Source organism: Hevea brasiliensis, chromosome 6 (assembly GCF_030052815.1).
Source record: "Hevea brasiliensis isolate MT/VB/25A 57/8 chromosome 6, ASM3005281v1, whole genome shotgun sequence".
Lineage (NCBI taxonomy): Eukaryota > Viridiplantae > Streptophyta > Magnoliopsida > Malpighiales > Euphorbiaceae > Hevea > Hevea brasiliensis.
The window spans coordinates 35,430,538-35,482,267 of NC_079498.1; the positions used below are offsets into that span (position 1 = coordinate 35,430,538).

Here is a 51,730-nt window from a genome sequence, read left to right on the forward strand (position 1 = left end):
ATTAGTGGCATAAGTTGGTGATTAAATAAATTGGAATGGAAAGTTTTGAGGTTAACATTTTCATCAAGTAAAACCATCTCTGTACTCGTAATATCTCCACTGTTTGTGAAAGTAACCTCACAATCTTGGTACTCTAAATTTTATTCTCCAAACATCTTTACTTGTAGTTAAAATTTTGATATAATCATATTTTACATTTTTCTTTAAAATTTTTCGACTGTAAAAAAAAAAAAAGAGCTAAAAGGGGAAGATAATACAATGCAAAAAAGCAAATAAAAAGGAAATGGAGAAAAAAATTACTAGCCCATTGTAGTGAAGACTTGAAAGGTAGTTTTCAACCTTTTAGGAAAAAATTGCATTGATCATACAGAATGTAAGTTGTGTATTTGAGTGACTTTATATATATAGGAAAAAGAGAACTTCATTCAAACCAAATAAGAAGATGCAACTTCATAGATGAAGTCAGGAAGGACAGGGCTCCACTCTCAAGATTAGAACTAGAGCGCTATTCATTTAACGGACTGAATTGACTCAATTTAAAAAGTTGGTTCAGTTCGGCTTTGATTTTTAAAATTTTCAATTTATTTGATTTGATTTTAAAGAAAAAAAATTTAGTATAATTGAACCGAACTGATATATATTAAATTTAAAACAAATATTTTACATTTCCCTCTGTAGCCCAATGGTCAACTTCCCTTTTGAAACATGCCAGCCTAAGGTTCAAAAACAACATCATTTTTTTTTTCCTTTTATCAATCATTCAATACTAGGCATCCATCTCATAGGCTAGATCTTAGCCATTCATTTCTCTCATATATATTCATTCTTGCACAAATGAGAAACCCTGCACTTTCTCTTATCTTTCATGCACCCCACCTACCCAAGTAACCCATCTTTTCTTCTTTCTTCATTTCTTCCATTTCCTTCATTTCTTATTTCTTCTGTTTCCACCCTACGTACCCAAGTAACCATATTTTCTTCTTCCTAAATCTTCTTTTATTTCTTCATTTCTTTTACGAGCAGAGCACCACACTGCAACACTTCCCTTTCTTTTTCTTTTTTAATTTATTTTTCTATAATTTGTAATATTGCTCTCTCGTTTTTTATTGTGATTGATGAATGTTGTTTTGAGTTAATGTAAATTTTGTTCATCATTAATACATTTCTATTCTGTGTTGATGAAAATTTTTATTCTTGTTTGGATGTTTGGTTGAAATGGTGAATGTGGTTTAGGCATGCAAAAGAATCGAATTTTTGAATCGAACCGAATCGATTTATTTCTATTTAAGTCGATTCAATTGTTTATATAGTTCAATTCGGTACAATTTTTATGTAAATTCAGTTTTTGGTTTACCAACTGAACTGACTGAATGCTCAACATTAATTAGAACAAGAACTAACTGTATAGCCAGCAAGTGGGCAATAAAATTCGCCAACCTGCACACAAATTGCTAAGAATAATTGCTAAGCTCTCAAAGCATTAGCTTATAATCTTGAACGATATTACAAAAATAGGAAAAGTCTAAATGCAAGCAATTTGCAGCATGTACTAGAGCATGGAAATCATATTTGTACACAATATTTTGCAAAGAAGCATGCTGGACCCAGGAAAGAGCAGCTTCAAGGGCTAAAGTTTCAGTAACACTAGTTTGAGGAGGTCCAAGCACAACCACCTGACACACATGCAACATAGAACTAGAAGCATCTCTAATAACCCATCCAACTTCCAAATAATCTTTACTTCGAAGCACAGCAGCATCACAGTTGCACTTCAAATATCTTAATGAAGGCCTAAATTATCTCCGAGGCATCTAACATGAAGAAGAAGCAATAGTAGATCTAGTTGTACCTCTAACCTAAGCTACTTGCCAATTATGCAAAAAAGTGCGAGCAATATGAACACATGATTGGACAGGCACTTGACAATCATTCCACACAATGTCATTCCTATGCTATCAAATGGACCATAGGACCATGCACATCATATAGAAATCACCCTTTGAAAAATGCTCAGAGACATACCGCGATCAAGATACCATATGTTGGACTGAAGTCATGCCATAAATAGGGACTTGAAACACCATATGAAGGATAGCTTGCCAAAATCGCTTAACAACAACATAAGAAATAAAGAGGTGATCAAGAGATTCCTAACCAATGGAGCATAAAGAACAATGACTCTCATAAGAAATGTGACATTAACAAAGCAATTCCCTCGTAGAAACATAGTCTTACATAAGTGCTAAATAAAAATTTTCACTTTAGGAGGCATCTTTAGCAACCACAATTTCTTCCAAAACTAACTTAAGTTGACATCCCTATCAAACTCGTTTCCATTAATAAAAAACTTGTAAGCACTTTTGATGGTATAGATACCCTTCCTTTCACCATCCAATACCAACCATCAAGTCTAACACTAGTAAGTATAGGAATTTGGAGGATTAGGCTACAATCCTTTTCATTAGAAAGCGAATGAATGAAACCCAAATGCCACAATCAACTATCATGAATCATAAGGTCAAAGACCTCCAAGTTCCCCAATGCATTTAGCTTTGGAGCTGTGACCTAAGGATTGTCCAAGTCAACTAGCCTCAAGTCATCCCAAACTAAAATAGAATCACCTTGCCTAACGCGCAAATGACAACCATTCTGAACAAGTGGTAAAGCTTCAAATATACTCCATACATAACTATGGTTGGATCCCAATACAGCCTTAAGGGATGTAAGCAAGGATAGTATCTTGCCTTATAGATTTAGGCAACTAAGTATTGTGGATTAGTGAGCAACTGCCAAATTTGTTTACCTAACATAGCAATATTGAATTGATGCACTTTTTAAAAATTGAAACTACCCAAATCCTTACTATAGCACATAAACTCCCATCTTTTCCATCTAAGTCCACCTTGTGAACCCAGTCCAGAACCCCACCAAAAAGAGTTCATAATGTACTCTTGCTCTGCATAAAACTTAAAGGGAAAAAGGAAAACGTCCACAACATATGTTGGGAATAGTGACTTTAACATGACTTCCTTATCAGCCCTAGAGAGTAACTATCTTTTCCAACTCTATAGCCTATACCACACCTTTTCTTTAATAAACCTAACCTCTTTCTTATTCCTACTGACAGATGGAGGCAACCCCAAATAAAAACCCAAATTAGTAGTCTCCCCTACCTGAAGATTGTTCGCAACCAAACTTTTAATTGCTAAGGAAGTGTTGGGGCTGAAGGCAATAGAAGATTTATAGAGATAATTAGCTTGACTTGACGCCCTTTCATAAATATCCGAAAAACTTTTAATGTGAGTACATTCAGCATCCATCGCCCTAAAAAACAAGAAATTGATATCTGAAAAATATTGGCGAGAAATAGACAAGGCATCTCGGGACACTCTACACACATGAATAAGCCCTTTCCTCTCTCAATCAGACAATAAAGCAGATAAGCCTTTAGCACATAAAATAAAAAAATAATGGGATAAGGATCTCCTTGCCTTAAGCCTCTTTGAGGTAAAATGGGGCCTAATTCCTTCCCATCCTGAATCACTGTACATTTGATAGAAGTCACACACATCATTACCTTATCAATCAAATCCTTATGGAAACCCATCCAAGACATCATGCCTCTCAAAAATTGCCATTCAATCCTATTGTAGGCTTTACTCATATATATTTTCAGAGCAGACCATTCATATTCCTTCCCTTTCTTTTTCTTTTCAAGAAATTGACAACTTCAATGGCCACTAAAATGTTGTCAGTTATCATTCTTCCTAGAACAAATGCATTTGTAAAGGAGAGATCACATCAGGCAATAAAACCTTAAGCCTATTAGCTAAAACTTTCAACACGACCTTATAAAGCACATTGCATAATGAGATAGGTCCTAAGTCATTCATAGACACAATTGTTTTTTTTTTTTTTCGGAATAAGAACTATAATAGTATCAATCAAATTATCAAGTAAGAATCTACCATTCAAGAATTCTAAACAAGTAGCAGTAATATCTTTACTAATAGTAGGCCAAAAAAGTTGATAGAAGGCCAAAAAAGTTGATAAAAGGCAGGATTCATACGGTTTGGGCTTGGAGATTTATCATGATGTATTTAAAAGATGGCTGCACGAATCTCTTCTTCTATATATGGGGTAGTAAGAGACTAATTCTATTTTGAAGAAATTCCCATGAGAAACACAATAAAAAAAATTGTCTGCCAATCACAACTAGATGAGGAAAACAAGCTTGAGAAATGAGAAACAATAAGCTCCTCTAACCCCCTCTCTTGATTTCCTCCACAAACCTGATGTGTCTTTAAGTGAGAAAATGAATTTTGTTTTTTTCCTTACCAAAGTAGCAAAATGGAAAAAGAAGAGTTGATATCAACCTCACGAAGCCAGAACTGCTTTGCAAATTGCTTCCAATAAATCTCATAATCCTCAAGAGCTTGTTCATAACCCTGACAAGCTTTCTCATAAAGCCTAATCAAATTGTTATCCCACCTATCATGAAGTGAAGGCATCTCCCTTTTGTAATGAATAATCTAGTAATGACACTTCTTAAGGAAACCACCTCCCCACATTCGCAAATCACGTGCACACTCTTCTGAGCACTTCTGAATTAAGTGAGAGGAAGACAAAGCCCAACTTTTATACTCAACTTCTTTACATATTGGTTCCCTTAATCACAAATTATTAAATTGGAGCCTATGTCTCCCCTATAAATGAAGGACAAACCCATTTAAGTAATAAAGGAGAGTGATAAGATGAATGAGCTCCATCTAAGTTTTTAATGACCACTTCAGGGAAGTAAACCTTCCATAAGGCCGAAACAAAACCCAATCTAGTTTTTTAGCTACCCACTAATTAGAACCTCTACTTCTTTTCCATGTAAATGCATACCCAGACATGCCTAAATCAATTAATCCACTATCTTGTAATGCGCTACAGGAGCCATCAATAAGCCATTGGGGTTAAGTCAACCCACCTTGCATCTCATGATGGAATAATAAATCATTGAAAACACCACAACAACAAGGAAGCGAAGAAACTCTGCTAAGCTTCTGAAGTCTATCTCAAGATGACCTTCTATTTTGTCTCTCAGGTTCCTCATAATACCAGTCAATCACCAAGAACTGGAATTAGGCAAACACACCTTAATATCAATGAAGAACTTGTCATACCCAAGTAATATAATCGAGTTTTTTTCCCCTCCACAAAAGGGCCAATCCATCACGTCTTCCTACATTATCAACTAAGAAAAACCCATCAAAACCAAGAACACATCGTACATAGTCAATCCTCTGCTTTCCAACTTTAGTGTCAATAAAAAAAAAAAACACAATCATAGGCTTCTGAGTATTTACAGCAACCTGAAGGATTTGGACTGACCGTTGGTTTCCCAAATCATGGCAATTCCAGCATAGAGAGCTCATTACAGCAAGAAAAATTAAGAACCATGAAATGGTGAAAAGGAAATAGTTAGACATTTTATTGAATAGGTAGAGTGCATGACTGAAAATAAGGAAGTCCAATTACCAAGCCTTTCTAGGTTAAAGGTACTAAATAATAAGAAGAAAATTGATAGTTTTCTTTTTTTCAATTTTTTTCTCCTTCAAATTAAGTGAACATGGGTTGTTTAAAAAGCTTAATTCATCATCCACATTCCACAATGTCAAATCCTGCCATTGACGTGTGGTTTATATCTGTAATGGAGAAATTAGTAGATAATAAGTTCTAGATTAATAGATAATCAACTCTTTTTTAAAAAAATTAAGAAATTAATCAATATAATTTAATTTTGAAATTAGTGGATAGTTAACTCCAAATTAAAGACTATTAACTTTTTTAAATTGCCGAGATTTTGATTTTTCAACGTTTTGGATTGGTGAATATTTAACTTCAAAATAAAAGAGAATTAACTTTTTCTTTTAATTGAGAAGTTAGTCAAAATATTATTATGCTAATTTAGATTTTTAATTGAGAAATTAGTGGATAATTAACTCCAAATTAAAAGATAATTATCTCTTTTTAAATCAAATTTTTAGTGGGAAATTAGAAATTGTATTTGACTCTAAGTGTCGTGTTGATAAAAAAATATATTTAACTATATTTGGTAATTAATAATATTGTTTTATTGATCAATTACCACATATAATAACATAAGTTGGCAAATTTTGGTAATTTTTATATTAATTTATGTATGAAAGGAATTAAATAAGATATTTATTATTAATTGATGTGTAAATTAATTAATATGCTATAATTAAGCCAAATTGAACTAAAACATTTGAAAATTGAACAAATTAAATTAATTAATAGAGAAAGTAGATGATAATTTTAAGTTAATAATAATATTTTTTTATTATTTAAATTTGAACGGTCAAATTAATTAAGAGTAAAAATTTAGATTGCATTTAGAAAATAATTTAAATAATAATTATATATTATAACTATTTAGGAAATACATAAATAATTTATCATTGTTTAGAGTTTGAAGTTCAAAATTACTTTAAGAGTAAAATTGGATTTTAATTGGATAATTAAATTATTATTATTATTTTTTAGAATAAGATAGCATAATCACATTAACCAGAGAAAGACAATACAACAGAGTTTGCTATATGAACAACTGATGAAGGTAGCTCCTCCATCCAAACTCTCTCTTCAACAAAAGAAAAAGCCACTTTTGCTAATGCATGGGCAAGATGATTAGCATTTCTAGGTACGTAATAAAAACAGACTGAAGAAAAGGAACGAACAAGAGCTAGAATATCCTCAACATGTAGAGCCTGGTGCGGGAATTGAGCTGCATAATTAACCTTCACACCTTGTTTTAGATCATGATTTTCCATGGTTTCATAATGTATGGTATGATTTCTCTTCTCATTTGGAAAAAATTTTCTTTAACGGGCAGTAGAACTGCATTACAATGACTTGTAAATTGTCTATGGATTGTTGAGGATACTTAGGAGTTTAAGTAATATATGGACTAGTGGAGATAATATATAAGTAATTACGATCTGTTGTCCCAAATAATGAGTCGAAGAGGGAAGTAAATTGGATCATATTTGATTTGTCGAACTCTTATTTGAAGCCTTACAAAAAAATCAAAGCTAAGAACTTATAAAAGAATTTATGTATAACGCTTTGGTGTAACTACTCAACTTTCAAATATAACATGAACAATGCAGCTTGACAAAAGTTAAACCAACCAAACAATAACCAATTTTCATAATAAGCAAACAATGTTTATGCCAAACTAACTTGCTGGAAATTATTAAAAAAGAAAGGGAAGAGAGATTCAAACACTTCGATTTATCGTGGCTTGATACGCAAGGCCTACATTCACTCCTCATGAGATCCCTTTTAACAGTTACTCACTAGTATCCAACCCTTTCCATAGGTAAGAGTAAATTTTAGACTTCCAAATCTCCTTAATGTCCCCACAAGTTAAGATTAGGAGGCCCAAAAATGCAGTTGTGAATTATGCCAAAGGATTCTTAAAATTAAGATGAATAATCGTAGAACTGCAAAATTCTGTGCAACAACAAATATTCAATCTTCTGCACTTCAATCTTTTGCTTGGAAGCTTTTTTGTGCCTATGTTCGTTCAACCACACATAAAATTTTTAGTAAAAGGCTAGAAGCTATCCTTGACTCTTTCTATTTTAATGCCAAATTATTGTTTTTCATAAAAGAAGAGTGATTTGCATTCCAATTTCCAAATAGAAATCCAAAGAAGCTAGAGTTAGAAGTGTAAGTCAAATAGATCATCTTGAAAGAACCACAAATATGAATAAGGTAGCATGCACTCTCAAGTTAAACACGCGCGCGCACACACACAATCATTACAAACTATCAAGTCATTAACTTTAAAACTTGAAGACCAACTCTTTCAATGAGTAGGGATGTTGGCCGTCTTGTGCATTGTGCATAATATTACGTATCATGTCACTTAGCCTGGATTTTCAATCAAGCTTCCAATGTTTTTGTAGAATAATTCTAGTGCCATATATCCTATTGTTCCCCTTGCAACCGTAAGAGATGCCATGTTGGATAAAATTTAGCAAGCCCAAAATTTGAGATCTTCGGTGTGAAATTTTCATCAAGAAGAAGAAGAATGTTATGAGGTTTGATGTCAAAATGGAGGATTTGCTTGTCAAAACCGTATGTAGATATTCAATGCAATGTGCCACTCTAAGGGAAATCTCACAAAGCTTTTCCCAACTCAAAGAAATAGATCCTTCTTGATGACACATATAATTATTAGGAGACCCATTAGACATAAATTCATATGTAAGAGCTTGCTTTGATCTCTTGGCACAAAAGCCAATTAATTGTACGACATTAGCATGGTGAATCCTCCCAATAGTAGCAATTTCATTGGTAAAATCTCATCCATTAGTTTTAGATTTATTTAGTACCTTTATGGCAACAAATTTACCGCTACGAAGCTTTCCTTTATACACAGAGCCAAAGCCTCCTTCTTCTAGCTTATCCCTGAAACCTCCAGTAATTTTCTTAATGTCTCAGTAAAGAATATCTTATTGGCATAAGGTTATAGTGGCTCTGTAGAAATTCTTCCATAGTGTCATACCACGATAGATGCCTTCTTTGCCATTTATAAGTAAGAAATGCAATTAATAATAGAGCCCCACATGAAGCTCTTCCAGCAAGAAACATTCCTCTCTGAAGTTTATGGTGGCATTCAAGAGAGACAAACGCGTTAGTTAATATTGCCCTTAACATTTTGAATAGCGAGATGCAAGAGAGATATATATATATATGGTTTTAGAAGCATAAGGTTTGTAAGTTAGCTATGTTTTCATATGTTTTCTTGTTGACTCTCTGCATTTAAATAAATATATCCAAAATTAATTAATAAGAAGAGTTTTTTTTTTCTTTTTCTTTTTGGAACATTAATTAGAATTCTTACCAACAGCACGCATTATCTTTGGGAGCCAAACTGCAGAAAATTAAAAAAAAAAAGTAATAAATAATTAAACATGATCACATATTATATAAATGGAAAGTGAAAGATTACTTCTGAGTCCATATCCTACGTCAATGCTTCCTTCAATTAATTAAGAAAACAATAAAATTAATATTTATAAGAAATATTAATATATTACTTAGACCTTAGGTGCATCAGAACTTATTAATAATTATTAAATTTAATAGTTGGTTGCTGCAAAAAACTTTTTCTTTTTGAAAGAAATGTCCTGATAGCAATAATTCACATATAAAATACATATAACTGAATTAATTTACACCAAAAAATTAATTCAACAAGTAATTAATTGTGACATAAGAATAGCATACGATTAACAACTGATTTTAATGAATTAGTAATCGATTTGGTAGGTTGTTAATAAGTTTTTTTTTTTTTTTTCAGTGTTAGACCAATTAATTACTGTGACAAAACTAGCAATAAAAATAAAAAATTAATTGATGAAAGTGTTGCGTACTTTTCCATCTAATGCAATGAATTGCTGTTCTTCTCCGGGTAGCACCCATTTGGACAATGAACACAGTAGACGTTATTGAACCATGAAAGTTGGAACCCAAATGCCAGAAACTTGTGAATTTCAATGAAGGACACATTCCTTACAGGAAATGGAAACAAAGTCATCATCTCCACGCTGCACGAGTCCATCAAATCGGATGCACTTGTGTTGCCTAAAACCACATATGAATAGTTGACTCCCTTGATGCAAGGTGCGGTGTCCACATAATGAAAAGAAAATTCACTGGATTGGGCACTTGATGAACATAATCGTCTTCGGATAATGTGGTATCCATAATTCTTGGTTCAACCAGTTGGGAATATGATACGAGTATGGATCTCCGTCGTTGAAGTGGTGATAAGTCAAAGGAAAACGAGGAACAGGGGAACAATCATCTTGATGGACGCCAGCATCCACTACTCGGATTGTGAAGTTATGATGATTGATGGCCTGCGCATAGTATTTTCCTCCATATATATAGATTTAACGCTCTCAAATTATTTTCACAAGACAGGTTATATCTAAGGACCCCACAGTTTGATTGAATCAGTTTCGAGTCGGAAAGGTTAACCATGTTACGGATATTGCCGCAGGCCGAAGAGGCACAACGGTTTGTTTCCGTAGCATTGCAACTTTGGGAATTAGCAGGAAAAGAAAGATGACACTTTCTCCAATCATGGGAGGACTTCAGATTGTGTTTAGAACTTCAGGTTTACCTTGTCTTGTGTTTCTGAAGGTGCTGCAGCTGTTACAGTAATGTTGTCACTTTAGAAAATGTTTTGCTTAGAATATAATTGTTTGTAATTGTATGTTAGTTGTTCATTATTGACTAAGAAAAGCTGTACTTTATTTTGACCTTATGATACAGCTTAATTTAGGCATAGTCTTAAGCAAGCAAACATGTTGCTTAATTTAAGAAAGGTTGGTGCTCAATGTTAGTAGAAGCGATTTTTCTTATCTATACCCGGTTAATAAATTCAATACATAAATATGTGAAATTTATAAATAGGTTTTACTATATATTTTGTGTCTTAGATTTATGATGGACTGATCTAGGCAAGAATTTGCCTAGTAAAAGGTAACTTTTGTATTGTCTATGCGCAGCAATTTTCACAAGAAGATGAGTTCAGGGGAGTGCAAAGACCAAGAATATGCAAGTTTTGAGCTGTTAAAGATGGAGGAAAGTGAGTCAGTAAAAGAGTCTCATGAAAACAGTAAATCAAATCAGGTAGCTTGCGGAATATCTACCGGTTTATTTTTGTTACCTTTAATAATTTTTTTGAAAACATCATTTTGATAGCTACCTTGCCAGCATTCTTTTATTTGGTTTCTAGATTAATGAAAATCTCATATATAAAATTAGATTAGAATTTTTTGCAAACAATAATATGTTAGTTGGTCAACTTTGGAATCATTTTGAATTAAAAATTAGAGGAAATTATTATTTAACCCCTATATTTTAATAAAATTAACTACTTGGTTCTATATTTTAAAAAATACTTTTTACTTTCGTTAAACTATTTAGTCCTTTAATCTAATTTTCTATTAGTCAATACAAGGCAAACTATTATTTAGTTCCTATGTTTAAGAAAACTAATTAGTTGATCCTTGTATTTTAAAAAATATTATCATTTGGTCTATCTATTTTAGTGAAATTATTTAGTTGGTCCATATATTTAAAAAATAAAATATTTTGAAAAATATATTCTTGGATATATGGGGACAAAATGAATATACAAATATATTTTTTAAATTGTTCAAGGATTTTTATCTAATTTTTTGATATCATTTTAGTGTTTTCTTTACTATGGAACAATTTTTCTTAATTAATTAGAAATTTAAGGAAACTCATTAATCTTTTTGTGCAGACAACTTGTATCATTTTTATGAAAAGATGAAAACAAAGAGAGAATGATGGGAGAGAAAGGTGTGGATGGAGAAGAGAAGAAAAATGGAGAGAGAAATAAGGGAGAGTAAGAGAGAAATAAGTGAGAGATGATTAGGACAATTTAGGTATAAAAAAATTTATGAGATTAAATAGTTAGCAGAATCAAATTATATATAATAACTATTATGTTTTTCTAAAATACATGAATTAATTAATTAGTTTCAGTAAAATAAAATGATTAAATATTACTTTGATTAACATTGAGTAACGAAAAAATTGATGAAGGGTATAAATAGTTAAATGGAAATAAAACACAGAGATTAAATAATATATTTTTTAAAATATAGGAAACAAATAATTAAGTTTATTAAAATATAAGAATTAAATAGTAATTTAATAAAGTAAAAAATTTATAAAAAAGGATTTTTAATTAAAATATAAAGTTAGACTATTTTTTTAACAATTTCAATGAATCATCTCGGTAAAAATTTTTAGTCCAATCTAATTTATTTTCGAAGTAAATTTGCTGATTCAACTTTGTAAAATGCATAATATTTTAAATTTCAAAGTTAAATTTTATTATAAATATCATACAATTATTTATGATAAGAAATTTATATTTTTATTATTTAAAAAATTTATAGAGCAAACTGTTTTTTTTTTTGGATAGATTGCAATTTTTATTTTGGAAAACTGAAATATATATATAATTCTTGAATTTTAAGAAAACTATGCTTTTGGTATTAAATTATTACTTTGTAAACCTAAATACTGTACGATAATATAAATGATTGGTTTTCATAGTATTAATTAACTTTATCTGTTAATTTTTTTTTCTTCTTTAGAATTAGGAACATTTTATATTACTTTATACGAATTAAGTCCAAGGTACACGTAGATATTCAGAGAAACTGACTTTCGTGAGAGAGAGAGAGAGAGAGAGAGAGAGAGAATATGAAGTTGATGAGTATGAGTTTGTTTGGCTTGATTCAAAATATAATTATATTAATTTTAATTAATAAAAATATTTTTAATATAAAATTTCATTTAAAAATAAATATAAAATACATTTTTTTAAATATAAAATTTAATTAATAAATTAAAAATATTAAACGTTTATGTTAAATAATAATTATATTCAAAACTTTTATTTATTAATCAAATAAAATTATATTGTAATTTACCATTAGCTTTCAAATTCAAATTTACCCATTTAGATATAATTGTGACAAATGTTAAAAGTTCAGATATTTCACATAAAATTAGAAAAGTTTTGTATATAATCTTGATTTGACATAAACGTTTGGCATTTTTTATGTAATTGGCCTAAAAGTTATTATTAAATTACTTATATTTTTATTTTGCAACTAAATATAATGACAATTATATTATATTACTTTACATCATTCATTTAATTACATAATTGATTATATTACATTACATCATACCAAACATAGCTTTAGCTTATGATTTAATTCATTGGCTGCTTTATCTAATTCTACATGGCATCTTTTGCTGTTGAAATTCTCTTGTAAGCTTAGAAAGTTCACATACTAATGTCATAATCGTTACTGAAGGCATGTGAAAAGAAGTTCATTATGCTTTATTGCTACAAGTGAAATCATATGACCTACTTTATAAAATCAATTAATCAACTAACTTTGACAATGATTCTCCTCCATCCTTTAGTCATTGAATTTGCAGGAAATAGAACAGGCTTGGGAGGCAATTGAAGGCTTCCAAATTTCCTTATGCCTTCACAAGTTAAGCAGGAGACCAAAATGTGTAGATGTGAATTATGCTAAAGGATACTTAAAATTAAAATTAACAATTGCAGATCTGGAAAATTCTACGCAAGCAAACATTCAGTCACTTGAATTTTAATCTCTAGCTTAGAAGCTTCTGTGCGTATGTTCTTTTAGCCCCACACATAAAATTCTATATAAATATTTTAAAGCTGAACTTTAAAAGAGTTTGACACAGTATTGCCAGGCGGGAGCCTATTTTTTTGGCTAAGCGGCATATTATATGGCGAGAATAGGTTCTCCATCTCCATTTTAGTGGCCATTCCTCTGCCACGATTTTTATTATGGCTCTTTGTTTTCTTTCAGTTTCAGTCTTTCTTTCCCCTTCCTTAATAGTCCTTTAATTAAGTAAAAATCCCTTCAACTATAATATGTTACAAATTATGTTTTGATTATTAGGAGCTTATATACTCCATTGTTATGGTTATAAAACCGATAAAATGAGAGACATTTACTTAAAATTTATAAAATTTGAATAAATTATTAAATGATTATTTTAATGATATTTTATTTATTTTAAACATATTTTGTAAAATTATTTTAAAGTTTCAATTTTAAATTTAAATGATTAGTTTTTAAACTTTAATATTATATTAAATATTAAAGTATTAGTATTATTATGCTTTTATTTATACTTAGATTTTTATTATTATTAATAAAAAATGCTATTTGTAAATATTCATATATTTTGATATATATTATTTAATTGTAATAAACATTTTAAATATAATTGTTAGTTTTGATTTAAGAGAATTTTATTCATATTTACATGTTAATAATATTCTCATTAAAATTTTATTGTTCCAAAGTATTTAATCAGAATCATAATTAATTACAAAGCTATATTATTAATATTATGGAAAATTCTATATCAATTAAGTATGGTTCTAAGAGTTTAAATGTGAGTACATTATTGTAATCATCTATATCTAAACTCTATTGTGAATTTTAAATATTTTATTTAGTATTGAAACATAAATATTTTAATATATTGACTTTTTTAGTTAAATGAAATAATTTAAATATTTAGTAGTGGTATTTAAATTATTAATTAGTTATATTATAAGAAAATTTAATTAAATTTTATTAATTTGTCTATTGGATTTGGTGATAATAATAATAATAATAATAATAATAATTATTATTATTATTATTATTATAATAACAGAAAGTTGGCCATGTAGGATGCGATTTGCATCAAGGAAAGAAAAAAAAAATGAAAAGGAAAGTTGAAATTTTTTCCAGTAACAGAACCCCCCCACCCCATTCTCTCTTTCCCTCTCAAGTTAACTCTCTCCCTCCTCGTTTTGCTCCGGCCAACACCACACCCAAGGATGGTGACCAACCGGCGAGTGACTAGGGACTTCAAGCGACGCTGGCAAGCCAAGGATCGGTAGTTATAGGTGGCAGTAGCGGTGGTTTTTGTTAGAGAGAGAAAATGGGTCGTAAACTTTGAATGCTCATATTCGGTGATTCCGATATCCGATTGGAGTGATTTTAAGTGGCTACGGACTCCTAGTGAAGAGTACTTTTAAATGAGACCCATCATCCGAATTTGGTGGCCGTTTCCAGTGTTGGCAAAGAGAGAGAAAATAGGCCTTTTTCGAGCTTTCAGATCAGATTTTCGGTGATCTGATTGTCAGATTAGTGATCCAAGACCACCGATGTACTCAGCTCATCGAGACCTTTGAGATAGAACTAACTCCACTCCTATCGGATATCGTTTGAAAAAGGCGATCATTGGACAGTTTATATTGCTTGGTGAGATTTTTTTTATTTTTTTTTATGCTCGAAAATTTAATATAATTATATGATAATTATTAACAATTTTTGGGTTTTGTTTAGATGCAATCGGATTGGCGATAGCTCACCTACACTCGGGACCGAGTTTCCAGCCCAGTCTGGGTGTCCGATGAGCTATCCCAGAAAGGAGCCATGTTTACAGTCTTTCCTAGCATTTCAGAAGTTCTAGATGCATTCTAGGTAGCAAAATTTGCAAAGGTAGTCTCTAACTCTAATTGTATAGTTTGTTCCTTGTTTAAACTAGTTGATTAAATCTGTAAAATATTCCTGACTTAGAAAAATTAAATAAAATAATTTTCATTAATACAAGGACGATGTGGAGGATCTCAAGAAATATTTTCATAATTTTTGAAGTATTAAAAATAATTACTTAGATTGTAGAGGAGTCAGATACCCGAGCTGGAGTTCGGAAGATTGGACTTAGATTAGGTTTCTTATAGGCCCTGAATAGGCATTATAATTGTTGTGGTGGGCCTGAGGCCCTATGTATTGCTGTTGCATTTTTCTTGCACGGTGGTTAGGTCCAGTTATAGAGGAGACTTTGTCGAAATTTCGACAAGACCTTAGGAAATTATTTTTGTTTCTTTGATTAAATTAATTAATTAATTAATTCTGTCAGTAAATTTAATAGAAGTCAGTGTGTTTGTCCAGATAATCAGTGCTAGCCAGCCTTTCTTTTCCTTTCAGCTAGACCAGCTATAATCGGGTCGACCAGTTTGTGAGTTTGATATTAATTATTTTTGTAATTTTAATATTAATTATGTATATCTGGCATGATCATGTATGTTATATATATTTAATTATGCACATATATAGTTAATATATTAGGAGCATTTTGGATTGCTGCATATTTATTTATTATTATTTATTTGTGATTGCCGCCCTGAGGATAATTTAGAGCTCTGTGTGTGCGTTGGCATGAGTATGTTGTGGATGTGGACTTGGGTAGGATGGGTAGTCGCGCTTGAGCTTGACTTGCAGGAACTCGATCCTTATATATGGATAAGTCGAGGTGAGTACATCTTTGACTTGATCTCGCTAACTCTCGCACTTGAATTATTAAGCGAAAGTCTGGCTTGAGCTGCTCCAAATTAACTTCTTGTATGAATATTGGGTGAATTATTTGTTTTATGTGTTGAATGTGCATTTTATGATATGATTGCACTAGTTTAAGATAGTTATAGAAATTGCATCTATAATCAATATCTAAATTCTCTGAGTTAAATGCTCATTTCTGTTCAAATATTTTTTCCAAGTTGTAGGAGGAGCGAGTTTATTTCTTCAAGTCTAACTTGCATTTTCCTCTACAGGTTATGCTTCTTAGTTAATAGTTTATTGTGTCTATTTATTTATTTATTTGTTTAATAACTAAAACTCTGCTGTGACATTGAGTTGTGTATATAATGTATTAATTAATAAAAAATTTAAGATCTTAAATATTTTGTATATGATGGGTATCAGAGTTTAGCTAGGCTCCCATAGTTTTAGTTTCCAGATAGAAATCGGGTTGAGTTGGCCCCAAATAAATTTATAGCATTTTATTTTATTTTTTTTTGGTTTGCTTGTTGGGCCTTGATTTTGCTTCTGATTATGGTATTGGAAATAGTGAGGCTTATTACGGGTCTCGGGGGTTTTATGCCGGTCCAGGTTCTAGTGCCAATTCGGCCTGTGAAATTGGGTCATGACATTTACAGAGATTGAGAATTTAAAAATTCCATGTATGCCATATATTTGATGAAAAGCCAAGTACCATGAGAAATTTTTTTTATCTTTTTGGCCTATTATATTAACTAAACAACACACCTCAATACTATTCATGCAATGAGAGGCTAATGATTGTGCTTTTTATAAGGTAAACTCAATTCCTCTAAATATCAGACACAAATTTTCCCCCTCATGTATAGAAGATCTTAGGTTTAGAATCAATTTCTTGATTTCGTTTTTGTATAATTCTTCATTTGTTGTGAGATGTGAACATATGATTTATAGATTTATATGTTGGAAATTGTTATTGTTTCTTTAAGGAAAGATGAGTTGCCTAAGAGTTCATGGCTTGTAGCAAGTTCGAAAGGCTAATTATTGGAGTGCAGTATGAGCCATAAAGTAAGTATGAACATGTTAGACTTATTTGGTACATTTTCAACTTACTTAAATAGAGTTTATTATGGTTTATATATCATAATTAACTTACTCAATGGTTGCTTCTTTAGCATAGAAATAAGTTGGTTGTTATATATTTCTCTCTCTTTCTCTCTCTCTCTCTCTCTCTCTCTCTACACCTTTCAGAATTGTTTCCTTTTTATTCTTTTGTCCTGGAAATTCTTATGCTTAAGGTTTTGTTGCTTGAAGGAGTTGACATATGTTCTTCTGAGTGTATGTCTGCGTGTTATTCTTTTTCCAAGATATGTTGTCCATGTATCTTTGAGGCATGAGTGGCTACATATTTTTAAATTTTTATGTGTTTCTTTTACATACTGCACATGCATTGAAGATTTGCAAATTGTAGCTATGCATTGAGAGATAGGGGAGAGAAACAAGTGCCCTGCAGGTAGCAAATTCAGAAAGAAGTATCCATCCTTGAGTATATAAATAAATCTTTTAGGTTTTCTTGGTGCTAAATCACTCATAAATGTTTTTCATGTGCATTGCGGAATTGTGTAAACTATAAAGAAACGAAGTAAACATCCACAACAATAAAATTTACATGGTTTATCCATTGAACATAGGACTATATCTACGGGCATGCTATCTTCCACTACCAATAAATAAATCATCAATTACAATATCAAAGCTATTTAACCATCAATCTAATTATACCAAGAGAACTCTCACTAGATATTTGCCTATAATAAATACATTAGTCAGTCACTCTTAGTCCCCTCTAGACATAACCAAATATGCTTACTATTTTAACTATATTATACATCACAAAGGGTGTCATCAATTACATAAGTAAGAGCCCCCATCAATAGGCAAAAATTCCTTTCTTCTAAATTCGATGCCCTTTCTCCACCTTAGGTCGAAGTCTCTTTCTACGGGACTACATTGGACAATAGTTGTTCATATTGGATTATGCCCTTTCTTCACCTTGGGTCGGAGCCTCTCTCCCTCCATGGGACTACAATGGGTAGGAGCCTTTAATCAACGGGTAAAGCTTCTCCTTCCTTGGGAAAGAGTCCCTTTCCATAGTGGGTGAAAGCCCCTTTATGCAATGGACAAGAGCCAAATAACCTCTCCATAATACTCCTATTTGTAGTGTTAGTCACTTTAATTCTAATCTAATTAGGAATCCAACTAAATTTAGGAAGAAATCTATAATATGAGTTCTACTTAATATAGGAAATAATCCTCCGTCTTACTGAGGAATATTTCTCCAATTCAAATTAGGAAAAGGCCTCTCCAACTCTTACTAGGATTATGAGTCACAAATCTAACAATCTCTACCTTGACTCAAAATCCATTAACAATTGCATACCTTGAATTCTTTAGTGTATTTAATCATCAAATCTCTATGCTTGAGCTTGAACCCTTCATATCTTCAATTTCAATCTTAATCTTCGATATAACTTGCTTCTTTTTTAAAAAATCTCCTAGTCATCAAATTTCTTCATTTTCCACTAAGAGCTCCACCATAATTTCAACTCTCCATCGCTTTGAGTTTGCATAACCATTGTTGCATATGTAACTTCTACATGTCACAGTGACTCCACCTTTAACCAAACTCATTTGGATCACCCCAAAGCTTTGATAGCACTTGTTGTCCATCACAGAAGTGTATAAACTACAAAGAAACAAAGCAAAAATATACAATAACAAAATTTAAGTGGTTCACTATCTCAATATAGGGATACATCCATGGGCATGCCATATTCCACTATCAATAAATAGATCATCAATTATAAGCTCAAAGTTATCTACCTATCAACCCTATTATACCCAAGAGAATCCTCACGATATACTTGCTCATAATAAAAATATTAGTTATCCCCTCTTAATCTTCTCTAGATAGAACCCAATATACTTACTACTTTAACTACATTATAAACCACAAAAGGTGTCCTCTAGATATAACCCAATCTACTTACTATTTGAACTACATTATAGACCACAAAAGACGTCTTTAACTACATAGGTAGGAGCCCCCATCAATGGATAAGAATTCATTTATCTTGAATTCTATGCCCTTCTTTCACTTTAGGCTGAAGCCTCTTCCCCTCCATGTGACTGCAATGGACAATAGTCTCTTCCTCTTAGATTATGTTTTTTCTTCACATTAGGTCGAAGTCTCTCTTCCTCCATGGAACTGCAATAGGTAGGAGTCTTTATCAAAGGCAAAGCCTCTTCTTCCTTGGGCAAAAGTTCCCTTCCACAATGCGCAAAAGCCCTTCTTTGCAATGGGTAAAAGCCAAAAAACACCTCCATAATACTCTTATTTATATTGTCAATCCCTTTAATTCTAATCTAATTAAGAATCCAATTCAATTTAGAAATGCCATTGTAATAGGAGTTCTAACTAATATAGGAAATAATCCTCTATTTTATTAAAAAATATTTCTCTCACTCAAATTAGGAAAAGATCTCTCGAAATCTTATTATGAGTTATAAATCTAATAGTTTTTGTGGGCATGGTGGCATGGGGAGTTTGAGTCATGTTTTACTTTCACTAAAAGGTTTTGTGAAAGACTAGCTTCCAATTATTAGCGTAGATGCTTCACCTAACCATCTTCATGGTACACGTGTTACTACACTAAGTTATAATTCATTGTCCCTTCTGAAAAATCTGTTAAGTCAGGAAGAGATAGTGAGATATTAATTAAAACATATATTTATTGTTCTGCTTGCTAATGCTGCTTTTGTTATATAGAAGTAAGGATGCTGCTAAATATAAGACGTTAATGAATTGAAGTGCTGTAATTGGTTATGGAGTAGGATCATTAAGCCCTTTGAGTCGTCTTTTCAATTTTTGCCTTGAACTTGAAAAAAGTTCTTAGGTTAGTTTATTTGGATTGGAGTTATTATTTTTCTACAATTTCACTCTTAATTTTTTGAATCAACATTTCCTCTTGAAAGTTTCCCTCATAACATTTTTTATTATATTGTAGGAAATGTTTGTTACAGCTTACAATTGGCACCTATTTTTATTTTCTCATTCGTATTATAGAAGCAATTTAATATTTCATCAGTATAATAACTAGGTTCAAGATTTCAACAATTTATTTTTAGTATATTTCATTGCCTAGTTTTACCAACATGTAGTGGTCTAAGGATAGGCCTGCTTCCTTCTACTTTTGTCATATTTATGGTCTTTTGTTTCCATTTGATTATGTGCATAGATCCTCTGGTGTGAAATTTATTTGTTTGCGGTGTCTATCTTAGTCATGTGGGTCTTTAGGTTGAATGCATATTTATTGTCATATTATTAATCAGTTTGTCTTTTCATGTACTACATTTGTTTACCTGTTTAGTTTTGGTAGATCAAATTTACTTTTTACATGGGCTTGAACACATTGTTTGTTGAGTAATGATTTCATGTGAGTGGTTTAACATGAAAGACAATATATAGCAATGGTCAACTGAAAACAGTGTGCATCTTTTTTGCTTTAGATTTTGAATTAATGAAAATAAAGGGAGGAATTCCATACAATATGTTTAAAATGCATAGTCCACAAAAAATAAATAAAATTGAATTTTCAATAATTTCTTGTAAAATCATACCTATCTATATTTATGAATTATAATTACAAAAAAAAAAAAATTCTTAAATTTGAAATCAATAAGCGCAAATAATTCAAAATACAAATAAGAAATTGATTGCTTGCAATTGTATACAACAATTTAGGAAATTAAAAAGGAAAAAAAAAAAAAACCTGTGCAATACGTTGGCAATTGACTAGCTTTACCGAATGGCCCAAAGGTATCCTTTAATCTTTCTATTATAACAGTAAATTAATGCTTTTCATAAAAGGAGCAATTTGCATTCCAATTTCCAAATATAAGTAAGTAGAAGCTAGAGTTAGACGTGCAAATCAAATGAAAAAAAGATTAAAAAAAAATAACAGATTCTAATAATGGTTTGGAAAATATAAAAGCCCCAACGTGGCCATCTATTATGAAAAAAGGGAACAAATAAACAAATAGAGCGCCTCCATACAAGAAAATTGAACCTTGTAAAAATACAAAACTAGACGCTCTTCAATTTCTATCAACAAATAAAAAAAATTACCTGAAAGCTTTGATTACTGATCCCATTATTTGATATGATCAACTAGACAAGAAACATGAATAATAATAAAATAAAAAAAATCATGTTAATTCCATTCAAACAGATCGCATTGACAAGCTGAATTGAAAATTTGCTGACCCCTTTTCAGATTCATAGGAAACATGCGGGGAAAAGAAAGGAGAATTCAATTCATAAACATCAGAAGGAGAAATCGTACGTACCTCATTAGGGTGAATAGAATAGATTAATTTTGATGAGCTTTTCTCTTTATAGAACTAACCAATTTACCATTCAACAATATTGCTCAATTTTGATCAATAACTCAAGACTATTTATGGTAAACTTTGATCCTATACCTAATAGGAATCACAACAATGCTTACTCGATTGTTAGACCCTTTGAAATTCACAGAAAACATAATGCACAAAATATTGAAGTTCAAATCCAAATCAACCCTTGTGTTTTGAAGGTTGACAAACTACAATCAATCAGCATAATAGATACTAATATGCATTAGCTGAGCTATTTTGAAAAGAGAGGATGATGAGTACTTAGAATCGAATAAACCAAATGTATATGTTCAAATCCAAAAACTTAGTGAACTCTACGGTGTTATTTTTGTCTTACCAATGTGGCCTAGGTCGTTTTGAGAGAACCATAAATATGAATAAAGTAGCCTACAAGTTAAACACACACACACACACACACACACAAGATCACAAACTATCATCATTCATTAAGTCATTAACCTTAGTCTTTAGAGCAAATTAAAATGATAAAACTTGAAGACCAACTCTTTCAAGGTGTGGGGATGTTGGCCTTCCCCTGCACTCTTCAGAATATTATGTATCAAGTTACTTAACTTGGATTTTCAATCAAGCTACTTGATTCTGTAAAATCACCTAATTTTGATGATAATTCTCCTCCATCTGTAGTCACTGAGCAAATAGGAAATAGAACAGGTCTGGGAGGCAATTCTAGACTTTCCAAATCTCCTTCAAGCATCTCTACAACTTTGTTCATTGGAGGACGATCACATGGTTGCATCTGTATGCACCATAATCCTGTTAAAATCATTTTCCTAGCTATTATGTTTTCCTCCTCTGTTGTGTCTTCTATTGCTAATTTTCCTCTAGAGAGTTGGTCATGAACCCAAAATGGGTAGTAATCTTCACTTAAATGTTCAGCAACTGCATTTACATTCTTCCTTTTGTCTGCCATTTCTAGAATTAACATTCCAAAACTATATACATCTGCTTTGTATGAGAGACGTCCAATGTTTTTGTAGAATAATTCTGGTGCCATATATCCTATTGTTCCCCTTGCAGCTGTAAGAGATGCAATGTTCCCCTTTGTTGGATAAAATTTAGCAAGACCAAAATCTGAAATCTTTGGCGTAAAATTTTCATCAAGAAGAATGTTGTGAGGTTTGATGTCAAAATGAAGGATTTGCATGTCACAACCTTGGTGCAGATATTCTATGCCGTAGGCCACTCCAAGGGAAATCTCACAAAGTTTTTGCCAACTTAAAGAAATAGATCCTTCTTTATGAAACATAAAATTATTAAGAGACCCATTGGACATGAATTCATATATAAGAGCCTGCTTTGATCTCTCAACACAAAAGCCAATTAACTGTACAACGTTAGTATGGTGAATCCTCCCAATAGTAGCAACTTCATTGATAAAATCTTGTCCATTAGTTTTAGATTTATTTAGTACCTTTATTGCAGCCAATTTACCGCTACGAAGCTTTCCTTTATACACAGAACCAAAGCCTCCTTCTCCTAACTTTTCCTTGAAACCACCAGTAATCTTCTTAATGTCTGAGTAAGAATATCTTATTGGCATAAGGTTATTGTGGCTCTGTAAGAATTCTTCAATAGTGTCATACCCCGATAAATGCCTTCTTCGCCATTTATAAGTAAGAAATGCGATTAATAGTAGAATTCCACATGAAGCTCTTGCAGCAAGAAACATTCCTGTGTGAATTTAATAGAGGCATTCAAGAGAGACAAACTCATTAGTCAATATTATCCATACATTTTGAATAGAGAAATGCAAGAAATATATATGGTTTTAGAAGCGTAAGGTTTATAAGTTAGCTATGTTTTCAAATGTTTTGTTGTTTGCTCTCTGCATATAAATAAACATGTCCGAAATTAATTAATGAGAAGAGTTCTCACCAACAACAATACCACCAACATGCATGATCTTTGGGAGCCAAACTGCAGCAAATTTAAACAAAAAAACAGCGATGTTAGTATTCTTAAACGTTAAAAATTAAGAAGTAATAATTAATTAAACGTATATCACATATTAAATAAATGGGAAGAGAAGCCTTACTTCTGAGTCCAAATCCTACGTCAATGGGACCTTCAATCAATTAAGAAAACAATAAAAGTTAATATTTATAAGAAATATTCATATATTATTAGAGCTTAGCTGCATCAGAAACTTATGTAATAATTATTAGATTTTCTTGGTTAAATTCAATTTATGATAGGCGAAGAAAAATATAGTGTCATGATGGAACAAAAGCAGATTGTAAACATAAATACATACACCATATGTACCAAAACAAAAACAACACACTATCACCAAACCATATAATTCTTGCCACATAAGCAATTTATCTAATTGGATTGGGTGATTATATAATTTTATATTACCGCTAAATTCAAACGTTTATATTTGTTGCTCATTTTATATTTGTTGCTATTTTATCTAAACCTTTTAATTAATTTTAGATAATTAAACTAAAACTTTCAAAATAAAAGAAATTTTATTCAATACCTAAATTTATTAAATTACAATTTAATATTTGAGATTTGGTGAAACCTTACAATTTAGTGTCTATATTTTCAAAATCAAACAATTTAGTCCTTAAAATTTGATAAAACCTACAACGTAGTCACTTAATTTAAACTTTATATTTAAATAACATAATAAATATATTATTATTCCCCAAATTAATTTTTCTTCCTGTCAAGAATTTTGTAGAATTGTTTTGAAATTTTTCTTAATTTTTCCAATACATTTTTTTTTTTAGATTTTAACCGGTGACATTTTGTTTCTTGAAATAAAATAAAAAATTAATGCACTTAAAAAACAAAGATCCAACCAGGTTGGGTTTACAGATCACGACTCGACTTGGAGATCACTTCTTAGAGTTTCGATCTTTGCATTTCCAGCAGGTTCGTTTAGGGATGGGCTGGTGGACGAAGGCTAGTTCCAACTCGATCGTAATCTGTGATGACTAGATTAGGGTTCCCATTTTTCTCTCGCAGAAAATATATAGAGTTAAGGGCATTTGGTCTTTTTGCTATAATTAACTATCAATTAGATGGAGGGACTAAGTTATAGATTTTACCAATTTGAAATACTAAATTGCCTAGTTTTGAAAATATTGAGACTAAGTAGTGAGTTTTGTCAAATCTCAAACACTAAATTGACCTATTAGAATTTGAGGATAAAATTTGTGTTCGATAAAATTTCTTTAATTTCAAAAGGTTTAATTTAATTATCAAAAATTAAAAGATTTGGATAAAATAGTAGGAAACATAAAATCTTGGATTTTTTCATTGGTAAAATATAAATTATTGAATAAAAAACTTAATATTTGATTGATATAATGAATTTTGTTTGACAGAAATGTACTTATGCAATAAATATGCATTTAGTCATAAAATAGACATTCCAATGGTGCAAATGTGCATTATAAAATGCACATATTTTGTTTTTAAGGTAAATTTCACGATTTAGACTTGTATGTATATGCTCACATAATATTTTTATAAATAAATTAATTTGCATATAAAATACATATATGTGAATTAATTGATAAGCAAAAACAAAATAAGAGTAAAAAAAAATTATTTAAACATTTAATTAATCGACACAGGAAGCTCAGTCAACCTCATCACTAAAGCAGTATTCGAGAAGCTTGGCCAAAAACAGGAAAGATTGGCAAATGTGACATACCCATTGGTTGGCCTTTAAGATAAGACAGTTCCTATTCTAGAAACCACAAATCTGGTAGTGATCTTGGGTGATAAGGGGTTTAAACACGAGATCAATACAAAATTCACAGTAGTCAACATCTCGTTATCATACAATATTATCCTTGGTCGCCCGCTCCTAAGTAGCAATGGTTATGCATGAAATGCTACCTGCCAAAGGAGGCATAACCATTATCCAAGGAACTTAAAAATCAGTGCAGAAATGCTATTAGAAGTCAACCAAAGTGGTGACAGAAGTTACTTTACCGATCAAGCTTCTGGAGAAACCAAAGAGTCAAATCTCACTACAATCATCCAATTAAGTAATGGAAGTAGAACTGCAAGAAGGGAAGAAAGTCTGCCTTGGCACTGTACTCAATGGGTCAAGTGAAGAGGTAGTGATCCAAACCCTAAGAAAGAGAATGGCAACATTTGCTTGGCTAGCACAAGATGTTAAGTGCATAGACCTTAATATAATTACCCACAGGTTGAGCATGGATCCATAAGTAAAGCTGGTTTAACAAAAGAAGAGGTGCTTCACACCTGAACGCCAGTAGATAATACAAGACGAAGTCAAGAAGTTATAGGAGGTAGGTTTGATTCGAGAAGTCAAGTACTTGACCTGGGTAGCCAACATCATCTTGGTTAAAAAGGTGAATGGCAAATGGCGAATGTGTGTTAACTACACAGTTCTCAATAAAGCCTACCCAAAGGACCACCATCCATTATTGACCATTGACAAGTTAGTCAATGCAATGGCCAAACATGAAGTAGTATCCTTGGTGGATGCAGTGTCTGGATACCATCAAATAAGGATGGATGCAGAGGATGAGGAGAAGACTGCTTTCATGATAGACTTTGGGGTATTCTATTATCGAGCAATGCCATTCGAACTCAAGAATGCAAGGGCAACTTATCAGAGGCTGGTAGATCGAATGTTTAATGACCTGAAGTGTAAAATCATCAAAGTATATGTAGACGATAAGATTATCAATTCCAAGAAGTTGGAGGACCATGTTTGACATGCTTAACAAAGTTGGGATAAAGATCAACTCGGACAAATGCACCTTCGGCGTGAAAATTGGTAAGTTCCTTGGTTTCATGATATTCGAATGATAATAGAAACAAATCTGGATAAAATCTGAGTAATAATCGATATGCAGCCACTGAAGAACATAAAGGAGGTCTAACGACTCAATGAGTGAATCACGGCACTTGGGGGATTCATTAGTTGTTCAGCCAGAAAATGCCCGCCTTTCTTCCAGGCATTGAAAGCAAAAAATAAATTCAAGTGAGGAGAAGAATGCCAGGTAGCTTTTGAAAATTTGAAGCAGTTTTTATCATTTGCAGCTTTGCTTAACTTGCCAAAACTGGGCGAGGTATTGTTTTTATATCTTGTAGTGACAAAAGAAACAATAAGCTTGATCCTCATTAGAAAAGAAGATGGCAAACAAAGACTAGTGTACTACACGAGTCAAGTATTGAAGGGCTCTAAACTTAACTAACCAATTCTAGAAAAGCTTGCTTACGCAGTTCTATCTTCAGCAAACAAGTTAAAACCATACTTTAAAGCCCACACAATAAAAGTTTGAACAAATTATCCCCTATGGAAAATTTTACATATACTAGAGTCATCTGGACGATTGGAAATATGGTCAATGATCCTCGGGGTGTATGACATTAGATACATCTTGAGGATAGCAAAGGCACAGGTGCTCACAAACTTCATGGCTGAACTAACACCAGTACTCACAATCAAGGAGAAAGCAAAGGAGAAATGCAATGTGTGGGCGAATGGAGCATCGAACTCAACGATTGCGAGTATGGGCGTAGTCCTTGAAGGGCCATACAGAGAAAAATTAAAGTATGTGGCCAAATTAGCATTCTGAGCAATAAACAACATGACCGAATACGAGGACATTCTCATGGCCCTGTGCATCATCAAAGAGATAAGAACCCAAAAAGTAAATATCTTCTATGACTTACAATTAGTCATTAACCAAATATAGGGAAATTATCAAGTTAAATACCTGAACTTGAGCAGATAAGAGTTACAAATACAAAGTATGCTATCATAAATCCAAGCAGACAATGGAGAAATAAACATTATCTAAGTACTAAAGGAGGAGAACCAAGAAGCAGACTCCTTAGCACAGACAACAACAACAGGCAAACAACACCTGTCATAGCCCATCTCTTTTGAGGAGATAATAGCACGGACGGTGGATGAGAAGGCACTCTAAATCAACATTGAGGAAATATAGATGACACTTATCTTTTGCTACCTAAACCAAGGTGCACTACTGAATAACCAACTAGAAGCCAAGAAGATAGTCTAGAAATCTGTGAAGTACAACATCACTGATAGCTGATTATACAGAAGGTCTTATCTTCAACCATGGCTTAAATGTACCAGCAGAGAGGATGGACTATTGGTTCTCCTTGAAATCCATGAAGGCTTGTGTGGTAGCCACAAAAGGGCAAGAACGATCACTAAAAAGGCATTTATGCAAGGGTTTTTCTAGCCTATTGTAGTTCAGGACACTAAGGACTTGGTTCAGAAGTGCAGAAAATGCCAAGGACACAGTAACATCCCTCGACTCCCAGTAGAGAAACTTTTTGCTATTGGTAGCCCATGGCCATTTTACCAGTGGGGCGTAGACATCCTCAAACCTTTCCCAATAGCATCGAGGTCCTACAAATATGCTATCTTCACCATCGATCATTTCACTAGGTGGCTAAAAGCCGAAGCATCTTAATATGTGATGGCTGACTCGGTAATCACCTTTGTCAGATAGAATATCTTTTATAGGTTTGGAGTCCCCAAGGTCATTATCATAGATAATTTTACTAAGTTTGCTAGTAACAAATTTAGAGAACTTTGCACCGAGTAGGGAATTGACCTTAGATTCACCTCAACTTATCACCTGCAAATGAACAGAATGACAAAAGTCGCGAATCGAACAATACTTCATGGATTAAAAAGGCAACTAGGCAAAGCTAAAGAAGCCTGGCCTGACCATTTCCTGAGTATTCTATGGGCCTATTAAACTACACTAAGTTCGGCCAATGGAAAAACTCCATTTTCACTCGCTTATGATTCAAAAGTAGTAATTTCTGTGGAGGTTAACATCCCATTAGCCCAAACAGAGCACCTCAAAGAAGCTTCATAAGAAGAAGGCCTTTGCTTTAACCTTGACACAATAAAAGAGCTGAGGGAAGTTGCTTTTGTTTGGATGGCTCAATATAGATAAAAGATGATCAACATGTACAATAAGAAAGTTAAAGTTTGAGCATTCCTAGTTGGAGATTTAGTTCTTAAGAGAGATGATGTCATGAGCGGTGTAGTTGAAATTGGGAAGCTAGGATATAATAGGGTCAGACCTTTTATCATTTCAAAGGTAATCTGCCCTGGGTTGTATAACATGGACCTTTTATCATTAATGAAAATCGCTATTCCTTTCCTCTAAGGTTATCCGCCAAGATAAATAGCAAAGTCTAGCCTCAAGCATGGAGCATCTGTAATATTTGCAAATATTATCAATAAGGAGGAATTATTTAGAAATTCTATTTGTCTAAATTATCTAAGGGTGCTTAGCCTATCCATGGCAATAGTCCACTAGGCTAAATTATCTAAGGGTGCCTAGCCCATCCACAGTGATAGTCCATCACGCTGAATTATCTAAGGGTGCCTAGCCGTTCCATGGCATAGTGCACCAAGCTAAATTATCTGAGTGTGCTTAACCCATCCATGACGATAGTCCATTAGGCTAAATAAATCAAGGGTGTTAAATCCATGGCGACAACCAGATAGACTACCCATAACCTAAGGGTGCTTAATTTTTAATAGCTAAAAGAAGGCTATGACAACTCTAAATTTTTAACAGGGAGATCAGGGCAATCCTAGTCTACCCTCTTAAGTAAACATAGAATCTGAGCAACCTTTCAAAGTAAGTGGTTGAAGATTAAAAACCCAAATAAATAAAATGAGACACCTCAAGTTAGTCAAAAATAAAAAATATGTGAAGCTACTTTTATGACTTTTATTTGGCCTGCGGGTACAAACTGTATTACTTGTCTTATTGCATTTATTTCATTACTCTGCTCGACCTGTGGATTTGAGTTTTCTTATTACCATTATAATTATTTGCATTATTTTTTGATCCATTTAAGTTATTATTGCCAAACTACAAATACATGTAAAAAATTCATTGCAAGTAACACGCAATGGAGGAAAGGAATAGCGATTTTCATTAACAAGAAGAACAAAATAAGTACAAAGCATCAAATAGAGGGCCCTACATCATCACCTTCACCCCTTTGCTCGCCCTCTTCCTTACCCTCGCCACCACCAAGTTCTGCCACCTAGGAGAAGTAATTTCCCAAATAGCACCTTTGAAGTTTAGTGACAATGTCATTCTGAGCCTTGACATAGATCTTGGCTATCTAGTCATTAGTGGTGGTAAGGTCACCCTTTAACTCTCCGATTTTCTTTCTCAGCTCGGCCTGCACGATCGAGTGTCCTTCCTGAGCAACAGTAAGTTCATCCTCAAGAGTAAAAAACTTTTCCTTTATTTGTTAAAGCTCGATCTTGAAGTTTTGAGCCCTATTCTTCAAAGTAGCTATAGCCTCTACCAGTATTGTAAGCCTCGTCTCTAGAGTGCCGATGCGTCTTCGCAATGCTTGGTTCCTTTCCCTCAAAATTTAAGTGCACGACAACTGCTCTAGCTAGAGTGACACTGATCAGAGAGCCAGATCATCATCATGTTCACCTTTTAATTGAGCGTGGTTGAGTGAGAGCATGTACTTCTTCGTAAGCCAGTTGGTGAGCTTTAGGTTGTCTACAATTGACTTGTTCGCTAACATTAGCTAAACCATTTGCTTTGGCTGCGGAGGAGGAAGAAGAGGACTGGTTTCAATATTCTTAGGCTTAGACTGAGGAGTTGGGTCCTCATGATGTCCCTCACCTGAGGGAGGGGAGGAAAATGGTGCAACAACTCTTGTCCTTTTGGGAACTAGTAGGGTGGCATCATTAATAGGCAGAGAACATCTAACTTTCTTCTTTTTCCTTATGAGTTGTTCAAGGTTTTATGCTCAGTTTGCATCTCTCTGAGAGCAAAACAATTTCAGTAAGTAAAAATAATTATATGACAAGTTAAGTTTTTACCCTCAATAGGGATGTTGTTGTAGTGCTCACCTGCCATGGGGTATTGAGTCATATAAGTCGACTCCCACCATTTGGCTTTAGCCTTGATCAAAGTTTAAATCGACACTCTATCCTACCAAATGATTGCCTTAAGTTTGTTCACTATGGCTTTTTCCTTGGGGTTAAGATAAACCTTTCTCGCCTTTTTGTTTGCCAGGTAATTCCAGCTAGTCTAGATACCACCCTAGCTTTCATTAGAAGTATCCTCCATAAAGAAAAAATTGTCTTCCTACCTCTTCAATGAGGACGGGAAACCGATGAATAGTCCCATCCCTTTTCGAGCATGGAAGTGCCAATATTCCTCTATCTTACATGCGTTTAGCTAGAAAAAGTTAGAAAAGATCTAGGCAAAGGCATGCGGTCCTTTTCTTCAACATAATGCCTAGAAAGCTGAGAGCAGTCGCCATTAATTGGGGTGTATGCAAGGAATGGATAGCTCATAGTACTTGAGAATTTCGAGGTCCAGAGGATTGAGTGGTAGCTGCAGTCTGGTTTTTAGCTGTTCCTTATAGATAGCTACATAAACAAGGCGAAGAAAAGTGCTGTCTGCCCATCCTTTTCATTCGACGAGTGATATACAGAATCTCTCCTTATCAATACCATAGTATTTGGAGAAATTGAGCAAATCCCACCCACACAAGGAAAACTACATCTCGAAACCCTAAACGGTACATTCTACCTAGATGTGCCTACCCCAATGTTCTCAGAAATAGGATGAGCATCAGGAATGTTACAGTAGCATTAACTAGGGTGGATGGATCCACAACTTTCGGAGCTCCCCAATTGTTGACATACTTATATTATATACATATTTTAATATACTTTTTATTACATTTCATAGGCATTTTGTTAGTTAATTGCATAATTTCTAGTTAGTTTTATAGCATTTTAGGATTTTGAGTTATTCTGGCTTAATTTCTTGATTTTTGTGTTTTATCAAGTGATTTCATACAGTCCCAAGGCCTTGAGCATAATTGGACAAGTTGGGAAGTAAAAAAGGACAAGTCATGCACTGAGGAGAAAAGCACAGGCCTTACACTAGGGAGTCCTGCCTAGCGTAATAAGCTGCTAGAAGCGTGCCAAGAGAAAGCACTTACACGAGCTATGTAAAGGGCCCCGTGTAATGGTCCCTGGCTCATGTAATCTTCTGCCACCCCACTTGATGAAGGCTTTCAAGGCTCCAGAAAGTTACATGGCCTGCCCCATGTAATGATACACAGGCCGTGTTAATTGCCTTAGTTCAGACTCTAATTTGACTCTAACTCTATTTCTCTTGACTTGGAAAGACTTCTAAGGCCTTTAAAATTCTGAATTGATGGTTTTTATGCCATATATAAATACAAGAAGTCAAAAACAAACTAGGGATCACATCTTTTACATTCTGCAAAATCTCATATCTAGGTTTCTTTGTTCTATTTCTTTAGATGTTTTGTTATTTTTATTTTATTTTTATGTTGATTGTTAAACTCACAATAAGTGAGTAGTTTTCTTAATTCTAGGATTAAGGGTGTAGCACATTCAATCTGTTATGGATTTGCATGAATTTACTTAATAAATTTGGAAATTTGTTCTTTCATTCAATTTCTTGTAATCTTAATGCCTGCTATATGTAGAGCTCCACTTAGTATGATTTTAGATATTAAATGAAGGATTGAAAGGTGAAGATTAATGTTAAAAAATAAAGATATTAAACTTAGGGTTTTTGACTTAGAGATTGGCTGATATGCTATATGGATTTCATAATTAATCAAGGAGCCTAAAGGGTCTTGAGTGCCTTGAGAGAGGACTTAAGATAAATCAGATGAGAGAGTACTGAAGATAACTTAGATGAGAAAGGACTTAAGATAACTCAGGATTAATTTCCTTCAAAGTAATAACTTTCTAATTTATTCAATAAATGAGATTAGATCTGTAATAGGTTGAAGTGTAAGCCCCTAATTCTGGAATTACTTTTATTAATTACTGACCTTAGTTGAATTGTTTAGCTTTATTTTATTTTATTAGTTTATAATAACTTAGTTTATATTCTCATCACTATAATTGGTAGTCTAGATAGTTATAATTGCTGTTTAGTTTAGTACTCACCAAATTCCTTATGGAAACGATACTCACTCACTACTATATTACTTGTTAACGATCTGTGCACTTGTGAGATTTTGTATAATAAATTTTTGGTGCCATTGCCGGGGAACTTTTGTTGATATTAGACAATAGGCAATTTAGCTAATTTGAACATTTTATTTTATTTAATTTTTATTAGTTATTTATTTTTGTTTTCTTTATTCCTATTTCAGGCCTTCTATTTAGTTTATGACTAAAACTGAACCTGAAGATATACTTGAATTAGATCTAGAGATAGACAAAACTCTAAGAACCATTAAGAAAGGGAAGAAGCAATAGGAAGCTGAAACTTCAACCATGGCAAATAATAGGCCAAAGCCCTTGAGGGATGATGGAGCCCTAACTATTTGAGGATTTCAACCAAGTGTTACTAGACATGCAATAGATGCAAATAATTTTGAGCTTAAACTGACATGGTCTAGATGATTCAAAAGACACAATTTGGAGGGTCACTGATGGAAGATCCACATTGTCGCCTCTAATATTTTCTTGCTTTATGTGACACATTTAAGATGAATGGTGCTTTTATGGATGCTATTAGACTTAGAGCATTCCCATTCTCTCTTAGAGATAAAGCAAGAAAGTGGTTACTCAACTTGCAAGATCATTCACCAACTCGACAGACCTTTCACAAACATTTTCAATAAGATACTTCCCACTTACAAAGACTGCTAAATTGAGACTCGAGCTTAAAACATTCAAGCACAAGGACAATGAATCATTCTATGATGCATGGGAAAGGTACAAATATTTTCAAAGGGAGTGCCCACACTATGGCATTCAAGACTAGCTCCTAATTCAGAACTTCTATAGTGGTTTATTACCATCAACAAGGAGCACAGTAGATTTAGCAACTGGTAGAGATCTGATGGAGAAAACAATCATAAAAGCTTTTAAACTTTTGGAGAGAGTTGCAGATCATAATTATGAATGGTCAAATGAGACAGGGGACATAAGGTGAATAGCTAGGGTATTAGAACTTAATGCTCTTAGCATGATCAATGCTCAATTTGATCAACTTTAAAGAGGCTTGACAAAATGCAAGCCAATGCATTTGGAACAAGCAATCATTCCTGTGAGCACTATGGAAGAGGACACCTAAGCTCTAAATGTAACAATTATGGTGAGCCATGCACAAAACAGATAAACTATGTAAATAACAATGGAAACTTCTATCAGAGGGCAATCAATAATCCTTATTCTAACACTTACAACCCTAGATGGAGGAACCACCCAAATTTCTTATGGTCAAACTCATAGAACCAATAAACCTAGCCAATCGATAGACAACAAGGATATAGGCCAGCAACACCAGGTTTTCATAAAGAGGTCAGAATATGACTCAACCACCACCACATCCTCAACCTCAATAGCCTAAACCAAAGTTGACTATGGAATTTATGATGGAGAGTTTTCTAGTAGCTTAGCAAAAGCAAAATGAAATGATCAAATAACTAACTTCTAGAATGGATCAATTGGACACACATAATAAAATGCTTAAGAACTAAATTGCTCAGCAAGCCAGTTCTTCAAATAAAGCTATTGGTAAATTGCCTAATCAACCAGAGATGAACCCAAAGGAGTAATGCAAGGCAGTTACCCTAAGGAGTGGTAAGATATTATAAGACCAAAGGCTAGAAACAAATCAGAAGACAAGAGAAGAGGCCTCTGATGAAACTATAACTCAAGCAAAGGGAGAGGAAACATAAGCTAACAAAGTCAAGGAGAAGATGGAGGGAAGAAAAAAAAAGAAAGGAAGGAGCTACCTAAGCCCTACTAGCCACCATTGCCTTTTCTCAAAGATTCTAAAAGGCTAAACTGGACAAGTAGTTTGAGAAATTTTTAAAAGTTTTATGGAAACTTTACATCAACATTGCCTTCATAGAAGCGATATCTCAGATGTTATCATATGCTAAGTTCTTAAAGGAGATACTATCAAACAAAAGGAAGCTTGATGACTATGAGACAGTGGTTCTCATAGAGGAATGCAGTGCAATCTTACAAAATAAACTAGCTCGAAAGTTAAAGACCCCAAAAGCTTCTCAATACCCTGTCTTATTGGCAATATAAACATTGACAAAGCTCTTTGTGACTTAGGAGTAAGTATTAATCTAATGCCCCTATTCGTGACTTAGGAGTAAGTATTAGTTTGATGGCCTGATCTATCTATCAGAAGCTGAATGTTAGAGAGCTTAAATCGACTATAATTTCTTTGCAATTAGTGAACTGATATGTGAAATATCCAATAGGAATTCTGGAGAACATCCCTATAAAGGTGGGCAAATTTTTTATAATAGTCAACTTTGTTATTCTGGAGATAGTGAAGGATGTTCAAATTCCCATAATTTGGAAAAGACCTTTCTTAGCAACTGTCAGAGCAATCATAGATGTTAAAAATGGGTGTTGACTTTCAAAGTGGCAGAAGAGGAAGTGGAGTACAACTTGTTTCATGCCATGAAATAAAAGAAAGACATGGACAAGTGTTTAAGGGTTGGTATAATTGATAAGCTAGTTGAAGAGGAATTTAATAAGAGATATCCAGATGATCCTCTAGAAGCTTGTATTATGCACAATGGTACTATAAAAGATGAAAACAAGGAAATAATAGCAATTGCATAATCATTAGAAGCTAGCCCACTACTACCATTGGCTCAAGCACTTTAAGCAGAAGAGTCGAGTCAAACTCTAACCATGTCAACATCTAATGATAAGGAGGCAACACTATAGGTAGAACTCAAACCCCATCCTTCCACTCTCACATATGTATTTCTTGGCTTAAACTCTACTTTTTCTATAATAATCAGTGCTAGTTTAATTGAATAAAAAGAAGAAAAACTGTTGAGGGAATTAAGAGCCCATTAGATGAGCATTGGGTAAAAAATAGAGGACCTAAAAGGAGTTAGCCCTTCCATTTATATGCATAGGATACCTATAGAAGAGAATAGTAAACCCACTATAGAGCATTAGAGGGGACTTAACTTGAACATGAAAGAGATAGTAAAGAAAGAAGTCTTAAAACTATTATATGCTGGAGTAATTGACCCCATTTTTGATAGCAAATGAGTTAGTATAGTACATGTAGTACCTAAGAAAGGTAGGATGATGGTAATAAAAAATGATAATAATGAGCTAATCTCTACTAGGACTATCACCGTTTGGCAAATGTGCATTGACTATAAGAAATTGACTAGTGCTACCCAGAAAGACCATTTTCGTCTTTTGTTCATTGATCAAATGCTTGAGAGACTAGCCAAGCATTCAAATTTCTAATACCTAGATGGGTACTTGGGATTTTTTCAAATCCTAATTCACCTAGGAGACCAAGAAAAGACCATTTTTACTTGCCTCTATGGCACTTTTGCATATAAGAAAATGTCTTTTGGTCTATGTAATGCCCCTGCTACTTTTCAAAGATGTGTGATGGCTATTTTCTTTGACTTTATTAAAAACATAATGGAGGTATTTATGGATGATTTCTTTGTCTATGGCACTACTTTGATGACTTTTTGACTAATCTTTCTAAAGTGTTACAAAGATGTGAGGAATTAAACTTGGTACTTAATTAGGAGAAATGCTACTTCATGGTTAGAGAAGGCATAATTCTTAGTCATCTAGTCTCAGAAAGAGGCATAGAGGTGGACAAGGCAAAGATCAAAATCATAGAAAATATGTCACCTCCAACATTAGTTAAAGGAGTGTGAAGCTTTTTGGGACATGTAGGATTTTAACGAAGATTTATAAAAGACTTTTCCAAAATAGCTAAGCCATTAACAAACTTATTAAATCAAGATGTACCCTTTGATTTTGATAAAAGTTGTCTTGCTTCTTTTGGCAGGATAAAGGAAGCATTAATTTCTACATTAATAATGCAATCTCTAGACTGGGAGCTATCATTTTGAGATCATGTGTGATGTAAGCAACTATGCAGTAGAAGCAATTCTTGGATAAAGAAAAGACAAGAAAGTCCATGCTCTCTACTATGCTAGCAAGATTCTTGGTGATGCACAGATTAACTACATAACTATAGGGAAAGATTTTCTAGCTATTGTATCTGCAATTGACAAATTTAGATCCTACTTAGTTGCATCAAAGCTATTGTATATGCAGACCACATAAATCTTCGGTATCTCTTAAACAAGAAAGAGGCAAAGCCAAGACTAATCTAGTGGATACTTCTCCTACAGGAATTTGAGTTAGAAATTAAAGATAAGAAGGGAGCCGAGAATTTAATAACTGATAATCTCTCTAGGTTGAAGTAAGAAGAAAGGGGGAACACAACTGAGGACACACCAATAGATGACTCCTTTCCAAATGAGCACCTCCTGTCAATAACTCAACTCCCATGATATGCAGACATAGTTAATTATCTTATATGCAGAGTGCTACCACCAAATATGTTCTACTAATAGAGAAAGAAGTTTTTATTTGACATAAAGGACTATAATTGGGAAGAGCCTATGAGATGTGATGATGGCCTCATTAGAAGATGCATTCTAGAGGAGGAAGTTGAAAGCTTACTCCAACACTATCATTCCTCACCTTCTGAAGGACACTTCAGCATAATAAAAATTACAGCCAAGATAATGTAAGCAAGTTTTTATTAGCCATCCTTCTTCAAAGATATAAGAAACTTTGTGCTTATATGCGATTAATGTTAAAAGACTAAAAATATATTAAGAAGGAATGAGATGCCCCTACATGGAATACTTGAAGTAGAGCTTTTTGATGTATGGGGGTTAAACTTTGGTGATTGTCGAATCCACCAAAATTTAAATTATCTGAAATTGCCAGTTATAAAATATTTTTTGTAGGAAGTGGTAAATCCAAGTCGAACCTTAGAGACTGAATTACTAAAATTTTGTGCACTTGTGTAACGGAAAAAGAAAGAAACAAAGATTAAGGGAGGGGGGGGGGGTTGTAACACTAAATCACGTTCAGAAATTAAAGAACTAAATTTAAATATGAAACTCTCAATTTAAACAAACTTCAGTCTAAGGTAATTCACATTCCAATGCATGACTCGATCATAGATAAAAGAAATACAATTATCTCTTACTGAATACTTAACGTAGATTTACCAAATAGCAAGATACAATCCCTAACTTCCCTATACTCATCAATTCGAGCCCAGCACTCTTATTGACTCTAATTATTAACTGAATTGGTATTAAGCAATCCTCATCAAATTAATAACTGCTTTAAGAAAAGAAAGTAGTTAAGCTGAACAATACTTTATAAAGCATAAATAATTTAATTCACCCTATTGTTTCCTTAGGTTATTATCGAAAACTTGGATCATAATCAATAAAACCTAATTGCTACTCACATTCAATCTTACACAACAATTACAGATTATAAAGATGAACTAGTAATTGATCACATCAAATAATTAACTAATAGGCCTTTTTAGCAAATCACTCAATAGATCAAAGTCAATGAAATCAGAAAACAATAGATATTCAAAAAGATATAAATTAAATTAAGAACTTGGTCTCACAAATCATGCAAAAAAACTTGAATCCCTTGAACTAAATTAAAAACTTAGCCACTCATTACAGAAAATTAAAGAAGAAAATTGAAGAAATCTAGAATGTGAATGGAGAACGAAGGTCTGATCTCCCTTGTGTCGGCTGCTGCCTCTTCTATATATAATAAAAGGCCTAGGGTTAGGTTTTTAGAGTCCTTGAGGTGTTAAGAGTCTTTCTCTCTATTAAAAACTGTAACTGGAGCTAAATTAGGAAACTAATTATCGACGGATACACGGCCCGTGTATCACTACACGACCTAGGGCCGTGTATCACTACACGGCCTAGGGCCGTGTAACTTACTGGAGCTGAATGGGTATATCTTGCATTGGCACAGAAGGTTACAAGAGTCTCCAAGATTTACACAGGTTAAGTTACACGGCCTGTGTACTTTGTTTCTTCCTCGGCTCTCTGGATTTCTTCTGGCAGAATGTTACATGGGTCCGTGGTTGTGCTTACATGACCCGTGTACTTTGTATCAACAATGCTTCTCAATCTTTTGACCTTTCCATGCTTCCTTCCACACTTCTATGCTCTAGAAGAGTCAAATTAATGCAAATGCTAAAAATTTCTCCATTTAACACAATTATTCCATCAACTCTCTAAACATATGCCTGATAGATAATTATACTTTAATCAACTGAATTAGGCATAAAGATACCCTAGAAACACTAAATGTGATGGGAGTAATATTAATAAATTATGCATTTATTAGACTTCATGGGTCCATTCCCTTCTTCACTTGGGAATAAGTATATCCTTGTTAGTATGGATAATGTATCCAAATGGGTAGAAGCAATAGCCTCACCAACCAATGATGCTAGAGTGGTCATCAAATTCCTAAAAAAGTAAATCTTTACAAGGTGTTGGACACTAAGAGCCATAATTAGTGATGGGGCAAGTCACTTCTATAATAGACAATTTGAAGCATTACTCAAGAAATATAGAGTGACTCACAAAGTGAAAACACCATATCACCCACAAACAAGTAGGCAAGTGGAGATTTCAAATAGTGAACTAAAAAGGATACTTAAGAAAATAGTGAATCGCTCAACGAAGGATTAGACCTTGAAACTTGGTGATGCACTGTGGGCCTACCGTACAGCCTTCAAAACACCTATTGGAACTATCCCCTTCTGCTTAGTCTTTAGGAAATCATGTCACCTTCCTATTGAGCTTGAACATAAGGCTTATTAGGCTATTAAAACACTGAACTTTGATTTGAAGAGTGTTAGAAAAAAAGAGGCTTTTATAGCTCAATGAATTGGAAGAAATTAGGCAAGATACCTATGAAGATGCATGAATTTACAAAAAAAGGACTAAGAACTAGCTTGACAAGCACATCACAAGAAAAGAGATCAAAGGAGGAGACCTTGTCTTGCTATTCAACTCTAGATTGAAGCTACTCCCTAGAAAGTTAAGATCTAGATGGTTTGGATCTTTTAAAGTCCTATAAGTCTTCCCTCATAGAGTAGTAAAAGTATGGAGTGAGATATCAAGAGCATTCAAAGTCAATGGCCAATGTATAAAGCCATACTTCTCTGAAGAACCTATTGAAAAAAGAGCTACATATTCCTTTCCCGATCCACCTACCCCTTAGAAAGCCAACATTATAGTCAAGCTAAAGACTATAAATAAACGCTTCTTAGAGGCAACCTAGTTTTTAAATTTTTAATTTCTTTTCTTGTTTTATAATTCTTTTCTTTTACTACATACCCCTAACCAAACTCTAAACTTGAATTATTTTAGGTAAAGAAAGGAGAAGCAAGAAGCTAAAAGGAAGATGGACTGGAAAAAAAGGCATAAAACCATGCAAGAGAAGTGAATTTTAATAAGTGAAGTTTCATTACTTGCTAATTCTGTGTTGCATTGACATACTTAGAACCGAATTAGCATGGGAATGGAAGTCGAATTGGGTATAATTGTGCATTTGAAGTGCTATTTTATAGAGTTTCCAATAGCTAAGTAGTGAAACACAACCTAACATAATTAGAAGGATCGTAAGAACTTGAAAAACTTTAGTCCAGAAAGTTACACAGGGCACCCCGTGCATCAAAGTACACCCCATGTAACTTAGTCAGCTTAAAAGTAGAAAGGCAAAAACACTCAAGCATGCATACCCCATGCAACCATAGATAAAATGGCAAATTGAAAACATAGGTCTAGAAAGTTACAAAGGGTTACCCGTGCATCCTTCATGGGATGTGTAACTAGTCGAGGCCAAAAGAAAAAAAAAATCAAGGGACAAAGAGTTACATGGGGGGATCAGTGTGACGTTACATGGCCCTATGTAAATGTCATAGATTATTTTCAAATTTGCACTGTTTCACGTGAAAAGTTACACCCACTTACCAATCAACCTCTAACCCTTATTTAAACATCACATCCCTTCCCAAAACACATAAACACATTTCTCCCTCTCACACAAAACTCTCTCAAATCCCTTTCCCTCACAAAACTCTCTTCCAAACTCTAATTTCAAGAAACTGATTTCCTCTCTAGTGGCTCTAGCAAAATGGGTAGCCCATCGCCCCTCATCCTCCCACATAAGAGATGATTCTCCCTCCCCTACATTAAGCCCAAGAACTTGACAAACCCATGGGGAGGAGGGAGAACAACCATGACAACCACCAAAAGCACCACCATGCTAAGACTTTGAAATGGCTTGGCCATTCAAAGATGCAAACCACAAAGCTTTCTCCCTTCAACTTTCAGCTTGCAAGATTACCCTAATAAAGTATCTTGATAGTGATCTTTTAGGACAACTGGGGTTAAAGGCGCAAGTGGATGCATACTTGCACAATATAAGATAGGAGTGCTTAATGACTATTTAGTTGCCCATATATAGGGACCTAACATTAGAGTTTTTAGGAAGTTTCCAAGCAAACCTTTGGGCCATGGATAGAGTTGATAGGTGATGGATAGAGTTCCTACTTTTGGGAGTTAATCGGGCTTTGAACATGGACGAGTTCAATGCCATTTTTTGTTTCAACAGTGATGGCCTACAAGAGATCCCATCAACAGGTAGGTTTACAATAACATCACTAGGTATGTGTACAACAACATCACCTTTTGGTGGACAATAGCACCAAATGCACTGGAGTACATCCGAGTTGCTCCAAATCTTCAAGGCTCACAAACCCAGCACAATGATATCTCCATCGCTTTGTAACACACATCATCATGGGACGAGGAGACAGTTTGGGCATGGTGAATGCCAATGAGCTATTTTTCCTATGGTGTATGATACATGGCTACAGATGTAGCATAAGGTATTTCCTATGCCAGCGCTTTAGGAGGATCTCGCACTAGACTGTAAGACATATAATGAATGGCAGCCTCATCATCACCATATCAATGCATTGTGGCTTTATACCTATGTGATGATGAGAATGGACACAACTGTATGCATCTCTATGGGGATCTATAAGAGAGTAGGAGATTGGCACATTATCATGGATAAACATGAAAATGTGATACATAGAGCACAGCCATAAGAGTGAGGAGAGTTATTAAGAGCAGAGCAATAGCCTGCACAGGAGCAGCAGCTTGCAGAGCAGTAGTAACAACCTGAAGAGCAACAACAGCAACATGAGGGACCAGACCTGGTACTCCATGCCTTACCAGCTAGAGTCCCACCCTGCACACCACCTTTCATTGATCCTATCCTTGCATACTTATAGAGGATGGAACATACCTTCACCAAGCAATTCAGAGACTTAGAGGATAGCCTTCAGGAAGCACACAACAAGCTTGATATGCTCTGGAGAAATAGGAAGAGAGTGGACATTCCTCACCTTTGAAGACATTCTAGACTAGGATAACCAGATTAGGATACTTTTTGGATTTTATACACATTAGTTTATTTTGCTTATTCTCTTTACTATGCCTTATCAATTCTACATATAGCTTGCATTTTATATTATATTGCCATTGAGAACAATGTCAAGTGTGAGTTTGCGTGTGTGTGCAATTTCTTGTAATTTTTTTGCATTTTAGTTAATTTTGGCATTTACATTTGCATTACCTTTTTATGCCTCCATTACACTTGTATATCAAAATTCCAAAAATTTTTCAAAATTTTTTTTTAAACTATCCTTAGAAATATGACTAAAACTTCAATTAGCAAATAATTGTTCTCTCATGGGTTAATGGATTGAATGAATCGGATAGGCTAAAGGTTTTAATGACTTATTTGTGAAAAATTTATCTTCCAAGTGGAGCAAGACTAATTAAACCAATTCATAATTATTAGTTTGTCACATTGAATTTATAAAGCTAGGAGAAAATTCTTAGAATATGAACAAGCTTAGGTATACCTCACCAACCTTAGAACATATTTTTTTGATCTATCGAGGTGAAATCCTAGTATAAACTTGAGAAAGAGATGATTTAGGTATTCCTTGTTATTAACCTTATTAAAACCTTAGCCAGCCTTAATCTAAATTATGTCTTGTGGAAAATTTGAGCTTATATTTTACCCTTATATGTATGTAATGGCCCGGTCCACTAGTAATATTGTCCGCTCTAGGTCGAAGCCCTCACGGTTTTAAAATGCGTCACTAGGGGTTACGAACCGCTAACTTATAAACCCAGCATCTCTCCCGTGTTTTGTCGATGTGGGATTTGCCTAGGGTGTTACAATCCACCCCTCTTATAGGACTCAGCGTCATCGCTGAGGTTTGCCCCACCATCGCTCAAAGTTGCACATGGAGCGGCTCTGATACCACAAATGTAATGGCCCGGCCCACTAGTGATATTGTCCGCTCTAGGCCGAAGCCCTCATGATTTTAAAACGCGTCACTAGGGGTTATGAACCGCCAACTTATAAACCCAACATCTCTCCCGTGTTTTGCCGATGTGAGATTTGCCTAGGGTGTTACCCCATAATATTAACCTAGCCCTTAGCTTAAACACTTATCCTAACCCTATGAGAAGAGTCAAAATCAAAGTGAAAAGCACATTAGGTACATATAGAGATGAGGAAAGGAGTGAATGTAGACTTGGCACAAGTATGCTATAAAAAAGAGAGAGAGAGAGAGAGAAAATAGAGAAGAAGTGCACTTCCAAACTAGTAAAATGTTTGAGTTTGCGGGTACGCACCAAAATGGGACAAAAGGCATAAACAAAAGTCAATTTAAATGCAAAAGTCCTATTAAAACACCAAACGGAAGCATACTTGGCACCAATATTCAAAATGTAAAAGGCTCCTTTTCTCCATGTGTAAAGAGGAAAGTCACAATTTAGTGTGCATTAATTTTTTGCAAGATGTTTCTTCTTATATTTTGAATTCCTTAAGTCCTTTTTCATTAGTAGACACATTTATCACCCTTTAGCCCACTATAACCTTATAAAAAACCTTTTGATCTTTTGAAAAGTGTATGCTATATTAGTAGAGATAAAAAATGGGATATGCCTATGGTTTAGGGATATACTCCTTCATCTTATATATAATCATTTGTAATAGAGGCATTTTAAGTTAGTGATTATTTCTTAAATCTATCTTAGTGAGACAATTTCTTTGTGACTTATTAATCATCTTGTAATTGGAATGATTGGTTGAGGAGATGGATTTCTGATAAGCACTCATTAATTCTTTTATGCAATGAAGGAAGGGAGTTAGAATGTGTTGTTGAGAGTTTAATTGCATGTCAAATTAAGTTTTTGGTTATAATTCTAGGAAAGTAAAGAACCCTAATGTGTTTTTAAACTTCAATTTGCTTAAGGGCAAGCAAATGTTTGAGTTTAGTGGTATTTGATACACTTGTATTATATAAGTATCTTAAGGTACCTTTTATATGAGGCAAAAAAGGCAGTTAGTCAAGCAAGAGCATAGGCCTTTCAAAAGTTATATGAGAAACTTAGAACTAAAGAAGGGGAGAAAGATATTTATAGATTAGCAAGGAGGAGAGAAAGGAAATGTTAAGATCTCAATCAAGTTAGGTGCATTAAGGATAAAGAAGGAAAAGTGTTGGTGAAAGACGATGACATTAAAGAAAGATGGAGAAATTATTTTAATGATCTCTTTAATAATAGTCAAAATGGTAATAGCGTGAATATAGATTATAGAACAATAGAAAAGAATGTGAATTATACTAGAAGGATTAGATCTTTAGAAGTAAAGGAAGCATTTAAGAGAATGAAAGTGGGTAAAGCTTGTGGACCCGATGAAATACCAATTGAAGTGTGGAAGTGTTTGGGAGATATGGGAGTGGCATGGTTAACTAAATTATTTAATAAGATTATAAACTCAAAGAAAATGCCTGATGAATGGAGGAAGAGTATTTTAGTACCTATTTTTAAAAATAAGGGAGACATACAGAGTTGCTCAAACTATAGGAGAATTAAACTCATGAGCCATACTATGAAGTTGTGGGAGAGAGTTGTGGAGCATCGACTACGTCATGATACTTCTATCTCTCTCAATCAATTTGGTTTCATGCCCGGTCGTTCAACTATGGAAGCGATCTTTCTCATTAGAAGCTTGATGGAGAAATATAGAGATGTGAAGAAAGATCTACACATGGTTTTTATTGATTTGGAGAAGGCTTATGATAGTGTTCCAAGAAATGTCTTATGGAATGTGTTAGAACAAAAGAGGGTATCTATTAGGTACATACAAGTGTTGAAAGATATGTATGAAGGAGCAACTACTATTGTGCACACAGTGGGAGGGGACACGAGATTTTTCGATCTCAATTGGATTACACCAAGGATCAGCCATAAGCCCTTACCTTTTTACATTAGTTTTAGATGAATTGACGAAACATATACAAGAGAGTATTCCTTGGTGCATGATGTTTGCGGATGATATTGTTCTGATAGATGAGACATGAGAAGGAGTCAATAGAAAGCTAGAACTTTGGAGAAGTACTCTAGAGTCAAAGGGTTTTAAGTTAAGTGGAACGAAGATAGAATACATGCATTGTAAATTCAGTGAAGGCCAAACTGGTGATAAGGAAGGAGTTAGTTTGAATGGAGTGGTACTGTCCCAAAGTAATCACTTTAAATATCTAGGCTCAGTCCTTTAAGTAGATGGGGGATGTGAGGAGGATGTTAGTCATAAGATTAAAGCCGGATGGTTAAAGTGGAGACGTGCCACGGGAGTTTTATGTGATCGTAAGATCCCCAATAAGTTGAAAGAAAAATTTTACTGTACAGCCATACGACCGGCTATGTTATATGGTAGTGAGTGTTGGGCACTGAAAGAGTCGTATGCGTCTAAGATAAGAGTTGCAGAGATGAGAATGTTAAGGTGGATGAGTGGGAATACTAGACTAGATAAAGTCGTAATGAGAGTATTAGAGAAAAGGTAAGAGTGGTGCCAATTGAAGATAAGTTGAGAGAAAGAAGATTGAGGTGATTTGGTCATATGAAGCGTAGACATACGGAGGCTCCAGTTAGACAAGTAGAGCACATTTGGTTAGAGGATAGAGAGAAAAAAAGGGGTAGACCTAAATTGACTTGGAGGAGAGTAGTATAACATGACCTAGAAGCATTACACATTTATGAGGATTTAACCCATAATCATTTAGAGTGGAGAAAGGGAATCCATATAGCCGACCCCAAATTTTTGAGATAAAGGCTTAGTTTAGTTGAGTTGAGTTAATTAATTGCATAATTTCTAGTCAGTTTCATTGCATTTTAGGATTTTGAGTTTTGTGTTTTATTAGGTGATTTCATACAGTCCTAAGGCCTAGAGCACAATTGGATAAGTTAGAAAGTTAAAAAGGACAGGTCATGCATTGAGGAGAAAAGCACAGGGCATGCACTGGGGAGTCCTGCCCAATGTAACAAGCTGCCAGGAGTGTGCCAAGAGAAAACACTTACACATGCCATGTAAAGATCCCCGTGTAATGGTCCTTCGCTTGTGTAATCTTTTGTCACCCTAATTAATGAAGGTTTCAAGGCTCCAAAAAGTTACACAGCTTACCATATGTAATGATTCATGGGTTATGTAAATTGCCCAGCTCAGTCTCCAATTTGGCTTTAACTCTGTTTCGCTTGACTAAAAAAGACTTCTAAGTCCTCCAAGACTCTGAATTAAGGGTTTTATGCTAAATATAAATACAAGAAGTCAAAAACAAGCTAGGGATCACATCTTTTACATTCTAACTTAGATTTTCAATAAGTTGGATAGATTTGCACTAAGATTCTTAAGAGAGATTTACAATTGAAGTTCCAAAAGTTCAAAGCTGTAGAATCTCTTATCTGGGTTTCTTTATTCTATTTCTTCAAATGTTTTGTCATTGTTATTTTATTTTTATGTTGATTGTTAAACTCACCATGAGTGAGTAGTTTTCTTAATTCTAGGATTAGGGATGTAGCACATTCAATTTTGTTATGGATTTATATTGATTTTATTTAATAAATTTGGAGATTTTGTTTTTTGATTCAATTTCTTGTGATCTTAATGCATGCTATGTGTAGAGCTCCACTTAGTTATGATTTTATATATTAATTGAATGACTGAAAAGTGAAGATTAATATTTGAAAATCAAGATATTAAACTGAAGGTTTTTCACCCAGAGATAGGCTGATATTCTATGTGGAGTTCATAATTAATCAAAAAGCTTAAAGGGTTTTAATTCAGATTGATCGCTATGAAAGTAGGGTTTAGGTTAATTAAGATACACCTTGAGTGCTTGAGAGAGGACTTAAAATAACTCAGGATTAATTTCCTTCAAAGTAATAACATTCCATTTTATTGAATGAATGAGATTAGATCTGTAATAGGTTGAAGTGTGAGCCCCTAATTCTGGAATTACTTTTATTAATTGATTACCTTAGTTGAATTGTTTAGCTTCCCTTTATTTTATTGGTTTAGAATAACTTAGTTTATATTCTTATCATTGTAATTGGTAGTCTAGATGGTTATAATTGCTGTTTAGTTTAGTATTAACCAAATTCTTCGTGGGAACGATACTCACTCACTATTATGTTACTTGTTAATGATCTATATACTTATGTGATTTTGCACAACAGTCGTCATTATCCCAACTATTAGTTTCAGAAAAAAGATTGTGGGTGCTTGTATCAGGGCAGTACATGATCACAGGCGATTGGGGAGTGGCACTTGGACCTCGAACCTCACTCAAATCACTCATTTTTAGAAGAAATTTGAAGAAAGGTAAGAAAAACAAAATAAAATGCAAGATTACCTTAAAGCTGGAGATGATTGGAATTCACTGGAAAAGTAAAATGACAGTCAGAGAATTGTAATGAGATAGGTATGCGAAAGTGATAAAGGGAAGAAAAATGTGGTTTTTATAGCGAAAAGAGGTGTAATAAATGTGATTTCGAAATTCAGACCCGCATAATTATGCCATCGAAACATTCTTACACTTTTTCAAGGAATGTTATAATGACAACACTCTCTAATCAAAGCAGCACAGTATAGAAGACGTGCCTGACAGTTGTCCACGAGTAATGATTCATTAAGTCCCAGGACAACATGCGATGAAGACACACTACATGAGGCAACTAGATGAATAGTAGCACACGATCCTAAAAATTCGTATCCATTGGAGGGGGGACTAATCATACTACTCACCTAAAACTGAGTCAACGCTTGGTACGAAGGATCCAACGTGGCATTCAAGTGTCTATGCTTAGTCAAAGGGTCAAACTGAGCGAGAGACAACTCAACCATCTAGACTGGACAAGATCAAGTCATGCAGGGGATAGCTCAGTTTGGACCAAACTAGATAATAATAGGATGGTAAGAAAAGCAGTAGTAACGCTCGCCTGCTAAGTGGAGAATCATACATATTGAGCAGTGATGTGCCAAGTCAAGATTAAGTGTTGATTTGTAGGAAACAATCTCGGGATATCAACCCAACTTCCAAGATTATAACAGAGAGCTACAACGGTTATCTCAAATGAGCTTATAAATATTAGAAGGTGCCATTAATCAGATATAAAAACTCCACTAATTTTACTACTCTTCATTTCTCAAATTTCATTCACACATTCTTCGCTTTCAAACTCTAAATTGATCGTCGGAGTGGTTGCCTAAAAGACTACTGACCTCACATTTTCTTGGTTTACAGGCTTACATGGCTCCAGGATTGGTTTTCAAATACGTACTCACGTAAGCATCAATTGGCAATCGATAGTTTTATTTTTTTATGAAAGTTTTATTTTTTTTAATTTAATTAATTTAACAACTGATTTAGTTATCAGTTGCTATTTGCAATCAGCCTCATTGCAACTGATTGAATTGATTGCTAAATCGGTTGTTAAATTAATTAACAATCGATTTTAATGGATTAACAACTGAATTTTTTTTTTTTTTGAGTTTATGGTAAACCAACTCTAACCAAGAATATTCCTGAAAATTATTATGAGAAAAATTAATCAATGAAAGTGTTGCGTGCCTTTCCATCTTAAGCAATGAACGTGGCGGCTGTTGACCTACCTCAAGAATTAATTTATAATTTATCTTAATTAATTAAGACTTTATGTATTGCATACGGATTTTTGTGTGAACGTGAGACTAATTAGTTACTTGACAAAAATAAAAGGATAAACTATAATTTAATCACTGCAATTTGCTTAAACTTATAACTTAGTTTCTGCAGTTTTAAAATAAAGTAATTTAGTCTTTAATGTTTTAATAAATCTATAAATTAGTTTCTATCATTAGAATTTTAATTGAATTACTATTAATACTAGTAAAAATAATCAAAATATTATTAACTCTATTTTTAATCTGAAAGATAATTTAGTTTCCGAAATTTTATTTTATAGATAATTTAGCTTATGAGAACCAAAATGTCCCCATGGACTAAATTGAAGTTTACCTAAAATAAAAATAAAAATAAAAACAAAAATAAAGAAGTATTGTCCAATAAATCATTGTGACAAAATTAATTGATGAAAGTTTTGCGTACCTTTCCATTTTATGCAATGAACATGATTGCTGTTGTTCTCCAGGTAGCACCCATTTCGACAATTAACACAGTGGAGGCCATCGAACCATGAAAGCTGGAACCCAAATGCCAGATCTTTATGAATTTCAATGAAGGACACCTTCTTTGCAGCAAATGGAAACAAAGTGATCATCTCCACGGTGCACGAGTCCATCAAATCAGATGCCTGTATGCTGCCTATAGCCACATATGAGTAGTTCCCTCCACTGATGCAAGGCGCAGTGTCCACATAAGTAAGACGAAAATTCACCGCTGGATTTGGGCACTTGATGAACGTAATCGTGTCCGATAAAAAGAACCTCAATACTCCAGGGTACAACCATTTGTAATTATAATACGAGTATGGATCTCCCCATTCGAAGGGGTAATGAGTCAAAGGAAAACGAGGAATAGAGGAACAGTCATCTTGCTGGACGCCAGCATCCACCAGTCGGATTGTGAAGTTCTGGTAATTGATGGCCTGCACATAGTATTTTCCTCCATATAGATTTAACACCGTCGAATTATTTTCACAAGACAGGTTATATCTAAGGTCTCCGCAGTTGATTGAATCAGTTTCGAGTCGGAAAGGATAACTAATGTTCCGGATGTTGCCGCAGGCTGAAGGCGCACAGCGGTTTGTTTCCGCAGCATTGCAACTTTGGGAAACTAACAGGAAAACAAGGATGACACTTTCTCTAATCATGGGAGATTTTGTGTTTAGAACTTCAAATTTGTCTTATGTGTTGCAGACTCTCTCGATCTAGATAAATAATATGCTTCCTATCCAGAGTGATTTCTTATTCTCCTAAAATTCAATGGACAAATTTATCCTCGCTTTGGATTAAATTTACTTTATATACCCGTCTGGGTGAATAAATATAGCCACTATTTAAATAAAGTTTAACTAGCATTTAGATATGTTTTTCTGATTGGCATATAATATACTAAAATTAAAATAAAATAAAATTTTAAAGGCTACATAATATACACTTCATATTTTATTTCTCATTTATTGCTATATCAACATTATCAAAATTGCCCATTGTGGAACAAACTTTGGCAAAGAAAAATAGGATGTCAGAATTTAGATGAGTTTAGAAGATGGGTTTAATAGAGCAAGCTTGATTCAGAAATATAGAGAAAAAAAAAAGCAGAGAAAAACAAAAATAAAAGTAAAATTTAGATAGATCAGATATCGACACAGTGCTCTAATACCATATTAACAAAAAAGAATTGATATATTTTCACTTGTATAATTTATACAATTAGGTCAACTATTTATACAATGAAAGGAAGACAATAAAGCAAAATATGTAGAATAAAATTCTACCATAATCAGACCTATAATCTAACTATTATGACCCTAATATGATGCTTTAAATCAGGTCAATAAATCTTATAATAATAGACCTTAACAAGATGCCACAGATTATGATAACATTGTTTAATCTATAGGATAGATATTTATAAAATACAAATTACAAATTTTAATAAATTTTATAAATTTAAAATTTTTCATCTAAACTTTTTTTTTTTATTTTTTAATTATTTTTTTACCTATTGATAAATCAAAACCTTTACGTTGATTATTGATTATATTTAAAATTTTTAATTTTAAATAATTTAATTAGCAACTAATGAAAATGTAATTGTTAAATTTTAACCAATAGCCTTTCTTTTTTAATAGAATTCATTCATTTCTGAAATTAAGAAAGACGTCATCTCTTCGTGAATACACAAGTTGAGGTATGGTTTTGATCAACTCACTAAAAAAAAAATCCAATTTCGACAGAAACAAGAATTATTTGAAAATATTTTTAACTGTAAAAAATTTGTAAATCCATAATTATATTTTATAGTAAAATACACATTTTTCATCGACATCTATCATCTCTTTCAACTCTACAGGTGTCTTTTGTCTTAGCATGCAAATGTTATTCTACACATGCTCTACTGCCATTGTGTTGTTGACCGCCATTGATAAGTCAAGTCATCGCCCACCTTTCTTTAGATAATGTGAATTCATGACTTTAAATTCCAGCCACCATTTCGCTGGAATAATGAAATTGAATTATGATGTGAGAGTATTGATCAATCAGAAAATATATATGATTCAAATTTTGATTGGAAAAATTGCATAGGATCGGAACAAAGTTTGATAATTCAGATAAAATTATTAAATTAAAAAAAGTGAATATATTTAGCTTTTTTAGTAATTTCATTGTATTAATTAAATTATGAAGCCTAAAATTATTTATTGATTAAGTAATTACTCTGCTTCCCTTACACAATAATGAAGAATTTCATCTTCACATCTTTGTATTATTTTCAACAGTCTTGACACAACATCTTCACATTTTTAATAATTTTAACCATTGAAAAAGAAAAAAAAAAAATTACACTTACTTAACTGTTGAAATCGACCATATCCATAAAATATTCGTCCTTCAATTCCCTCAATCATGACTTTCTTCACAGGCATTGGGAGTGCAACAATACCTCACAGCAACACTGCTCCATTCTCTGTTTATCTCAGTTTCTTCTAATTGTGTCGCATTTTGATTTTGAGAGCTCATTTTAGTTTTGCTTTAGCAAAAGGTAAAAGATTGTGGGGAAGCATATTGTGATGGAGAGAATTAGGGTTTTTGGTCAGTATGAAGTAAACGTAAAAATAATTATAATATTTTTTTTTCTCTTTTTTATTTTAAATATTCAAAATAAATGATAAAATTTTGTATATATTAA

At 33.4% G+C, this 51,730-nt stretch overlaps 1 protein-coding gene across 1 annotated transcript; it reads right to left on the reverse strand.

Annotated features, from left to right (window-relative positions):
• Positions 1 to 21,810: 21,810 nt before the first annotated feature.
• On the reverse strand, positions 21,811 to 49,764 carry LOC131180815 (LEAF RUST 10 DISEASE-RESISTANCE LOCUS RECEPTOR-LIKE PROTEIN KINASE-like 2.4). Its single transcript, XM_058148545.1, has 4 exons — positions 48,965 to 49,764; positions 23,563 to 23,592; positions 23,403 to 23,444; positions 21,811 to 23,198 (listed from the first exon to the last, which is right to left on the reverse strand). Exons 1-4 carry the CDS (start codon positions 49,686 to 49,688, stop codon positions 22,075 to 22,077), a joined length of 1,920 nt encoding a protein of 639 aa, XP_058004528.1. The 5' UTR covers positions 49,689 to 49,764; the 3' UTR covers positions 21,811 to 22,074.
• Between the last annotated feature and the right edge of the window lie 1,966 nt (positions 49,765 to 51,730).

Bases quoted from the DNA above. Each gene is read 5' to 3' on its own strand.
- LOC131180815 (XM_058148545.1), bottom strand. From the start codon at position 49,688: ATGATTAGAGAAAGTGTCATCCTTGTTTTCCTGTTAGTTTCCCAAAGT. The intron at 23,593-48,964 runs GTACGCAAAACT...AATTGATTGAAG, and splicing joins TCATTGCATAAAATGGAAAG to GTCCCATTGACGTAGGATTT. The intron at 23,445-23,562 runs GTAAGGCTTCTC...AATTTGCTGCAG, and splicing joins CGTAGGATTTGGACTCAGAA to TTTGGCTCCCAAAGATCATG.